This window comes from Carassius auratus, unplaced genomic scaffold, assembly GCF_003368295.1.
Source record: "Carassius auratus strain Wakin unplaced genomic scaffold, ASM336829v1 scaf_tig00215459, whole genome shotgun sequence".
Classification (NCBI taxonomy): domain Eukaryota; kingdom Metazoa; phylum Chordata; class Actinopteri; order Cypriniformes; family Cyprinidae; genus Carassius; species Carassius auratus.
In genome coordinates, this window is record NW_020528097.1 from 34,047 (window position 1) to 106,135 (window position 72,089).

Here is a 72,089-nt window from a genome sequence, read left to right on the forward strand (position 1 = left end):
AGCGACGCCCCTGCTAAGTTAAAGAAAAAGTAAAGTTTGTCAGTCAAAAAGCAAGCGCACTATACTAGAGCAATGTTTATTATGTTTCTTTCTATTCTATTATGTATATCTCCTAAAACGTTGAAATCTCCTTTTTCGTTTTCCAATCATAAATACTGTTGCCATATTTATTTAAAATGATTTTAAGCATATGAGCAAGCACACCCGATTATAGTTAAAGAAACAAACTAGATTTTTATTTAGTAGTTTATTTCTATCACTTCCACTAGCAGCTGATTTGTGTATATTCATATTAAATGTATTTCTCTACAAAACATAATATGAAATATTTAGTCTATAAAAAATAAAACTGTTCATTATCCCAAATAAGGGGCTAGTGTGTTACTATAAAGAAATTACTGAACAAATTACTGAAAAAATTCTGGGCCAAAATTCAGAGCCCTGAGCCCGGACAGCTCGCCAAATACACATAATCTTTACTCTTTTTAATTTGATGTGTAAGTGTGAACTCGTGAATTCTAAAAGCTGGAGAGGAGGAGGGTGGCAGGGGGGCCTCCAAATGTCTAGAACCGGTGTCCTGACATTTTATCCTACCCCGTCAGATTTTCCTACCCGCGTTTACTGCGCACGCGCACATCAATATCACGTCCTTTGTCTCATGCTAAACAACGATATTTAATGTATCTGCCTTACTGTAAGGGTAGGTTTAGGGTTGGAGTAGGTGTAGACTTAAATAAAAACGCAATCTAATTGGTAGAAAATAATATGTATTGTTGTTTTTTTCTGTAGCTGTATCCCTTCTAGCTACAACCGCGAATATAACATAATTACTGTATTTGCAGTACTGTAAGGGTATGATTAGGGTTGTGGTAGGTGTAGACGTTAATAAACCATAACTTTACAGTAGAATTTTTCGTTGTGGAATTGTACTACCCACTGTTTTAGTGGGAGGTAGGAAAATCTGACAGCGTAGGACAACTCGACAGAACACCGGCCCACACTATCAGACTCTCTCTCTTACATTATTATAGTCCTAATGTCTCTAGCACACTCAAACATCTCTCTCTCTCTCGGCAAGAATTTCGTTTATTTGGAGATAGAACCACAATTTGATAAGTTTATTTATCCCCAATGTAATATAATTGTTAATTGAGCATTTGTAGCCTTGAAAATAGGAGCCAATTTGTGCTAGGTGTTAAAGTGCAAATGAAAATGAATCACATGTAAATGTGCACAAAATGATATATATTGCATTCTGGCATTTATGTGCTGCCTGCTACCGCCCTATATTCACTTTTTTTTGTACACAGAGATTCAAAAGAACATGATACATTTTCAGTATTTAATATAATGTCTGAACGAATGATTATTGTGCATGATTTAGTTTGTGTTCCTCATGAAATTCACAGAGCTCCGCACTGCTTCTGTAGCGACTGATTTATTTTAACAACTACGAAAATATTCAACATTCATTGTTTACTTTTTTAGTTCGTGTTAATTGTTCTCTCTCTCTCTCTCTCTCTCTCTCTGACACACACACACACACACACACAGCTAGACATGCTCGGGCTTGTTCAGTAATCTTCCTCATGTGTACAGGTTGTAGCAATGGGGACACATTTATTTTTAGCAAAACAGTTTCAGATCTCACTATCTTTGATCACAGGAAAGAGATTTCATTTATGAAAGTAAAATTAACATGCTTAAAAAATGAAGGGTTACCAACAGCATTCATGGGATCTTCTCTTTCAGACATGCATTTAATGAGACCGGGCTCACTGTGTGTGTGTGTGCGTGTGTGTGTGTGTGTGCGTGTGTGTGCGTGTGCGCGCGCCCATGTTGCCTAGTAACGATCGTGCCGTAATTTACCCGGAAACAACACATTCTAATCTCTGATTGGCTGATAGGTGTCATTTAAATCTGTTTAACTCCAGACAGAGATTGTTGCAGTATGATTGAGTTTAATTCAAAGGTTTCTTTATCGAATTAACAACATATTCCAACAACAAAATATTACTTTTAATTCTTTAAAAACGAATTACGTGTCACATTAGAGTATCATAGTATATACCCTTGAGCATAACAGTGATCTAAGAGTGACATCAGAGCAGAAAGAGCGACATGGAGCGATTCAATCTCATTAAGTGAACAAACTGTCACGTTTACAACAATATAAAGCACTTACAGTAGACACGAGTCCTGCTGGCACTTCTCATGTGCTCCAGGATTCGTTTCCAGATCTTTCAGTGAAATAATGACTAGTTTATCATCTCTCTGTTCTTCATCATCTCCTCATCTCAACAGACTCATGATGTGAGTCAATGACCTCCTCCTCATCCTCCTGGATCCAGTAGATATGGACAGCTGTTTCTCATCCACATGTTTCTTCATCACACTCTTAAACTTCATGAGTCTTCTGTTCCTGAACTTAAACTTTCTTGTCTTCAGTGCAGTGTTTCAGATCTCCGGAATCTGTGTGAAGTTCAGAGTAGAATTAAAGCTGTTCGCTAAAATCTCGAGTCTCTCTATGAATGTTTATTATTCAGATATCAGGAAACAGATCACGTCACAATCGACGAGGAAGCACGGGAGCCAATGAGCTTTCGAGGCGCCAATTTTTAAATCTTTCTGAGTGACTAATCAGCAAAAACAAACGCCTGAACTTCCTGAAGTCTAATATTCGTGTATCACTGAGCGATGCAGAGTTTAATACACAATGGAAGAACTAATGCGGACAATTTTACAGTCTCCAAACACACTGAGTACTAGAACAGATCAATATAATAACTGTCTCAGAATAGCACTGTTAGATCCTCCCCTCAGTAATACCGGCTGTATTCTTAAAGGAGCAGTAATTAAATTGGCTGTATTCTTAAAGGAGCAGTTGATATGAAATATGAGCCTGTGATCGGGCTGCTGTTGCAGCTGAACTAGTAGTATACAGTAAATAATAAAAAAAAGAATAATAATTCTGTGAAAATTATACGTTCAAACAAATGTGTGAAAATATCTGTTCTCTTGTTTTATAGTGTATCAATAATGAACTTGTATATGACTTGGCTAAATATGAAAGCCATGAGCCACAACATGAGGGAAGAAATATATAAATAAAGGTGTGATTGGTTTTAATTTAAAAAGTTTTAATTTAAGCTTGCCAAAACAATAACACCATATTTTTCTAAATCAGTTTCTAAAAGTACATATATTATTATTGTCAGCTAATAAAAGCTATGCTTCAGGACCATATTCATATAACATCTAAGGCTAAATGTAGCTCTTGACTGGTTGAGTTAGATGATGATTAACACTAAACTGTAGAAAATCAGTTGAGTCTCCCCAGCTGGAAATGGCTGTTAAAATCTCGTGTTTCTTATAATAAATTGACATATTGATAACACTGAATCTTTTATAATGCTCTTAATTACATGTGGATGCTGTATGCATTAGTGAGTGTGTGGTGTTTATGGGGTATGGATGGTCACTTATTCCTTATAAGAACTGTTTCAAATGCAAGACATTGATTGCATGAGATTAAGTTTGTAAATGATAGCCTGTGTCCTTTTGTAGTGTGCACATATATTTATCATCAAACTGTGATAACTGTGACTAAATTCAGTATATATACGTCTGTCATATGTTGCCACCCCTCAAAAATTCCTGCCCCCTTCTCACCACCCCATCAATATTTTTCTAGATCCGCTCCTGTATATCATCCACTTACACATTCACACACAGAGACAGAAATAATAGAATCAGGGTCTCAGGAATTGTTTTTTCACATCTCAATTTATTTGCAACAACTGGCTGTATTTTTGTGAAGTTTGCATATATGCAGTTTTTCTGTTCAATAAAACCACCATAAGTTCCCAGTTATGCAGCTTTTGATTCTTTAGTAATATCAATGTAATCTTTACCCAGATACAGATCAATAATATGCAAGTCAAGTATTTTCATCTAGGAGCCTACTTTTGTTGTTGTTTTCTCTCTGTAAATTGTCCATGCAGTAAACCAGTCTTGTTATTTCTGACCGAGTATTTCTGTTTTGGACTCCATGACTGTCTTCTCATGCTTCTCGTGTTAATAGTCCACTCTCAAGTGATGGCCATCTTTGTATTAGAAACAATAAATAAATGGTTTATACCAGTCTGCATTTATTGAATGTTTCTTCTTCTATAAAATAAAGGTAAAAGTTTGTTTAAAGACCAATTCTCACTATTAACTAGCTTCTTATTATGCTGCATATTTCTAGCATTTTAGCAGTTTATTAGTATTTATAAAGCACATATTAATGCTTTATTCTGCTTGAGCATATTTTAGATATCTTAACGCGTGTCCACACCTAAAATGAACAACTACCTTACTATTAATCATTAAATTAGGAGTTTATTGAGGGAAAACTCTAAATATAAAGTGTTACTGAAATAATCATTATTAATAGACACAATTAATTTGTACCATTCCCAGATATTGCTCTGAATATTTGTAATAAATGACTGAGAACTGCACACATGTGGATTCACGACTCAAATACATCAGTGATATTATAGGTGCTCAGTTTTTAACCAAAAGTATAAAAAGTTGCACATATCCCACAAAACCACACAGAGCTGCAGGACAAACAAGTCAAACTATAACAAAAGAACAAATGTATTGTCCACACATTGATATAATAAGAAATATTTATTGCAATGTTTAGACCATCAGGTCTTCATCAGGCACAAAATAAGTGAACTGAGGTACAGCTCTTTACAAGTAACAGGTGGACCTCAATTAGACACATTCGGTCAGTTGTGCTCCCACAAAAAAAAAAAAAAAGATTAAAAAATAAATAACAACTATATAAAAATAAGGATAGACCGAGAGAGAGAGAGAGAGAGAGAGACGGCTTAAACTTGAATAAACATACAAATCAACAAAAGTAAAATACAAATCAGTACAGATCAATAATAACTCAAAATATTCAAACAATACAGAAAACAGATAAATAAATTCACACAATCCTACAGAAAAGGCTTAATGTCAGATTCTCCATTCATACCCAAAAAGTAACGATGTATTCAGAGTACAAATCAAAAATCATTCCCTTTGTAACCACAGACACACTCTCCTGCTAAAGTCTTAATTCCCTGTTTGTACTTTACTGTTTTAGTTTTTCTAAAGAGAGTATTACTGTATCTGAAACACTCTTTTCCTTCTTTAAATATATCAGTACCATTGTTTTGTCACAAGATGCACACCATAGGCACCTTTATACAAGCTACTTAAATGTCCTAATTGACCTATGGCCTAACCCTGGCTTAACTTTAGCCCTTTCTGTGAAACCAGGCCTTCTGACACACACACACACACACACACACTCAGGATTTAGACCGTATCATAGTACTGAGACTACTCTCCTTAGAGTTACAAATGATCTGCTCTTATCATCTGATCGTGGGTGTATCTCTCTATTAGTTTTATTGGATCTTAGTGCTGCGTTTGACACAATTGACCACAACATTCTTTTGCATAGACTTGAACACTTTGTTGGCATCAGTGGAAGTGCATTAGCATGGTTTAAATCGTACTTATATGACCGCCATCAGTTCGTAGCAGTGAATGAAGATGTATCATATCGATCACAAGTGCAGTATGGAGTACCTCAAGGCTCAGTACTAGGGCCGCTACTCTTCACGCTTTATATGTTACCCTTGGGAGATATCATCAGGAAACATGGTGTTAGCTTTCACTGTTATGCTGATGATACTCAGCTCTATATTTCCTCGCAGCCCGGTGAAACACACCAATTTGAAAAACTAATGGAATGCATAGTCGATATAAAAAACTGGATGACGAGTAATTTCTTACTGCTAAATTCAGAAAAAACAGAAGTGTTAATCATAGGACCTAAAAACTCTGCTTGTAATAACCTAGAACACTGTCTAAGACCTGATGGCTGCTCTGTCAATTCTTCGTCATCAGTTAGGAACCTAGGTGTGCTATTTGATCGCAATCTTTCCTTAGAAACGCAATGGAGAGAAATGAATACATGAGATGAGGTTATTTCTATGAAAAACTCCTTCACCTGAAGAAAACAACAGATTGAGGAGCTTGAAAGCAGAGTTTTTATTTTTAACAATTAGATTTAGTTCCATTACTGATAAAATTATATATATCTGTCAAACACTAGTGCCACTATAGATCTTGAGCAATGGTATCTCCTCTGTCTTCTCTCTCTGAGTGGACTCCACAGTGTCTTCTGGATGGATCTCTCTCTCTCTGTCCTCTGTAAGAAAACAGAAAGAATCACAGATGGTTAAACTACAGCAATGACTGCTGATGATGTCACAGCTAAGGATTTCATTAGTCAGCAGTACACTGTATATCTTAGTAAAAGTGCAAAACCAGGAGTATTTACTTTAAATCAAAGTCAGTCTTTGTTTATATAGGCTGTTTAGATTTTTTTTTCCACTGGGACATGGACAGGACATCAAAATGTAATTTTTACTGAATATAACTAGCAATTTATTGCTTTCAGATAGTATATTTAACATCTGAAGATTGATTTCATTTAGTGGAGAGTTGTGTGTATTTTACAGCATGTAAACTGTTCCCAGATATCATATTTTAATAATCAGTAACTCACCACAGACAGTAACTCTGAATCGCTTGTATCTGGTCTCTCTGCTGCTGATGATCTTGAGTTTATAAAGTCCAGAGTCTGTGTTCGTGGTGCTTGTGATGCTCAGAGATCCGGTCTGAAGGTCCAGCTGCAGTCTGTCTCTGAATCGTCCACCAACACCATCATATGTAGATATCTTACGGTTCTCCAGGTCAGCTTTAGCTATGAGACGGTCTCTGGGGCCGAACATCCACAGGATCAGAGTGTCTCTCTGTAGCTCACTAACATCAGTGTTTAGTTCGGCTCGGTCTCCCTCCGTCACTGACACAGTGTTTTCTTCATTTGACAACAGCACCATGTAGAAGAGAAAGAGACATGAGTGCTAAATTAATATATTGATATTTAAATAAAATTAAGATGGCATATGTTTAGATAAATGTTATGGTTATTTTATTTTCTAATTTAAAATCAGCTTTTATGAAACTGAGATTTTAGGGTGAATTCATTTCAAAGCATACAATTGTAGTTATGTACATTGGAAAACACACTGTAAAAATGACTGTGAATTTAACTGTACATTACTTTAAAAATGCTACATTAAAAACCTGTTAAATGGTTAGTGATAAATTCCCCTAGTATACAGTGAATAACTGTTTTGGATATTACATGTTATTTTACAGAAGTAAACAATTTTGGAATAATATTCCAATTCAGTACTTCAGTAGGTTGGTATGTTAACAATACATCAGTTAATGTAATTATGGTAACCAGCTGTAAATTTATGATGGTACATTTTACGAATGTTTAAATTAATTTGCAGAGCATCATTATTACATTAAATGACACAAGATTCTCACCATTGACAATAAGCACAAATCTTTTGCATTTGCTCCGTGTGCGGCTGCTGATCTGTAGTTTATAGACATCTGAATGTGTGATGCTGATGTTCCAGATGCTCAGAGATCCGGTCTGGTGATCCAGCTGCAGTCTGTCTCTGAATCTCACATCATTACCACGATACAATGACGTCTTATTGGTGGCTCTGTTGATTTTAGCAATGCAGGTTTCGTGATCTCCATGTGTCCACAGTATCTTACTGTCCTCCTCTAGTTCAGTCATTCCTGTGTTTAGAGTGACCGAGTCTCCCGCTCTCACTTTAACTGTGTCCACTTCATGTCACGGCATCACATGCAACAGGAAAACATTGTAAATGTGATCGTAAAAGTGTGCAAGGGCACATCTCACTGAATACTATGCATGAACACAATAATTGTATGTAGAACTCAAGCTACTTACACCATACTGTAACTCTAAACTTCTTGTATGAGACTTTATTTCTGCTGCTGATTTTTATGTGATAAACTCCGGAGTCTGTGCTTTTGGTGTTCGTGATACTGAGAGATCCGGTCTGTTTATCCATCTGCAGTCTGTCTCCAAATCTCCCATCAGCATCGGCTGTCTGAGTGGTGTTTCTGTCTCTTTTAGCTATAACAGTGTCTTCAGATCCAAACGTCCAGAGAACCTGATCATCTCGCTGTAGTTCACTAACACCGGAGTTTAGAGAGACGTTTTCTCCCTCCGAGAATGGCAGCGAGTCCACTGCACCAACACCACAAAACATCAAGAAATATAAACATGGGAACAAATAAGAGTGATCTGCTGAAAATCTGAGAAAAACTAAGAAATAGTGTAGTACTAGTGGGAAACTCTCTATTTGTGCAGTGTGCGCATGTCAAAGATTAGATTTCTTGGCTATGCATCTTCTCACTGTTATGCAGCATGAATATATACAGTATTGTTCAAAATAATAGCAGTACAATGTGACTAACCAGAATAATCAAGGTTTTTCGTATATTTTTTTATTGCTACGTGGCAAACAAGTTACCAGTAGGTTCAGTAGATTCTCAGAAAACAAATGAGACCCAGCATTCATGATATGCACGCTCTTAAGGCTGTGCAATTGGGCAAATAGTTGAATTAGTTGAAAGGGGTGTGTTCAAAAAAAATAGCAGTGTGGCATTCAATCACTGAGGTCATCAATTTTGTGAAGAAACAGGTGTGAATCAGGTGGCCCCTATTTAAGGATGAAGCCAACACTTGTTGAACATGCATTTGAAAGCTGAGGAAAATGGGTCGTTCAAGACATTGTTCAGAAGAACAGCGTACTTTGATTAAAAAGTTGATTAGAGAGGGGAAAACCTATAAAGAGGTGCAAAAAATGATAGGCTGTTCAGCTAAAATGATCTCCAATGCCTTAAAATGGAGAGCAAAACCAGAGAGACGTGGAAGAAAACGGAAGACAACCATCAAAATGGATAGAAGAATAACCAGAATGGCAAAGGCTCAGCCAATGATCACCTCCAGGATGATCAAAGACAGTCTGGAGTTACCTGTAAGTACTGTGACAGTTAGAAGACGTCTGTGTGAAGCTAATCTATTTTCAAGAATCCCCCGCAAAGTCCCTCTGTTAAAAAAAAGGCATGTGCAGAAGAGGTTACAATTTGCCAAAGAACACATCAACTGGCCTAAAGAGAAATGGAGGAACATTTTGTGGACTGATGAGAGTAAAATTGTTCTTTTTGGGTCCAAGGGCCACAGGCAGTTTGTGAGACGACCCCCAAACTCTGAATTCAAGCCACAGTACACAGTGAAGACAGTGAAGCATGGAGGTGCAAGCATCATGATATGGGCATGTTTCTCCTACTATGGTGTTGGGCCTATTTATCGCATACCAGGGATCATGGATCAGTTTGCATATGTTAAAATACTTGAAGAGGTCATGTTGCCCTATGCTGAAGAGGACATGCCCTTGAAATGGTTGTTTCAACAATACAATGACCCAAAACACACTAGTAAACGGGCAAAGTCTTGGTTCCAAACCAACAAAATTAATGTTATGGAGTGGCCAGCCCAATCTCCAGACCTTAATCCAATTGAGAACTTGTGGGGTGATATCAAAAATGCTGTTTCTGAAGCAAAACCAAGAAATGTGAATGAATTGTGGAATGTTGTTAAAGAATCATGGAGTGGAATAACAGCTGAGAGGTGCCACAAGTTGGTTGACTCCATGCCACACAGATGTCAAGCAGTTTTAAAAAACTGTGGTCATACAACTAAATATTAGTTTAGTGATTCACAGGATTGCTAAATCCCAGAAAAAAAAAAATGTTTGTACAAAATAGTTTTGAGTTTGTACAGTCAAAGGTAGACACTGCTATTTTTTTGAACACACCCCTTTCAACTAATTGCCCAATTGCACAGCCTTAAGAGCGTGCATATCATGAATGCTGGGTCTCATTTGTTTTCTGAGAATCTACTGAACCTACTGGTAACTTGTTTGCCACGTAGCAATAAAAAATATACTAAAAACCTTGATTATTCTGGTTAGTCACATTGTACTGCTATTATTTTGAACAATACTGTATTACAGGCCATAGAGAGCACTGGGACTATTTTGGTGAAAATGATTAAAAACGCGGATCAAAAAACGCTAACATACGCACAGCAACCTGCTTCAGAAGCAAGAAGTTGAGTAGCAGCACTGAATCTATTGAGTTATTATATTGAGTGAGCTGCTCACCAGAGAGAATAAGCTTGAATCTTCTGGATTTGGTTTGTCTTGCTTTGATGAGCTTCAGCTGATAGTCTCCTGAATGTGTGATTTTCACATCTCTGATGGTCAGATCTCCAGTCTCACTGTCCAGCTGCAGTCGGCCTCTGAATCTCTCGTCATCCCTGAATGAAGTCGCACTGGTCCTTTCAGGAATCTGAGCGATGACAGAACCTCGAGGTCCAAAACTCCAGAGTATTTGATCATATCTCTGTGGTTCAGTCATACAAGTGTGTAGAGTGACTGAATCTCCCTCTGACACTTCTTCTGTCTTCAGTTCATCTGTTCATACCATCCAGAGTGGAAAAAAAGGACATTTTTCTGAATTTGCAATTATTTAACTGTCAGTAAACAGACACAGTTTTAAATTTGCTAGACTAATAAACCTCATGTGGTCTGCCAATACATTTAAATTGTATAAACAAGCCAAAAAAGTCTAGAATATAAGTGTGGAAATGACCTTAAATCATAAGCACAAGAAGTATAAGTATTGCTAAGTTTATTTATCATTTGAAAACATGAAGTGAAGTGAGGCTGGAGGAGTGAATAGAGAAGGAAACCGGTCTGTGTTAACACTTACCCTTCAGTGGAGAATACTTGCGGCGAGAATAACACACTCCAGCGATTACAGCTGCAGCTAACATCATCAGCACAATAACACAGATCAGTGCTAAAACACCTGAAGACAGACCTGGATCAGGAGCATCTGCCACACATACAGACACACATTAGTGCAAACCAGTCTGACCGCAAACCAAGAATTAAGGGATCAAATCTGATTTACAAGCAGTTTATGTTTCTGATCTGAAACACTAAATTGATTTTTTTGCGATTTTAACAGAGTTCTTGGCGTTTACATTATTGAGAGCAATTATAGCATCTCTTAGCTGGTTAATGTTGAGCGTTTTGCTCCACAACTGACTATAGTAATTCAATGAAATGTGTTATCCTTTGAGAAGACGCTGTCTCTTAATTAAAGATGACAGACGAGTCGAGCAGCTGTCGTATGGTAGTTAGAAGAGGTGCTCATGGGTCAGACTTGGGCTTTATAATGTATTCATCATTACAGTGACACCAATGCAAATATGATTTATTATTATGGAGCTCTTACAGATTTCTTATTTAACCTGTAAACATGACCATCATATGCAAGTCTGCAGTTTGATGTGACGAAACTAAAAGCTGACACATTGACACTAGATTACACTCCTAAAAAGTACACACGTAAGTGTTTATTTATAGCAGTGATGAATAGATATTAATTTACTACATATCTGTCCAGATACAAGTTAAAATAATCATGTTTAAACATGTAAAGCTTAAACCAGTTTGATATTCTTATGAAAACAGTTTCAAGGTATTTCCCATGATATATCATGAACAAAAATATAATACACATAATTTTTTTCACATTCTGTAATAACTTTACAATACAATAAGAAAAAACAAATAAAGCATCAAAATATGCTCTACTGACCGACAAACACATTGTATCTCTTGTAGAAGGTCTCTTTGCTGTTGGTGATCTGCAGCTGATAAAGCCCTGTATCTGTTCTTCTGCTGTTTCTGATGGTCAGAGATCCAGACTGATCGTCCAGCCGTACTCGCTCTCTCAGTCTCACATCTTCACTATAGGAGATCTGACCCAGTGTTGAGTTGATTTCAGCTATAAACGTGTCTGGACTCAACTGTCCGAACATCCACAGAATCACATCATGTTTCTGTATTTTATGAACACCAGTTTGGAGAGTAAAGGAGTCTCCCTCTTTCGTCTTTGTTAAACCAGCAAAAACCACATCTGGAGAGGAAAACTGTTTTAAGATTTCACTGATCAATCTAAAAATACATGTGCATGTAAGAATGAATGAATGAATATTTAAATGATTAAATTACAATAAATATTAAAATATCAATCCTTTGCTATGCTTATTAATAGCTAAAATGTAATGTAAACTTTAAAGGAAACTTTAATTAAGGGATAACCAATGGATAGCTGTGCTTTAAATAATTTAAATGTGCAACATGTATGAAGGCGAAGAAAATTTCCGAAGTGGAGCAGTTTTAATGCACAGTTAGCTGTGGATTATCACATTTATACCATGGTCTGTTATTGAGGTTTGCAGAGAGAAATGTAACTGCACCTGTTCAGATCCTCTACCTGTTTTAGTGCACACTGCACACCTTCCAGCCAATCAGAATCAAGAGTTCAGACAGACCAATTATTAGTAATTTAAGTAATTTTTACATTTATATGTGTTAAATGTCTTTCAACCTTTAAACCAGACTGCATTAAATCCATTCTCCACTAACGTCCAGTCTTTGCAAACCTCTTTAATATATTTTCTGAAATTGTACTTTAACCCCTGACAGGAATGAGTTTTTTTTTTTTTTTTTGAGTGGGAAAAATAGAAATCTCCTGCTTTGTGTCTGTGCATGTCTCCGGTTTGGGTCTTGAATGTGGATCCTGTCAGAGCGCATGCGCAGCATCAGAAAGTGAAACCAAAGCTGTTAAATGTCCCACTCACCGATCAAAAATGGCAGGAAGACCGAGAGCAAAACAATGTTCCTCGCTCCGCTGTAGACTCCCGTCATATCTCTAATAAACATCATCTTTCGGTGGGGTCTATCTCGAGCCTGTGCAGCATATAAAACTAAATAACAGAGAAGCTCTAGAAAACAAACAGATTTTATAACGTCTGAGTTTCACCAACTGTTCATGGTTATTTTATAGAAAGAGGAATCCTTAGTACAAAACATAAAAGATTCGTAGCTTCCCGACTGTTTGAATGGGGGTTGTTAACACCCATCCAGTGTTGCCAGATGAAGTCGAAGACTTTCGGCCTTAAAACCTCTCGAAACCCGGCCATTCAACACTAACTAACCAATCACGTGACTTCATGACCACCAGAATGTGATCGAACTCCGATTGACCATGACTGATAATAAATGTTTCACCTTTTTTTTTTTTTTTTTGTACTAAGTAGTGAAAATGATTTAAAAGAAATGAATGAATTTTTCCAGAGATAAGAGCAATACAACATGAAAACAGATCAAAACATGGCAAATACACAGTAAGAAAAAAAAGAGCAACATGTTTCTGCGTTCATCTCACACACACCAACAGGCAAAGATATTATCCTAATTATTAACAATCACGCGCTTACCTTCCCGTTTCTTCAAACAGAGCAATCCGTGGTTTGAGAGTTGGGTCTCTCTTTGCTGTAGCTACAGCTGATATTGATGCCGCTTTGATTTCCGCATCTGGCTTTTGTTGCGCGTCTATTTGTGGATTTACGGAAACACAAACGTGGAGTGGCCGGTGTTGTGTAATATTCGGTTCCCGTGAAAAACTGTTCCCGTGGGTGGAGTTCACATGAATATTCATTAGTTCCCTTATTGTGGGCGTGTCCTTGAAACAACGCGCAAACCAATGGAAGTGAAAATATCAGTGCACCCTGATTGGATTATTTTGAACGGGTAACGAAGTGTCTATGTTAAGCACTGAAGCATTGTAAACAGTGTAGAAACAAAGCAGTTGTTTGTAAGCTGATTTGCTTGATTGATTGCAGGCACACAGAAAAACAATATCAATAAGCGAATAACCTTGGGATATAGTTTCTTAATCATATTTTTTTATGTGTTTAGCTTTTTATATATTTCCTTTGTGGGGCATTAATTGCTGTTTGAATAAAATATGATTAGCTAAGTTAGGCTACTGATGACTATTACTGCAGTGTGTTCACAACAATGTTTGAAACCAAAAGTTGGACTTCCTGTTTTTAACTCAAACATGGCATAGAGAAAATGATGGACTTCTGTTTAATCAGATCACTCCTGTTGGTTTTGGAATCTTAGAACTTCCGAGGTTATCTGGCAGAGGTGGAGGCATTATTGTGGTTTACAACCTGCAATTCAAGATAAGCCCTGTATCTGTTTCCCAGTTCTCATCATTTGAATGCCTAGTTCTGAGTATTTCTGCTCCTACATCTACCATCATTGCAACAGTCTATAAACCACCTAAGACAACACATGAAGCTTTTACATCAGAATTTGCTGAGCTTCTGTCTATGTTGAGCTTGTAGTTCCATAGAATTCTTAATGTGGGGGACTTTAATATACATGTGGACCGAAGTGATTCTGCGGTTGCCAAGGAATATTTATCACTTCTTGACTGTCTTGACTTCTCACAGTTGGTAACAGGCCCAACTCATTGTAAAGGCCATACCCTGGATCTTGTGATATCAAATGGTTCATTTGTATCACAGTTATCATCTGTTGACATTGGATTGTCTGATCACTCAGCTGTTTTCTTTAATCTGGAGATGCATCTTTCAAGTGTGCCTACAAAACGAACTGCAACATTCCGGAAGTGGAAGTCTATTGATCAAACAGTTTTTTTCTAATTCTGTTGTATCCCCTTTAAGTGACTAAGCATTCAACATCTTTGGAGGAGAAAGTTTCACAGTTTAACAATGCACTGGTTACTAATCTTGACTCTTATGCTCCTCTAAGGTCATGTCAGATTACTTCAGCTCACACTGCTCCTTGGTATAATCATAATTTGCGCACTAGGAAGGCTGCATGTCGTAAAATGGAGCGTAAATGGCATCTTACTGGATTGAATGGTCATTATTTGGCTTGGAAGGACCTTCTGGGTGACTACAGAGCATTAATTGAGACTGAAAGATCTACTTATTTTTCTCAGACTATTAAAAACAATCAAGGAAACCCCAGACATTTGTTTCAAACTATAAATAGACTGCTTAAAGTTGATGCTGCCACCACCTTGCCTGTTTCTCAACAGCTATGTGATTCTTTTCTTAAATGTTTTAACTCTAAAATTGATAGTGTTCGCAAACAAATTTCTGTTGCATCTGCTCCCACTGTCTCACTTCTCTGTTCATCTGGGTTTACTGGTTTTCCTCTCACTAATTTTCCACATTTTGATTCTGAGGGTCTCAAAAGGGAGGTAACAAGCATGAAATCTACCACTTGCTTGCTTGATCCTATTCCCTCAAGCTTATTTAAATCTTGCTTCGATGTTTTGAGCCCTACTGTCCTTAGTATTATGAATGATTCATTGCAGATGGGAGATGTTCCAGCAGCATTAAAGATTGCTGCTGTAACCCCAGTATACCAAAAAAAGAAAATACTACTCAGGAGGATTTTAATAATTTTCGACCTATCTCTAACCTTCCGTTCATGGCAAAAATACTCGAGCGTGTTGTTGCCTTTCATCTACGTAACCATCCCGCAATTAATAACCTGTTTGATCTTTTTCAGTCAGGTTTTCGTAAATTCCACAGTACTGAAATGGCTTTAGTCAGAGTTACCAATGATTTGTTGATGGCTTCTATTATGTTGCCGACTCAGGACTATAGATAAACACTTTTATCTATTACATATAGAGCAAACGCACACGTTTTTTTCTTGGTTCACTGCTTCTTCAACTGCTTTATTCATTACAGACATCAACCAATAATAGAACACTGATGCCCCCTAATGGTTCAGTCTTTATATAACAACATTTAGCTGCATACATAATATTTCCTCCCCACTACGATAGAATGTCATTAACATTAACATTTAACATTTTGTTTAAACAAAACAATACACTTTTCATGTATGACACTAAAGGTACAATTACCCTTTTTCTTTTACTTCCAACAACAAATTAGAAATATCTCAGTGGTTGTATAACTTATATGTTGAAAGAATATGTCTCTCACTCAAACTGTGCTATAACCCTTTATTAACTAATTACTGCTCACTCATCATGGTAACGAGCTGGTGGTCTTTTGATCCTCACAGGATAACGTTTCACTGTCTCGGTTATCTGAGGATGTTCCGTAGATGGTGGTTCAGTGGACTGGTGTGTTTTTAATGTTTCTTTCATTTCTTGAACTTGAACATCCTTCTTTTCTAATAAAGGAGTATTTGAGTGCAGTGTGGTGCCACTATCACTAGGAGGTAGTAACACCTGTGGGCTTACAGTATGATTCACTGCAGTTTGCTGAGGCTCTGTATCTGGGCTTCTCAACATCTGGTCCACATGGCGTTTCCATACCCCTGGCGATCCCACATTCACCTTGCATGACACCGGTCCAGTCTTTTCTCTCACCACACCTTGTGCCCGCTTTTCCTCCCCCTTTCTATAATCACACACAAGAACTGACTCTCCTACCTCAAACTGCCTGTCTTTAGCGTGATGCTGGCGCCGTTGTTGTTGGGCATCCTGTGACCTGTGTACAGCTCCAGCCACACTTGGTTTTAATGGTGAAGGAGCGACGGGAGACATGAGGATCATCGTCTTTTCCTCTGAATTCCTCTTCACTTTAATTCTGATGATTTTAATGGTATTTGAACCCTGTGAGTATAACTGAACATTAAATACATTCACTTCAGGTGTTTTATTATTTTCATTTAAGAATATGATCTTTAGGATGTGTCACTTCTAGAGATATTTCTACTGTTTTACTGTGTTGTCTGTTTGTTCAGTGATTTCTGAACTGATCTGAAGCTCTTCATCACTCTCTGAACATCATTAAACTCATTCTCATGTATGCAGACGTACATCTGAGGGTTTATATGATTGGTTCTGAGACTGGTCTGTTATTGAGTGTGATGTGTCTGAATCTGATCAGATCTCTTTCCTCACAGGGATCACACCATGTCTTCAGTCTTGTACGGTGAGTATCAGAAACCAGATGTGATTCATTCTCCTGCCGTGAGTTAAAGGAGCTCTTGGTGATTTAATGTTTCTCTTAAATACTTCATACAGACACACATCAGTTTCTGCTTACAGACGTCACTGTGGAAATAGACCTGCCATATTCACATTTCTATTTGTCACCTGTGATGAACTGATTGCACAAACTCTATAATAATCTGTGAATTAATTCTGCTTCATTACTGAAGGACTGTTTTCGGGAAATTCACTTCACTTGAGTTTTATTGATTATTATTGTAATTTATTATATTTGTAGGGAAATTACTAGATACTTGGTCATTTACCTGAGTAGAATTAAGTACAATTTATATAAATTCAAATTGCTTTGAGCAGCTGTCTTGAGTGTTTCTGAGATAAAGTGAGCAGTATTCAGCTGGTCACGTGATCTGAATGTGGCCAATAAGCAAATGATACATTCTGTGCTGATTTATATATGCAAAAATTATTGGGTGCATATATTCAAAAAATTAAATAAGAAAGAAAGAAAGAAAGAAAGAAAGAGAAAGAATCCACACAGCAAACCAATGCCATAGACCTTAAAAAGCTTTTTAAAACTGGACAAAGTCACTGACTGCCCCTTTAAACAACTGTGTGAGAAGCAGAAGCACGTTTAGTGAAGATGTGTGTGTGAATGAACTGTCTTGTCTTGAACACAGAAGTCAATGAAGTCTCGTCGAGCTGCAGCCGCTGGATCACAGAATCAGGAATCTCAGGTTAGTGTCAGGATTACTGTTCTCCAGAAGCACAGAGATGATTGTAGATCACTGTTTCCTTCATTTATTAATCACTGCTGCTGAACAACACATGTTAAAGTCTGTCTGATTCTGAACCCAGAGCCAGAACCAGAACCAGAACCAGAACCCAGCAGAGTCACATGAGATGAGTCCTCTAGTGAACACACAACACCAGGAGAACAGCAGGAGCACCGGGACGGAGGAAGCTCAGCCGGATTCAGTGGTTTCACAATCATAATCAACAGATCCAGAAAAACACTTGTGAGGAGCTTTCCTCTGAGATTTAAGAGTTCAGTCTCATTCTTCATCTGTTTTTGAGGCCGTTATTTAATGTGTGTTTGCTGTAAATATATACAGGATGTTTAACTGCCATTGCACTTGTTCTTTATATTGATGTAATAGTGATTTTCTCTTATAACTAACCCTAGCTGTAAACTACTTCAGCAGTAGAAATGACACTGAGATTCCTTCAAGATCAACGGAGAGAAATCAGTGTTATAATATTAACTTTAATAAACACATCTGTGGATTGAGGCTGGAGTCTCAAGATCACAGAGATCACAGTTCAGGATCACAATGTCTGTCACACATCAGAAACACTAAGACTGAATATCTACAGCTTCAGATGACCGCTCAGATCCTTCATTATGACTCTGTCATGAAGAGTAAAACATTAGGACACATAGACTGTTATTAATAACACTAACTTTGAATACTCTTACTATTGCTGCATATGTGACATTGTCATTTTTCTGTATGCACAGAACATCTGAAAGACCTGCTACATTCACTAAGAGCAGTATACTGTATCCCACAATGCAAAGCGTTTCACTTGATTCTCCATTTCCAGTGTGATGACAGAAGCAGAAGTAACTCAGACAGATGATGTATTTCTACTTCGTCTCAGATGGACTCATGAGAACAGCTGTACTGTAGTTAGTGTCAACACTGGAAGTGCTTACACAACTACTGTATGTGTTTATTGTATCTGTTCTTCTTCTGCTTTTGAGTCTGTGACAGACCAATTTAATGTAATTTGATCGAGGACAGTATGAACTTTAACCACAGCAAAATTGAGTCTCTATCTCCAGGTAGTGGTTTGGAGATCTAAAACATGTCTCTTTTCGCTTATAGACTCTGATCAGTTTGTCTAAAAATGACAAGACTGTTGTCTTCAGATTTGGTGTGACATGTATGTGTTTTTAAAAATGTCAAAGAAGATTCATCTGAGCAAGCTGAAAACATTGATACCAATTATTCCATGATCAGCCCAACTTGATTTATGCTGAAAACCTACTTTGTGAACTCCTCTTTGACCGATGGTCAGATTTACTCCTAATTTCACTGGGCTCATCTTCAGATTTCGTGTCAATAGACAAAACAGTTTTCTTTACAGCATCAGTGTATTTGATGTCCTGATGTTAAACTGTTTCTGAGGCTGCATCTCTGCAGAGCTTTGACACACTGACACCAAACTCTGTGTGTGTCGTTTGCTGGGTTTACATCCTGAATAAATGTTTACAATTTATTTAAGTGTTTGAGCGGATGACGGTGGTATTGGAAACCTAATAAACAACAGTAAATCAAACTTTAACTTGTAAATTAGAATTCATTATTTGGGAAATGTGTTTCCATCTCACCTTTATTTGCATTAAATCTTTTTCACACAAGTCAAAACCCACCTCAAGAGAACGTAAAAACGTTTTTTTTGCAAATTAAAGGATTTATTTATTTATTTAAATTAGGTGTGTCCATCACTTGTTTCTGATGCAATACTTAAAAAAAGTATAGAAGTATAGATAGACTGCAAAATCAGAGCTGATAAAAGCTAAGCGTAATATTTGTGATGAGCTAACATGTTGTCAGAGAGGCACATGTGAGAAGATAATTGGTGAGCGAGCAGCACTAAGCACCTCTAGCACTCTCTGTAACCAGACCTGCCTCTCGAGCAGCACCTGCCCTTGGTTTGGGCCCTTGGTCACTGCTTCATGAAGCTTCAAAAACTTGGTGAATCATTTGTTTCGAAATAATAATGGTCCCGAGCTGAACAATTTTGGAATATAATCTAATTGCGATTTTATTTTATTTTTATCTTTGCCAATATTGTGATTGCAATTTAATGTGTTATTTCTTAAAGTTCTTTATGGTCTGTAATAAACAAACAAAGACAAGCAATAAATCATCATTAGATTAAAGTGTTCTTTTCTGTAGGTCAGGCCTGCATATTGCGATAAAATTAAGGGATGCATGAATTGATATGAATAACTGTTTAAGTTAACAACTACAATCACAGTAGTATGTACTGTATAATAGTAGACTGATATGTTGAACTTCCAGCCTCGCAAACATGTAATAATGATGACAACAACAAAGCACTGACCATTTAAACTTTAATATGAGGCCGTCCTTAAAAATATTCTTGTTTGCCGTAACCCAACTGACCGTCAATTTAGGACCGACTCGGTTTATTTATTTATTTTGCTTTTTGTATTGTAATTGTATAAATTGCCTAGGCCTACATACAAACTAATTGGTTCTAGAACCAACAAAATGTCTGATGGCAGGTCTGTGTCTGTCAGACCTCGACCTGGCCATTTCATACTGGACGGAGCTGCGCTCAATCTGACTGCCTGTGGGCCTGGAGGAATGGGCCATTTCACACTGGCTGCCCTGTCACTGTTCTTGTGGAAGAATTACGGACGAAATCAGGGCAAGTAGCTGCCGTGCCCTCTCCTGTGTCTCAGCTGTATTTAACTGGAAAGGGATTTTAGTTTAGATGTACAAACATATTTAAAATAACTTATCTGCTTTGAGGCTAGCAAGTGCAAAGGTAGAAACTAGCTCACTACTCACTAAATGAGACGTGAAACTATCAAAACATTCATTTGGCATTTGATTTAAAAATAGCATAAACCAGGTGAGTTTGCAAGTTTACCAAGCATGATGGCTGGTTAGCTTTACTAGCCATTAGCAAGCAAATAATATAATACACATTCAGTCATGAATATGAGTGCTATTTTTTAATATTTAATCTTCAGTGATACTGAGCTTGCTCAGCCAGCTGTGTGTCATCATCTTACCCAAACATTGGAGTGTCCGTGCTCACTGCTCAACTTAACTATCCATAAGGCAGAGGCGGCATCTATGCAGGTGAACCCAACAATGGTGTATGATTTAGTTTGACTCCCAAGACAAGACAATGCTCACATGACTGGCCAATAGGTACGTGGCCCCGCCCATGACACAATTCTCACAGTGAAAGCTAAATCCTGACACTAGAGCAATAAATTGCATTGAGAGCAAAGAAAAACGAGAGAAACACTTTTTTTTTTAGAAAATGTTTTCACACTGATAGCAAATATATATATATATATATTTGAGAGTTTTTTTCAAAGTATTTTGAGAGAGATTTTTTTTCCCCTCAGAAATCATTTTACAAATTTCAAATGTATATTTTTTTATGTTATATTAGAAAATACTTTGTCTCAAAACTTTTTTAGTATCAAATATTATAATTTTTTGCTATTGGTATGAAAACTTTTTCTCTCAAATATAATTTTTTTTTCTCTCAGATCATTTATTTTCTCGCATGTAATAAAGACACAAATCTAGCTCCATACACCTGAACCACTATTTCCCAATTCCCACAATCCAATGCGGAGTAGCATCGAGCTGGAAGCGAGAGCGGGAGCTTGAGATGAAGTTTACATTTTTATTTCTGTTTTTCCTACATTATTTATATTAAAATATGTTATGTAGGCAATTACTCAGTTTAATATTTGACTGAATTTACTGAGGTGGCATCGTTGTTAACTTACAAAAATGATGATAATTTGGTGGATAATTTAAAAATATTCGTTAATAACAGGTAGTGTATTCTGATGTAAAATTAACGGTCGCCTGAGGACGCTCTACAACCATCTTATCTGAGCTCAAAACACTGCTTGAGCGAGTTTCAAGATACTAAAAATTATAAATACATAATTCTGAACGTGTTTATTTTTGTTCTCACTATTTTAATAGCATTTAATTAATATGAACATAAAAGCATTACAAATATATATATATATATATATATATATATATATATATATATATATATATATATATATATATATATATATATATGTATAACTGCAATATAAAGTAATTTTTAGTATTATTGCTATTAGTATTATTTTCTAAAATTAGGTAAATGTAATATAAAAGTACACATGGCAATGTTTTTGCAACAGCTCCAAGTCTCATGCGCAGTGTAGGCTATACGTCACTGTCCGAATCCGTTCACTTATTTATTTGTTCACTCCTTCCTGATATAGTGAACTCAACTGCCCTACACTATATAGGCATTAGTGAATGAGTGAGCGATTTCAGACACTGCATTCGTCTCACTGTGAGAGTCAACAGTTCGCGCTTGGTAATGATGCCTGCGGCTGCAGTAAACAACATGTTCGTGGTCACTGTTCAAAGTCATACGGGTTCGGGCACCATAATACATCTAAAACATTCATTAAAACAGCTCGACAACGCTTTCACTTGGCACAGAGTTCTGGAAAAAATGTGCCCAGATCTTTTCCCATCCCTTCTCCCGTGTAGTCTTACCTTGACTGTGTCGACTGACTTGAAGGAAACCACTAAAATGTTGGTAGAGGAAACTCAAACTATTGAGGACGTGCCACAGTTTGACCCACAAATCAAAGTGGTTTCTTTTAAATTGAAATTTCAAAGTGAGACACCACCACACAACAACACGAGGAATGCATTTTCCATCATGATGGGCCAGCAGAGGCGACGTTGCCACCCCATTCATAAATTAGACAATATATTTTAAGTATATTTTATGTTCATAGCCAACATATGTAGGCCAAGGAGTCGACCCGCACCAAACTCAATTTAAAATCCCCTCCCCCTCACAGTGACAATGGTTCCCCCATCACCAGTACGGCAGCGACCCCTGCGAAATTTCACCAGTCAGTGGCAGCAGGACAGCCGGGGCAGGCTGAACAGTGCATCTGTCTCCAGTACAGTGTCTAGGAGAAGAGAGGTTGATCTCACGCAGCCGGACGAACGTGAAACCGAAAGTAAAGACTGCAAGTGAAGCTCAAATTGATCCACAGACATTTGACTACGAGCTTCAGTCAGCGAAACATCTATATCTGTGCTGATTTATAGCTAAAGCAAGGATTTGGTTTAATGTGAGAGTTGAAGATGCGCAGATCCAGGTGTGTTTTGATGTCAGTGCTGCTGATGATCGCCGATGGTATGTAGAATATTATTATAGGATTATATTAAACGTTTCTGTCTCTATCTCTGTTCAACAAAACTATTATGAATGGGCAATTCTTTATTTATGTTCATTTCAAAAATATATTTTGGCTTCAATGCATCTGAATCCTGGCTGTCCTAAGTCATGCTGCATCATGAGTCCAGTATGAGACGATAAAAATACAGTCGCTGTCAAATGACTACAAAAATAAATGTTCATATTTTCGGATCAGACCAGTGTCTCTATAGCCTACAGATTAAGAAAACATATGTCTTCATAATGCAGTTTATCTGAAAACAGTGCAAACTGTAAGATTGTAAAGTGAAGTCTTCTGTATGTAGTGACCACACCCAGCACAAACTCGATGAAGAGAAGACGATGCCAGACGCCCAAACAACATTAACATTTGGTTGGAAAGCGAAAAGTGAAAAGACGTCTGTATAAAAAAAGAAAGAAAGAAAAAGAAAAGAAAAATGTCCAAAGTAGGCTACGTCGAAATGTGTCTGTAACATTAAAGTTGAAAAGACGTATTTTCAGGGCTAATTTCAACCGTTAATTCATTAATTATATTTATATTTCATATTCAGAATTACTGTCGAAATAAGACATTTCACAAACATTTATCGACACGTTAAATACATCTATCACAACAACAACAACAATAATAATAATAATAATAATAATAATAAAATATTCTGATCACATATTAATCCTGCATTTGATCAAACATACCGTAAAACAGTAATATTGCGAAATATAACTACAGAAATAATTGTTTTTGTATATGCATGCATTGTGAAATGTAATTTATTCTTGTGAATTGATTTTTTTTTTTCAGCATCATTACTCCAGTCTTCAGTGTAACATGATCCTTCATTAGGCGTGTTCGACTTGAAGCAGCGCTGCAGAGATTGATCCCTGTATGACATCACAGTAAGAGAGCACAGGATCCAATGCGTTCGAATCGATCTCGTGGTACTTTGATGTCATAGAGTGATCATTCTGTGCAGCTACAGATATAAACTAAATAAATTTAAGACTTTTAAAGACTTTAAAATGCTAAAGAGTTGGTGTTTGTGACTGATTCACAAACAGAAGGGGGAAAAAAAGATAATAGCATCACTGAATACAAGTCTTGTTAAGGAGGTCTAACCAATCAGAGTCCATTTATTGGATGACGTTGGAAAAGGACGATGAGCTAGAAACTTCCCGATCTCTCTTGTCAGCGAGCGGAGTGAAGAGAATGAACGCATGTTGCTGAGTTCCTGATATTAATCTTTGGAGTTTGCCTACTTTGTGTGCGTTTATGCAAAGATGTAAGTCTATATACTTATATGTGATACTTAATATAGTTATCCCGCCCTGTTATGGCTTTATTTGAAAGAAATTAGCAAGATGTCTATCTCCTCAGAGTTCTGAACTCACGCTGAAGTAGTTAAATATAACAGATTATGCATATAAAGTTATTTACTTCATTCCTTATGTAACATTGTTTGGTGCATCATAATTTAGTTAATAAGTGTTTAGATGTTGATTTTATCATATTCTCCGTAATCCCGTTCGTATACGATGATTACTCATCACTTTATAACAGACACGGAGAATTTGCAAATTACTGTTATACATGCTGAATGCGCCATCTAGAGGGAAATTTAAGTATTGCAGTTAACTAGGAATTGTATTAGATGTGAATATCATGTATATATGTTATTATATTATTGTAATATGTTATTTATTTGTTTATTTCAGACCACACACACACACACGTTTACTACAGTAAAGTCAGAATGTTCTGAATCCTGTGCCGTGTTTTTACTGACACCCTGGGGCGAGCACAATCTCCTGATCAGCAATAGTTCAAACTTCCCTACAAGTCTAATATTGCATATTTCTGTGTACTCATTCTTCATGAGCGATTATTAAATAATCAGTATGTCAGGGGTTCTCAGCTCTGGGCCTCGAGGGCCACGGTCTTACAGAGGGTGCGTCTCAATCAATTTAACTTCAGGTTCTGAACTAACATATTGTGCACATTAATTCAGGCACTGATAAGAACATTGGCTCTCTATACACTGGTGACTATTACTATCCTCCTTATACAACATCACTAGTGACAACTCTCATAAGTGTCAGCTGCGGCAGGACAAGACTTCTGAAAAGTGAATGAGTGAGGCTTTAGTAGTCCTATAAACAAGCATCAGATGAGCTCGTATTCAAAGTCAATACTCGGGTGATGCTGACCTCTGCTGACGATCAGAGGGAACCACAGAGTTCAAATTCATTGTGTCTTTATGTCCACTAACCCCCCCTTAACACACCAGCTCGTTAGAAGTGAGCTCTGTAGCTAAAAAAATAATTAAATGTAATAAGTAAAGAGTTCAGTTGTTTAATTTATTTTTTTTATAGTTAATCTTATTCCCAGTTCTGTGTATCTTCTGGTCATTTGAACAAAAATTAAGCTAGATCGTTCTATTTTTTTTTCTTTTTTCTTTTAAAAATGGGTTAAAAATTTGAATATGCTTTAATGTTTTAATATATGTATGTTTTATGCTTAAATATTAGTTTGGAAGTCCCAGGACATATGTAAGTCTCTTTTGTGCATGTGCTGTGTTTGTTTAGCTTTTCTCTCTCTCTCCCTCAAACACTGTTAAGGACTAACAGGTGGAGTTGAATTAGTTCAAGTTCAAGTCTGCTTTATTGTCAATTCATGCATACAGATAATGGAAATTGCATTACTCTCAGATAACATTAACATTAAAGCCTAAAAAAAAAAATCTAGATCAAATATAAAATGTAGATACAACTATACAATAAGGGAATGCATATAAAAAAGCATATAATAATATTAAAAATAAAATAAAATAAAGCAGTGCAAGGCAAATTATAGATATAGTGCAAATCAATGAAGTCAACAACAGTGTAGATAAAAGATTTTTTAGTGCAAAAAAAAAAAAACTTATTAAAAATATCTTATTAATTCTGATTAAAGTGACAAGTGATAAAGGGCTCAAGAGTTATTTTATTTAACTGACTGATGAGGTAGTGGAATGACGTCAGTTCCATGCCGAATGAGGCAGTGAGCAGACCAATGCTGCACAAAGTGACTAGTGAATCCCATCATATAATTAGTGTGTGTGTGGGGGGATCATAGTTCAGTGGTGCCTGGGGCAGAAGAGGGGAGGGGGAAAGTTCGGGAGTGAGTTCAGCTTCCTGACAGCCTGGTGGATGAAGCTGTCCTTAGTTTTTTTTAAGACATTAAGACAGTAAGACATTTTACAATATTATAAAATTAATTAGTTGATGATTCTGCTGATGCACTATCCTGACTGGCCCACTAGAGGAAGTTAAAAAGCAGTGATGGACACTTGGAGTGAGAGGCTGCTGATGTTGTGTGTGTTTGTGGTCAATGGTGTTGACAGGGTTTTAATACTCTTGTTGGAGGATTCATTTAACCCAAACATATGAATAAATTTATTAAGTGTTTTTTTTTTTTTTTTTTTTTAAGTTAGGTAGATTGCTTTTGGGAGTCAGTATGTTCTGTTTATTATGTTGGCAAGGACCCCTCCTGAAGTTGTTTGCTTCCATGTTTAATAAATTTTATTCTGTTTTGTATTGATTCTGTTTTTTTTGTGAGTCAGTAGAAGAGGAGGCTCCCTCCATTCCTCTATACCAGTCTCTTTATTATTTTCTCCCAACCCTAGACGGAGGAGTGTAATAAGCCTTGAAACACCTTGTACTCATGTATGCCCCTTTAGTTAATAATTCTAAAGTATATATAAGTTATAAATACAACTATTATGTAGTCATTAAGTTAAAAATTGTAATAGCAAATTAAAACATTACTTGTGAGGTTTTTCTTGAACTGGTTTAGAATTAAAAAGTGAAAGTGAAAGTGAAAGTGACGTGACATTCAGCCAAGTATGGTGACCCATACTCAGAATTCGTGATCTGCATTTAACCCATCCGAAGTGCACACACACAGAGCAGTGAACACACACACACACACACTGTGAGCACACACCCGGAGCAGTGGGCAGCCATTTATGCTGCAGCGCCCGGGGAGCAGTTGGGGGTTCGATGCCTTGCTCAAGGGCACCTAAGTCGTGGTATTGAAGGTGGAGAGAGAGCTGTTCATGCACTCCCCCCACCTACAATTCCTGCCGGCCCGGGACTAGAACTCACAACCCTTCGATTGCCAGTCCGGTAAAAAAAAAATGCTACTTTTCTGGCTATGAATAGCTTTATTTGGTTTTGTCAATATCATGCAGCGGCTGTGAGGGGGAAAAAGCCAATAATGTAGTTTTCCATTTTTTCATCTGCAGAACAAAATGAGTAAGACATTTTACAATATTATAAAATTAAAGAAACCTCAAAATAAGTGTAAAGAAGAAAAAAAGGGATGACTATATTTTGGGGCCAAACGACATGTAAGTCATGCTCTCCTGCAGGGTGCAGTCAGTGAGAAGAGTTATTAGAAAAACATAGGTGTATATAATTACTATTATTATTATTATTATTATTATTATTAAGCAATGAACATTATTTGAAGTTTACATAAGTTTTTTACCTTATCAATTCCTAACTTGCACCATGATCTATAATAGGCCTAGCTATTTTTCTCTGTGTGTTCAGATATTAGTATACGCTACTACAATGTATTACAGTGTCAGATTATAGGGCAGAGTGGGGAAACCCAGTTAAGGACTGTGCATTTATTTATTTATTTTTTCTCTATGTGAAATACAAGTTAAATGTGTTACAAGTTATCACAGTTTTAGTGACAATGACTTTAAATACAAAGCATGGAAAATGTTTTCATGTTATTAGTGCAAATTTAATTTGTGCCAAGGAGGTGTTTTTTATATTTATTCATTCATTCATTCATTTATTTATTTATATTAATGCTTAAATCAATACACAAGCAATAACAGATAACAACAGAATAAAAAACAAACAAAACATGGAGGGAATAATATAAGTTAAATTAAACATTAGCAAATTATGAAATTTACATGACACTAAAAGCCAAGGAGGTGTTTTAAACCATTGGTGGGATGCCCTCAGTCTGACAAAGCAATTTGCTTTAAACATTTACTTCAAAAGCAGAGTACAGGCAGTTTTAGCTTAAAATTTTAAAGAATATAATAAATAATTATGAGTTACAAAATTATAATAAGAAACATTTTATTAACTGATGCTAACTGGCTAGCTAACTAGCTAACTTGAGGTAATTTTAAATTTTAATTTTATTCAGCTAAATAGTTGGAATACATTTGATGGAGAAACAAAGGATTTGATGTTCAGAACAGAATAATTCCAGTAATTTCCCATGTTTGAGAAAAAAAAAATATATTTTTTCTTAACACATACTCTATGTACAGACCTTACTGTTCTCATATCATCTACAACTTTGATTTAAAACAATTTTTAAACACTGTTTTTCTTACTGCTGAAAATTAGAACATTTACTGTGAAATCCATTTTCTCTCCGGTACATCGGCACTGTAAGCTTCATGGTCAACTTATGCATCACTCTTGTCAAAAAAATGTATCTTGACTTTATCTCGTGTACGGTGTACAGTTAAGGACACCCTGAGACCTCAGTCATTAAATGAAAAGGCATCACGCCTCAGACTGAAAAGCTTCAGGTCTCAGGAAAAACGATGTCAGGTGTCAGGTCGCGTACAATTAAAGTACAGCAAAGTCAGTAATATTGTGAAATATTTTTACTATTTAAAATAACAGTTTTCTATTTGAATACATTTTAGAATGTAATTTATTCCTGTAATCAAAGGGTAATTTTCAGCATCATTACTCCAGTCTTCAGTGTCACATCCTTCAGAAATCATTCAAATACGCTGATTTGCTGTATTTTTTTTCTGTATTCTGAATGAATAGAAGGATCCAAAGATCAGCATTTATGTGAAATAAAATGCCTTTGCAACATTATACACTGTATCAAGCAAGGATTCTTTAAATTGATCAACAGTGATGATAAAGACATCATTTTACAAAAAAATTCTATTTCAGATAAATTATGTTCTTCTGAAATTTCTATTAATCAATGAAACCTGAAAAAAAATAATCTACTCATAATAATGATAATAAAAGTAATGATGCAAAATAATTGCTTTAAAATCTCATTAAATTAAAATTTGAAATATATTCAAATAGAAAACAGTAATTTTAAATAATCTAGTAAAATATTTTATTTTGCTGTACTTTGGATAAAATAAATACAGGCTTGGTGAACAGAAGAGACTTGACTTTTAGTGGATAACACTGGTATCAAAAGTATTCACATTCATTACTCAGGTAGAAGTATAGTTACTAGGGTTTTGTGACGATGGGGTGCGGGAATGAACTCAGGCGCAGACAGAATGCACTACACACAGGGTTTATTAATGACAAAAAGGGGAAAACAAAACCCACGAGGGGGAAAACAACGACTAGAGAATAGACAGATAACTTAACAAGACTTAGATTAGAAACAAACAATAAAACAAAAGACTCTTCACTCTGGAACTCACACTACAAAAAAACAATCCACAGGTCCAACGTGATCTCATGAGTAGCTATACGTGTGTATTTTTACGTTAAATGTGGTTCTACCACACACTCATTTACTTACGTTTTCATGCACATAAAAACTTACAATTTAGACGTATTTATAGCAGTAAAACGTACAAATACTTACGTGTTAGCAGCTAAAAAAACGTAAATAAACTAACGTAAAGTGTGAGTTTATATGAATTCCCATGTATTAATATTAAAATTGTGGATTTAATGATTTAAATCTGTTGTATTTAATTGTCATATCAATAAATGTTTTTATTGAATTTATTGAAAGTTTACTCATCTACTTAATAGGAATAACATTTCTGTGCATTGTGCAAACCATAGATACACAAAAGCACAGCATAAAATTACAAATCACATCCATTTTATTTGTTTGCTGTACTTCATATCTTTAGAATCCAGATGTTTGCAAGGAACATATCCATATCAATCGATTTTCATCTTCATTCTCAGCAACAGCATTCGTCACAGACAAAGCTTGCGCTCGTTATGATTCGAAATTTCGAATTTGAAAATAGCGCCAGTGCGCCATAGGAACGTTACGACATGGTTTACGGCGCTGATATCGAACTCTCATTGGTTCTCGCATAATTCGTCACAGATTGCGACATGTAATGTTTCAGTTGATACTGCGCCAGTGCGCCTTCACGGAGAGAAGACAGATACATAATTTCACGGATTAATAAATTAAATTCTGCTCTGTACCATATAAAAACTATTACCTCCAGAGAGGACTGCGACTGGAACTCATTATCATTTGAACTACTTTTGGTACCACTTTTGATATTTTTTCGCAAAAAAATAAATGATTAACGTTATTTTTGTTTGTCTCTTATTTGTTTATTTATAAAAGTAACGTTTTGTAGTTTTAAGAAAGGTTGTGGGTAGGTTTAGGGGTAGGTGTAAGCTTAACGTTAGTGGCTCAAAAAAACTTAATGTTATATTTTTACTAAAATTGTGTTTTATTTTATTCTTTTACATTCTGTATAAAATGGGTAGGTTTAGGTTCGGGTGAGGTATAGGGATCTTACATTTATATAAAAAAAAAAGAAAATCATAAAAAGGGAAAATATACATAAATATAAAAAAAAAATCAGATACGCATTGAAAAGCAGCTTCATGAGCAAATTTCTATGGATAACTGACTGGTCAGAGAACACGTTCTATCTGTACGTATTTGAGGTTGTTTTTATGTAAATTTCGATACGTATCGAACATGTAATTATGTCCAGATAATACGTAAATGACACTGTAAATACGTAAAGGCACATACGTATTGGACAGTTTTAATTTACGTCTAAATATGTACGTTTTGAATGTGAGATCAGGCTGACAGGTCTCACAACGTTTTGTCAAAGTGTAGCAATGAACCGCACTAGACAGCAAACACAAGGGGATTTAAATAGGGAGACTAATGATAACATAACAGGTGACACAGGCAGATTAGTCTAAAATATAATTCACACAAAAAAAAAACACGATTCACACATGCGTAGACAATTTCACATGCATGAAACCTAATTCACGAACACACACACAAAAAACAATCATGTTAATCATGTTAAAAAAAATATTCACAAAAAGCAATTCCCATGCGCAGAATAAAATGTTATATTTATAAAATATATTTCACAAATGCAAAAAACAATTGTAGATATACAACTGTGCACAAAAAACCTTTGAATGTTTAAAATGTACGAGTGTCTGAATGTACGAATCGTCATTTGCTACGAATCCACTCGGATTTGAGTGTGTGTTTTTAAGACTTTCCTGGCAGAGCTCTCTTCCCACGTGGGTCCGTCGTACTCTTTAGCCAATCCGATGCGAGCTTACCATTCAACCAATCATATCATAAGCCACTGAGTGCATTCAAGGAGCACGATTCTGCGCACCTTTTGCGCAATATGGATTAATTAGAATGGAAATTAAGCCTTTACATCAGTAATCCAGCATGGCGAATGAAGAACGGGAAGCTTTAGTTTATTTCAACGGGGAATAAACGGGGAGTTTAGTTTATTTCATAAAAGTCTGAGTTTACACATTTTATCGTTTACACATTCAATCAAGACAGTTTTTCTAGTAAGAAAACTAGTTAGAAAAAAATACAGTTGTAACAGGACAGTTACAGTAATTATAAATTAAACTGCAATCAGGATAGTAAAAAGAAAGACCTGTAAAGACAAAAGTAACATTTTGAGAGTTGTGAAATTATAATTCTAAATAATCTTGTTTTATAAATTGATGTCTGTTAGGTCAGTATGCACTTTCTTACAGTAATATATTTTAAAACATGTAGCCTAGTCATTGTTAACCACTACGTTGAAGCAATGTAGTTCAATCAAGATAAACAACATCAGATATTTAGAAACGTTGTTTAATTTGTAAATATATTGTCTGTACATTGAAATGCATCTTACTCTCCTTATAATTTAGGAACATCTAAAGCAGTATATTCTTCTGAGAGAATCACTGTTAAAGTTTTCCAAATGAATTTTTAACAATGCATGTTACTAATCAAAAAATACGTTTTTTTAAATTATCGGTAGGAAAATTACAAAATATCTTCATTGAACTTTACTTAATATCCTAAAGATTTTTGGTGCAAAAGAAAAAATTATAATTTTGACTCAAACAATGTATTTTTGGCTATTGCTAAAAATATACCCCAGTGACTTAAAGGGGTCATATGATGCTGCTAAAAGAGTTAAATATGGTAAACAGAAGCTCAAACGTGTGTCTGACGTGAGAACTAATGATCATTGTTTTCATGGATAAAGCACACATTTCTACCTCAATTATGACTTTCATCAGGTAAATGTCTAGCTTCAAAAGTTCACCAACAAATCTGAAGAAGCATATTGAGTTTTTGAAAATTAATGAAATTAATTGTAATTCATGTTTAGTGAGGTTTTCACCAGATGGGGAATAAGTTGCATTTACAATGCCATTATATGAATCATTAAGTAGGATCTTAATTATATGCTTTTCTCATTAATCTAATTAGTCACAAATAATTATCAATATTTGCAAAGGAAAAAAAATCCCCAAATAAACATTTAAAAGATTATTTGTCATTTTAGACAGTGACATTGAATAGACAACACAAGTAAAGCAGCCTTTAAAAACATTAATGTTGTATGTTTTAATTCTATGACTCTCCTCATTAATTCAACACATTCTTGTATTCTGTCTGGAGTATATTTCAAAGGGATAGTTCGCCCAAAAATGAAAATTCTCTCACCATTTACTGAAACTCGACCATCTCAGATGTTTATTACTTTATTTCTTGACATGAACACAATATAATATTTTAAAGGTCCTATGACATGAAAATTTCACTTTCTGAGGTTTTTTAAGATTAATATGAGTTCCCCTAGCCTGTATATGCTCCCCAAGTTTATAGAAATTTGAATCGGTGTAAATCGAGATTTTTCTATCTTTCTCTGCCTTTGAGAAAATGGAAGCTCAAATGGGCTGATCTTGAATCTCCTCATTGTGACGTTGTAACGAGAATTGTTACCTCCCCTTTCTCTGCTTTGCCCGCCCAAATATTTACATGTAATTCAGCACAGGCATTACAAACAGACTTTTATGATATGGATTCGACAGCACCGGCACAAACAGTGAGTAACAGTGTTCATTAATGCCTGATCTGTGATCAGTGATTTCTGATGGGTAGCTAATCATTCAAGTTCACACAGACTTTCTTTCTAAATCGTTTAATACTGTTTATGCATCAGTGAATCAAGCCAGTGACTAAATGATCAACTTCACGTTGTTTCTCTTAGTAGCATGAAACAAATCTGTTATTTAAATTGTGATTTAACTAGAGAGAGCGATCAAAGAACGCTCGCTTTTTTCCGGAGCTGTTACACATCGCGAGTATATCTGCACACTTGCCCAAACTGCCGTTACAATGAATGACGCTGTTATGCTGCACAACGGAGCTCTTACTGTATTCATGTGTTTGCTGTTAGCTGTGGTAAAAGCATTTTGTGAGAGAAAACGTGTTGCAATAATGACGAGATCACTGCATTCACGCGATAAACAGACTCTGTCTACTCGATGCTCATCACAGCAGCCTTCCATGTGATGGGGAAAGATCGAAAAAATAATTATATAATCAACACTTCCACGATTTGTTTTATATATATATATATATATATATATATATATATATATATATATATATATATATATATATATATATATTTATATGGTTACATTTTATTGTGATAGTCCACTTTAGACATTCTACTGACTATAAGTAACTTTGTAGCTACATGTCCTCTACATATCAACTTAATGTCAGAAATTTGGAACTAAATGTCAACTAACACTCAGAGTAGACTGTTAGGGTAGGTTTAGGGTGAGTGTTAGGGGTAGGTTTAGGCTTAGTATACAGCCTGATCTCACAATCAAAACGTACATATTTCGACGTAAATTAAAACTGTCCAATACGTTTGTGCCTTTACGTATTTACACTGTCGTTTACGTATTATCTGGACGTAATTACAGGTTCGATACGTATCTAAATTTACGTAAAAACAACCTCAAATACGTACAGATAGAACGTGTTCTCTGACCAGTCAGTTATCCATAGAAATTTGCTCTTTAAGCTGCTTTTCAATGCGTATCTGATTAATTTGTTTAATATTTATGTATATTTTATATATTTTTTTGATAAATGTAAGATCCCTATACCCGACCCGAACCTAAACCTACCCATTTTATACAGAATGTTAAAAGAATAAAACATAATAAAACACAATATTAGTAAAAATATAACATTAAAATGATATTTTGAGCCACTAACGTTAATCCTACACCTACCCCTAAACCTACCCATAACCATTTCTTAAAACTACATAATGTTACTGTTATAAACAAACAAATAACAGACAAACAAACGTAACGTTAATCATTTATTTTTTGCGAAAATATCAAAAGTGGTACCAAAAGTAGTTCAAATTATAAAGAGTTCCAGTCGCAGTCCTCTATGGAGGTAATAGTTTTTATAGGGTACAGAGCAGAATTTAATTTATTAATCCATGAAATTATGTATCTGTCTTCTCTCCGTGAAGGCGCACTGACGCAGTACTCAAATGTCATAAACTGAAACACGACATGTCGCAATCTGTGACGAATTGGATGAGGACCAATGAGCGTTCGATATCAGTGCCGTAAACCATGTCGTAACGTGGCGCACTGGCGCTATTTTCAAATTCAAATCATAACGAGCGCGAGCTTTGACTGTGACGAACGCTGTTGCTGAGAATGAAGATGAAGATCGAATGATAAAGGGCTGAATTTGGATATGTTCCTTGCAAACATCTGGATTCTAAAGATATGAAGTACAGCAAACAAATAAAATCGATGTGATTTGTAATTGTATGCTGTGCTTTTGTGTATCTATGGTTTGCAGCATGCACAGAACTGTTATTTCCTACTAAGTAGACGAGTAAACTGCTTTCAATAAATTGAATAAAAACATGTATTGATATGACAATTAAATACAACAGATTTAAATCATTAAAGCCACGATTTTAATATTAATACATGGGAATTCATATGCATTCACACTTTACGTTAGATTATTTACGTTTTTTAGCTTCTAACACGTAAGTATTTGTACGTTTTACTGCTATAAATATGTCAAAATTGTACGTTTCTTTGTGCATGAAAACGTAAGTAAATGTACGTGTGGTAGAACCACATTTAACGTAAAAATACACACGTATTCTCATGAGATCACGTTGTAGTATAAGTTGACAGTTAGTTGACAAAGAAAGTGTTAGAAGTTATTAAGCAGACAGTTTACTAATACTCTACTAACTGCTAGTTGACATGTAGTTGCAAAGTTACTTACTGCTAGTAGAATGTCTAAAGTGGACTATCAAAATAAAGTGTTACCATATATATATATATATATATATATATATATATATATATATATATATATACACACACACACACACACACACACACACACACACATATATATATATATATATATATATATATATATATATATATATATATATATATATATATATATTTGAGAGGGGTTTCACATGTAATATGAATTTCGAATGCAACGATGTCAGCCAATCACAACAGTTGTGGTTTACTCAGAGTCTCACAGCAGACACGCCCCTTCAAACAGAGCATTCAAGCCAGAGGTCTAATGTCAGGATATAAAAATGCTTTTTATTTCTAAATTTTAAATGTAAAAATCATACTAACAATATAAATACACCTAAGGAAACATTAAAAAGCATTTAAAGAAAAGGAAACAATCCATGTCATGGGACCTTTAAGTCCATATAATGCAAGGGGACAGGACCACTTCAGAAACCACACAAAGTGAACAGGACGGTCAAAATTAAAATGTTGGTATTTGTATTTTTCTTACATATGCTTAAGCTTCTTACATCATTTCACTTAAGACAGTGATTAATAACTTGGGGTTGCATGAGTTACTGTCATATTCTCTCTGTGCATATTATTTTTGAAGTGTCATTTTTGGATGTCCCATACACTTGCATTATAAAGAGATTTTTTTTTCTTCTAAAACTCTTAGTTTGTGTTCATCTGATAAATGAAAGAGTTTACTTTTAATTCCTTTCCCTGTATTTTTATTATTATTATTTATGTATTTTTTTTGTGTTCTGCTGGGTTTCATATGAATTGTTGTTGTTGAACTAAATATACATGTTTGACCTGTGCCATTGTATTTTTTTAATTCGCTCCCTCAAACCATTTTTCTGTATTGACTGTCAAAAAAGAAAAAGAAAGTACTTCTTTTTTTTAATACTAGAGTACAATTTAAAGTTGTACTTTTTTTACTTTTACTCAAGTATGATTTTGTCCAGATGCTTGTACTTTTGAGTACAATTTTCACTTAATACTTGTACTTTCACTCAAGTACAATTTTTGTGTTCTTTTTTTTTTTACACCTCTGGGCGGCACACCTAGTTCAGACGTACTTAGGTAAATTTACCTGACAAAATACCCATGTAAATATTTTATAAATTTCACATGTAAGCCACATTCATGTCGCAGCCTATGATTGGTTCCAACAGTGACATCACCGCGGGTCTGTTGTCTGCCTGCCCTATAAATCCCATTCAAAAATTGACACGGACTGATGGCGACGAAAGGAAAGAATGCTACTTCTCCTGCTAAGCCTTAGAAAAGGCAAGAAAAACACCTCATAAAAATCCTTTCTTCGCTACCTCGCAGCCATACTGCCGCCCAGTTTGAGCTCAGCTCCGATAGGTCATGACAAATGTCTCATATCTTACGTCTGATGCCTTAATACTATGGGATTTTGGCCAGATGGCCGGCAAGTCTTTACAGTTAGTTCTCTTCTCAGTTTGCTTAGCAATCAGCAAAACGTAGATAAATTCGACCCCATATGCACTCATTGATTAACATATGGAGAAAAAAAAAAAAAAAAACACTTTTGCTGTGAGAAACCAGCATAACCAGCTTGTATAAAGAGAACACAAAGAAAATAAACATTAAAACCAAATACAAATGGAGTAATCATATTACTTACTCTTGCAGTTTAAATCTAGATTAAAGACCCATCTCTTTAACCTGGCATACACATAACATACTAATATGCTTTTAATATCCAAATCCGTTAAAGGATTTTTTAGGCTGCATTAATTAGGTAAATTGGAACCGGAAACACTTCACATAACACCGTACTTTCTACATCATTAGAAGAATGGCATCTACGCTAATATTTGTCTGTTTCTCTCTTGTTCCGAGGTCACCGTGGCCACGAGATCCAGTCCGTGTCCAGATCAGAGGGTCACTGCAGTCACCCAGATCCAGTACGTATCCAGACCAGATGGTGGATCAGCACCTAGAAAGGACCTCTACTGCCCTGAAAGACAGCGGAGACCAGGACAACTAGAGCCCAGATACAGATCCCCTGTAAAGACCTTGTCTCAGAGGAGCACCAGGAAAGACCACAGGAAACAGATGATTCTTCTGCACAATCTGACTTTGCTGCAGCCTGGAATTGAACTACTGGTTTTCGTCTGGTCAGAGGAGAACTGACCCCCCAACTGAGCCTGGTTTCTCCCAAGGTTTTTTTCTCCATTCTGTCACCGATGGAGTTTCGGTTCCTTGCCGCTGTCGCCTCTGGCTTGCTTAGTTGGGGTCACTTCATCTACAGCGATATCATTGACTTGATTGCAAATAAAAACAGACACTATTTTCAACTGAACAGAGATGACATCACTGAATTCAATGATGAACTGCCTTTAACTATCATTTTGCATTATTGAGACACTGTTTTCCAAATGAATGTTGTTCAGTGCTTTGACGCAATGTATTTTGTTTAAAGCACTATATAAATAAAGGTGATTGATTGATTGATTGACTTAAGCATACATAAACATAATACAAAAAAGGCTAAATATACTTTGTTCTCCATTTAAACCAGAAGCTGAATCCTTTTAATTCCTTGTGAACTATAAACTTTTAGTGCCACAACCATGTGCGTCTGGTTCTCGTTCCTTACAGAAAACACATCTGCTCGTGCCAATGAATGTCAAAATAAAAGACTTTCATTACCATAACAAAAGTGAAATTTAGTCCCATACAAAATAATAATTAATCAACACCAATCATCTCGGTTACATATGGTAACCCTTGTTCCTTGAAGGAGGGAACGAAGCAGTCATGTCGTTGACCGATTAATTTGGATAAACCAATCTACTTGGAGGTTAAACTAAACTAGTCAATCCAGATTAGCATGCGATTATTGCATCCAGTTACTGGCAGCAGGCACAATGCATACCAGCTTTTTGCTGAGAAACCGAGCCGGTGACCTGGACACTCAGTGGCAGTACAGCAACAGTGGCAACGGGAGTGACGTCTTCATTCCCTCCTTCAAGTAAAGAGGGTTACCATATGTAACCAAGATGTTCCCTTTCAGTTGGTCACTCACAACATCATGTCGGTGACTGATGAGGATCCCTACCAAAGGGCCATGAGTTCTGACCCTCTCAGAGCCCTGTGTGAGCCACCTGCTCCCCTATAAGGTGTAGACCAGGGCTCAGAACAAGAAGTTCTACTCCCATTGTCATAAACACTATCTCACTGGGTTAAATAAAGTGAAAAGTGAAGTGAAATACAGCCAAGTATGGTGACCCATACTCAGAATTCGTGCTCTGCATTTAGCATTCAAAGCGCACACACACACACACACACACACACACACACACACACAGCAATGAACACACACACCCAGAGCAGTGGGCAGCCATTTATGGTGTAGCGCCCAGAAAGCTGTTGGGGACCTGGTGCCTTGCTCAAGGGCAGCTCAGTCATGTTATTGCTGTATTGCTTAGGGTTAGGATATTGCTTATGGTTAGGAGTCAAACTATTTAACCACAACTTCCCCCATTGGATAATAATGGCACAACATACTCGTTCAGAACAGGGATGCATTCGGAAGCCCCATTCTTCCTTTCGGAAGCAAATACACATACCATCCATTTAGGTGCATATGGAGATATTTGAGGTAACTAAAACCCTCTTGGAAAGGCAGAATTCTGCCGGCAAATCATGGGCTCCGAGGCTATACAAGTACAGCTTACGTCTCAATATGGAACCCAGCCTTCAACAGTTCTCACGGATTCATCATGAAGGCCAGGCTGTTCTGCTGGGTCCAGCTGCCTAGAGTGATGGAGGAACTCAACAGGGTCTAGAGTATGGACACTCTGGAGCAAGCAAACACTAACTGGGGCCTCTCTGTGCCACTACCCATTTGAGGCGAGCCCACTGGAGGATACTGGCTCTACAAGAAGGCTATAGAACCTAGCCACAAGCCAGTGCCCAGGAGGATGCAACACTTCTAGTTGAGTGAGCTCACAACCTGAATGGGCAGGACACAACTGGTGCCTGATAAGCCAGGTTTATGGCATCCACAATCCAGTGGCCATCCTCTGCTTAGAGATGGCATTCCCCTTCTGTCTCCTCCAGGGGCAGCGCTTGCAGGTTCATCACTTTAGACTTTGAAGGGTGTAGTGGGAACCTTGGGCACATAGCCAGGCCAGGCCAGGCCAGGGCCTCAAGATTACTTGGGAGTCAGCCAGCCCAAACTCTAGGTACGAATCATAGACAGAAAATACGTGCAGGTCCCCAACCCTCTTCATGTAGGCCAGTGCAAGCAGAAGCAGAGTTTTCAATAAGAAACTTTAGCTCAACTGAATGCAAAGGCTCGAATAGGCCCTGCTGCAGTGATTTCAGGGAAGGACTTAGCCTCCTGGCCCCTTTAAGAAACTTGATGAAGTCATGCTTACCTAGAGACTTCCCATTCACAGGGTCATGGTGAGCAGCAATAGCAACAACCTGGACTTTGAGGGTGGAGGGAGACAGCCTCCTGCTGCAGAAAGGAAGCATGGCCACAATCGGGCATCTTCGGGGGTCCTCTCTGCAAGAAGATCACCACTCGATGAACAGGTTCCACTTCAAGGCATAAGCATGTCTCGAAGAATGGAGCCCGAGCGATAGTGTCCACTACCTCCTGGAGTAGGTCACATAGAACCTCCATGCCTGTCCTTGGACTAGACGTGGAGTTTCCAAAGGTCTGGATGCGGGTGCCAAACAGTGCCCCATCTCCGAGTCAGTAGAACCTTCAGAGGAATCAGCCAAGGAGGGGCTGTCGAGAGTAGCGCTAGTTTGGGGAACCAGATCAGAGTTGGCCAATTTCGGCGACACTAGCAAGACTTCCTCTGTGAGGTGTGCTGTTTGTTTGACCGAATCCAACTCCATGCTGAGAAAAGAGATCCTCTGCATCAGGGAGAGTTTGCTCTTTTCCCAGTTGACCCGAAGGAACAAAAGTCCCTGTGCTCGCACAACTGATCCCAAGACTGTGCTAGTATCAGTCATTCATCTAGATAGTTGAGAATGTGAACACCTTGCTCTCTGAGGGGAACATGAGCCGCTTCTGCAACTTTTGTGAAGACATGGGGAGACAGGGACAGCCTGAAGGGCAGGACCTTGTACTGAAATACCCATCCTTCGAAGACAAACTGGTAAAGGATGTGATAGAGACGGGCTGGGTGGCACTGATCAGGTGCTTAGAAACAGTTCAAGCGGGACCAGCGGAACGACAGCAGTACCCTCAGAGGGGGAGCAAGGTGGAACACAGGGACCCAACTCCGGCGGCTTTGTTTCTGGAAGAAAGGCATTGGGGCAGGGCACTGGGAACCAGGTTTCCACTCAAGTCCTACCCCCTCGATGGCCCTGTACAGCATAGCTGCAATTACTGGATCCGATTCAGGCTTTGCCATCGTCCCGAAGGTCAGCAGCGTGGCCAAATCTTGCACCCGTGGAGCTCTTTTAGAGGAAATTCACTCTTTAGGAAATGCCCTTTTAGTGCAGAGGTGCACAGGGGAGATGGCTGCTTGCAACACCACAGGGATAGTGCATTTCTCATGCTTATCATGTGCATTGGCTTGTTTAGTTTAGACACAGAGTAGATTGGTCTATCGAAGTGATATTCCAATTTTTTCGGTCACCGACGTGACATCGAGAGTGACAGACTGAAAGGGAAACCAATTTTAACCCTTTGAAGTCGATTAACGCATATATGCGTTTTGAGTCATTTTCTCCGGATAACCCCGAAAAGAACATAAATAACACTCTCAGTTTTAATCGTACAGATAAGAGCAATACATCAATCGAATCTGTAAAGGGTCTACTTTTTTTTGGATACAGACATAATAACAAAACACCTTTATAAAATACTTATAAAATAAAGATAACAAACAAGGTGCGCTGTCTGCAGCCTTTGTGTGCGCTGATCTTCATTTACAAACACGTCATTAAAATGAACTGTAACTCCGTGAATACTCAACGAAGAGACATGAGAGAGATATCTATAGAAAGCTTGACATGTCTACTTTTAAACTAAATAAGTGGTGCCGAAAACAAATATTCTGAGATAAAGTAATCCATATGAAAACAACACGATGTCTGTTTTTCATGTCTCCCTTCATTATATCTAATGTGACCACACCCCCGCGCTTAACGCAGCTTGAATATGCCCACACAGAAAAAAAAAGCAGCCAGACTGTTCTTCAAGTTGTTATTTTATTTTACTGTTTGCTTCGCGATGAGAGGAATAAGACATAAATCACTCCAAAAAGATGTGATGTGGTTGAGGATTTGAGAAATGGATTTCCTCAGAAAAAAGAATGAAGCACTTTATTCAGCAGAGATCATAAACATGAGTAAGTCTCTTTTTATTTATTTATACTTGTACTAGTTTTCACATAACGTGTAAACCTTTTACTAGTTAGACTTTTTCCAAACTATAATTCCAGACTAAATGTATAACCAAGTGAAACATTATGACGTTTCAATAACAATATACAATACTATACCATTCAAAAGCTTGATGTAAATAATATAAATGTGACAAATAGAGATAACTCTAACAAATGTAAAAACAATGCAGCTCTTTCAACTTATTCCCCCTAAAAAAACCTGAAAAATATGATCAGCTCTTTTCAACATTAATAATGATAAAAAAATAATAATGATTTTTTTTTTTGGCAGAAATTAAGATTGTTAAAAGGATTTCTGAAGGATTGTGTGACTGGAGTAAGGATGCCTAAAAATTAGTTTGAAAGTCAGCTTTGATTGTCCCTAATAAACTGTTTAACTGCTCCCCCAAGTGGATATTAAAATATGTTGTGGGATAATTAAATATATTCTTAATAAACTACAAACATAAAATTATATAGATTTATTTTATTCTCACATTCCTTCTTGTAAGTCCTCCCTCACAGTGGCACAGTTGAATGAGAGGCTCAGGCCTTTGTCTTCTCAGGTGTAAATCACAATGATATTCATGATAGTTGACGCCTACTCGCATATGACTTATACCAACAAAAAGTGTCTTAGAAAATTTAAATCAATATATTGTTTTCTGTGAATGAATAAACAAGATGATTTTCACATAATTTAGAAAGAAAAATTCTAGGCTACAAGCTCCAGTTCTCAACAATCCCAGGAACCAAAGTTATGTATGTGTTTTATGGCCATATTCAAGTGATTTAACATTTTTAGTTTTTCACTAACCATGCATAATTTTTTTTTTCTAAAAAATACAATCATGTACATGCATGCATTTCACATATTATTATAGCCCAGTTTGTGCTGATTACAGTGAGATTAGACTTTACCCATTTAGATATTTATAAGAAACTGAAAAAAAAAAACACAAATATCAGGGCATGACAAAACTTCTCCAGGCCCCAAAAATACCCTTAGACTCCAGAGGGTTAAACGTTGATGTTTGGGCCAAATCTCACAGACTAAACAAAGACAAATGTTCAATGTTGATTTTTGGGCTAAAAGAAGGCCATGACGGGCCAACTGGATTTAGCCCCCAAAAAATTACATCCAAATGATGTCTGGTGCTGGGTGGGAAGTGTGAAAATTTTGATCAGCAGAGATCAGCTTCCACAACCAAATATCTTCCATACTACACTGGTTGACTACTGCACATAGTGGACCAGTTTGATTAAGCATGTACATGAGATACTTTCAGGGTCTGTAAAGTCACGGATAACCTGGAAATGCCATACAATTTTTTTTGTTTTGAAAGAGGAAATTTTTACAAATCTCTGTATAATAGTTATATTTAATTAGGTTCTGAACTTCATTCTTTTTTGTAGTTTGAGTTTAAGCAACCAAATACACACAATATGATGTCTGTTGGGTCAATGGAACAGGCCTACGCAGTTTTAAAGCTTCTATCTCTAACCTACGCAGTTCAAGATCACAATCTTCTTTCACTTCCACCCTACGCAACTTAATATGCTCTGCCTCACATTTTTCCTGTTTTAGCTTCAATTCTATCTCCTTTAATTTAATGGCTAGTAATGGCTCAGAACAAGTATCTTTTGGCCCTATGTTTGGACTAGAAATCAGAAACTGCAATCTCCACAGTCGCATCAGACTTTACCCCAATGATACTCTTCTCATCTGGTGGTACTAGAACACCATTTTTAACTAGCTCTCCAAATAACTCCTTGATTACCTGTTAAGTCGCTTCTTTTGGAATAAAGAAATCTGCTATTTGAATCAAATATTTTTTTTGTCAACAATTATATACTTCCGAAGGAGGATACAATGTGAACGAAATTAGATCAAATTCCATATCCTACACAGACTACTCCTCCCTCATCAAAAGTGAATCAATCAGGAAAACAAATGTGAACAACATAAAGAATGAACACTCACCTCAAATATTTGTCACACAAGTTTGCAATACTACAAATTAACAAGGGACGAGCCCCCATTTACGGTTAAGTTTTCCTGACTGGTCTAGGGGAGGAAGTGAATCAGCAAAAATGGAAGGTGGTGAAATGAATGTGCAACAGCATGAAGCTACCCTGTCTCTAGACCATCATTTCACAATAATCACATAGACATCTCATTAAAGAAAGTAGTTTTTAATTTACAAAAAAAGAGGGGTATCAAAATCAGAAGGGGGTATGAACCAAGCTACTTAAACTAATAGAAAAGAACAGCAAAATAAGTTAACTCCCTTACTAACATAAACAGAAGAAAAGGTCAAATTCAAAATAAAAAAGCACTCACCTCCCTACTAACCCCCAAAATAAAGACATAACTGGTTAATGTGGAAACTTCAAATAAACCAAGAGAAAAACAGATTAAATAAAATCATACAACTAATAATCAAAGACAACACTCACTTTTACCTTTTGAATTTCAATCATAAAGTGTAATAGAAAGAGACTAAAAAGAGATAACTACTTAAATAAGAACCAGGTGAAAACCATTTCTCTTATAAAGAGATACTGGGATGGAGAGAGAAACACATACCATCAGAACCTTACAGCTCTGGGGCATGTTTCACTAAGGAGGTTCAACCAACTCTGAGTTTAAACTTGAACTCTGAGTTGACTTACCCTGAGATGAGAAACTGTGAGTTTTTGGTTACAGAACATCTGAAACGAGTTGGTTTAATCAACTCTAAATTGACTGACTAAATTGAAGTGCGTGCACCACAACTATAAAAAGCCATTATCAATGGAGCGCAGATATTACGATTCACCATGGCAACAGCTCCCGCCAAAAAGCTGTCTGCATACTTCAGACTCAATATAAATGTAATTCTTCTCAGTGTTATAATATCACAGGTGAAAACTGGCAGAACGTTACATTAATGCACTAATAGTTGATCATTTTATGGTATCTCATTGGCAAAAAATATATACAAAATAATAATTTTAATCATATTTTAAGTGCAATTTTCTTATTTTTCAAATGATCTGCCAATAGAGTAAGAAAAATACGGCTGTTGCTGGAATTAACATACTTTCTTAGCGATAGATAATATTTAGAGTAGGCTAAGTGCAAGTAGCTCTAGATGCTATTTACAGAAAAAAATGTACAGTGAAAATCGTGATATATTCTATTTACCATGTAGAAGTAGCAGTTCTTTGCAACATGCTAAGTGTAAATAATAATTAGATGCTAGTTATACTTTATATTGGCAGATACATTTTCACCTCAGTTTTGTTATACATTAACAGGATGCAATAATAACGGATTGTAAATTATTATATTTATTACAATTATAAATAGTTGTATCATTATTAAACACTCGTTAGGCACTTTACTTCCACTTTTAGAACGTTTTGTTCATTTTTATTGAAAATAAATTCTAATGTGACGTGATGGGAAAGTGAGAAGAACGAGCCAGACTCTAACCCAATCAATCAGCTGTTTAAGCTATTAAAAAAGTTCAGTTTTGTATGTAATAGCAAATGATTATATTTTGTTTTGTTTTTATTAAACTTAAGTTTAAGGTTCATTCCTGGCTGTGAAGGGTCTGCTTTTATTTGTGCGCAAACACAATATCAACAAATGTTGTGCTTTTGTATGGAGAAAAACAAACATGATGCACTTTCTGATTTCTCGTCTTTAACAGGAGAACAAAAATGAACATGCCTCACAGACATGATAAATATATCTATAGAAAGATTTAAATGACTAATTAATGGAATAAAACAAATTGAAAACAAAAACTCTTTCATTATAATCATCCGTTAAGATGCACTTAGCTAAGGAGATGACGTGTCAGCAACTTAATCCTTGTATCACAGACTCATAAAACACTATTTATTGGTAAATAATTTATATATCTCCTTACCATTTAGCCTACCCCTGACAAATTTATGGTAGATACTTTTGCTGGTGCTTTGCAATTATTAAATATTGCAAATATTTGAAAATAACTGTTTAGCTGCACTGACGGCATGCACCACACTGCTGCTGCTGGACACAAAACACTGGAGTCATTCTTGAAAGTAATTCTTGATTAAGCCCTGACAGGTCATATTTCCCAGTTACCTTATTTGACCCATTGTTTACAACCAGTTTTTTCTAAAACAATGAAATTGAAAGAAGTTTTGTCAATGTTTCATAAACTCTGTTTGGGAAAGCAAAAAAAAAAAAAAAAAAAAGATGCAAAATACCAATAGGTGCTCTCATAAAATTCAAGGCATTGATATTTGCCTACAAAACCACCACTGGGTCTGCGCCAATTACTCAGACTTATGTGCCCTCTAGAAGCTTTCATTCTGCAAGTGAATGTCGCTTGATTGTTCATCCCATTTTTTTCCTGCATTTCGTATGCGGGGCTCCGTAGTTTTCTTTTTATTATATTATTTAAAATCGCTTGCTACGTGTACTGCGTTTAACCTAACTGAAACTTGTTATAGCACTTATATATCATTGCTCTGTTGTTGTTTTTGATTGTTTCTATTGTCCTCATTTATAAGTCGTTTTGGATAAAAGCATAAATGACTAAATGTTAATGTAAAAGAACAATGTTTGAGGTAGTGGATAAGATGAACACAAATAAATACAAGTCTCTCTCTCTCTCTCTCTTTCTCTCTCACTTACACACACACACACACATGAAAAACTACACGTAACGTAAGTTTCTTCCTTCTCCTCTATCATCACAGTTTGATTAAAGCAATCATGCTAGCGACACCCCTGAATCCACCTACTGTACATAAATACTTGTTCGTGTCAGTAATGATGCTCTGTGGTGTTATTCATTTATGTTCTGAGAAACTACAACAAGCTTTACTTCCCTTCTCTGTCTCAGGTTTGATTGTAAAAGGTCCCTCTGGTCCTCTGGTTGCTCCTCTGGGATCCTCAGTGGTTTTGTCCTGTTCTGTTGATGAACTTTTATCAGTGAAGGATCTGGAAGTGGAATGGAGAAGAACAGACTCTGAGACTTTAGTTCATCTGTATCAGGACGGTGAGAGTCGAACAGCAGCCCAGCAGCAGGATTATCAGGATAGAGCTCATTTCTTCACTGATCAGATTCAACATGGAAACTTCTCCCTCCGTCTGGATGATCTGAGAGCTGAAGATGAGGGACAGTATAAATGCAAAGTTTACATTCAGCAAGAGTCTGGTGAGACTGTGGTTCAAATAAAAGTTAATGCTGGTGAGTATTGACCACATGAGCTCCTTCCATTATTTTCACTATGATTTTAAAGAAACTAATTACTGAATGTATTTTTACAATGTTTGTTTTCTCAGAGCGTTTGCTAGTATCAGGTTCAGATCAGCACATATCTTCGTCTGTGGGTGAAGACGTCACTCTGAGCTGCTCTGTAGACTCTCACATCCCACCTGGAGACTTTGAAGAGGTTTCATGGAAGAAAACAGATGAAGATATTCAGGTTCTGCTCTACCAAAACAATGAGGCACATTCATCAAATGAGCGATACAGAGACAGAGTTAAGCTCTTCCCTGCTGAAATCCACAAAGGAAACTTCTCTCTCAGACTGAAGAGCATCAGAACTGAGGATAAAGGAGTTTACATGTGTAAGGTGTTTGCTGGAGGACTCTCAGCCAATGCAACTGTAGAACTGGAGAGACTAGGTAAGTAACAGACGTGTCATACTTTGTAAAATTGAATGTTTAATGGCTACAGAGTCATACTGTGTCTAATCAACTAAATTTGGCAAAAAGATGGGAGCATTATTATTTTATTTTTACACAGAGATTGGAAGGTCTGTGTATATTCAAATAAATGTTTTTTTAATTAATTTAGTAAAGATTGTAAGGCAGTGGTTCTCTGTATATATATATGGAGAACCACTGCCTTACAATCTTTACTAAATTAATAAAAAAAAAAAAAAAAAAAAAACATTTATTTGAATATATATATATATATATATATGCAGCTTCCTCTCCTTGAACTGTCGCCTTATCGTGGTGGAGAGGTTTGAGTACCCGAATGATCCTGGGAGCTATGTTGTCTGGGGCTATATGCTCCTGGTAGTGTCTCCCAAGGCAAACAGGTCCTTGGTGACGGGCCAGACTAAGAACAGTTCACAAAACCCCTTATGGCAAAATTAAAATCAAGGACCGTGACGTCGCCCGGCATGGCGCAGCCGGGGCCCCACCCTGGAGCCAGGCCCGGGGTTGGGGCTCGTATGCGAGCGCCTGGTGGCCGGGCCTTCCCCCATGGGGTCCGGCCGGGCTTAGCCCGAAGGAGTGACGTGGGGCCGCCCTCCTGTGGGCTCACCACCTGCAGGAGGGAGCGTAAGGGGCCGGTGCATAGTGGATCGGGCGACATTCGTAGGCGAGACCCCCGACTACCCGATCTCTGGACACGGAATCTGGCTTTAGGGACGTGGAATGTCACCTCGTTGGCGGGGAAGGAGCCTGAGCTTGTGCGGGAGGTCGAGAGGTACCGACTAGAGATAGTCGGGCTCACCTCAACGCACAGCTTGGGCTCTGGAACCACACTTCTTGAGAGAGGCTGGACTCTCTACCACTCTGGAGTTGCCCATGGTGAGAGGCGGAGGGCTGGAGTGGGTTTGCTAATAGCCCCCCTGCTCAGCCGCCATGTGTTGGAGTTTACCCCGGTGAACGAGAGGGTCGCTTCCCTGCGCCTTCGAGTCGGGGATAGGTCTCTCACTGTCGTTTGTGCCTACGGGCCGAACGGCAGTGCGGACTACCCGGCCTTCTTGGAGTCTCTGGGAGGGGTGCTGGAAAGTGCTCCGACTGGAGACTCCGTCGTTCTACTGGGGGACTTCAACGCTCACGTGGGCAGTGACAGTGACACCTGGAGGGGCGTGATTGGGAGGAACGGCCCCCCTGACCTGAACCCGAGCGGTGTTCTGTTATTGGATTTCTGTGCTAACCACGGTTTGTCCATAACGAACACCATGTTCAAGCATAAGGGTGTCCATCAGTGCACGTGGCACCAGGACACCCTTGGCCGGAGGTCGATGATCGACTTTGTGGTCGTGTCATCAGACCTTCGGCCATATGTCTTGGACACTCGGGTGAAGAGAGGGGCGGAGCTGTCAACTGATCACCACCTGGTGGTGAGTTGGATATGATGGCGGGGGAGGAAGCTGGACAGACTCGGCAGACCCAAACGTACTGTGAGGGTCTGTTGGGAACGTTTAGCCGAGCCCCCTGTCAGAGAGATCTTCAACTCCCACCTCCGGCAGAGCTTCGACCGGATCCCGAGGGAGTCTGGAGATATTGAGTCCGAGTGGACCATGTTCTCCACCTCCATTGTCGCTGCAGCTGCTCGGAGCTGTGGCCGTAAGGTCTCCGGTGCCAGTCGAGGCGGCAATCCCCGAACCCGGTGGTGGACACCGGAAGTAAGGGATGCTGTCAAGCTGAAGAAGGAGTCCTATCGGGCCTGGATGGCTTGTGGGACTTCGGAGGCAGCTGACAGGTACCGGCAGGCCAAGTGGACTGCAGCCCGGGTAGTCGTGGAGGCAAAAACTCGGGCCTGGGAGGAGTTCGGTGAGGCCATGGAGAAAGACTATCGGTTGGCCTTGAAGAGATTCTGGCAAACTGTTCGACGCCTCAGGAGGGGGAAGCAGTGCCCTACCAACACTGTTTACAGTAGAGATGGGCACCTGTTGACCTCAACTGGGGATATCGTCGGGCAGTGGAAGGAATACTTCGAGGATCTTCTCAATCCCACCGACTTGTGTTCCGTTGAGGAAGCAGTGGCTGGGGACTCGGAGGGGCACTCGTCCATCACCCGGGAGTTTGCCCAACCAGTCCACATGTGTTTTGTGGACTTGGAGAAGGCATTCGACCGTGTTCCTCGCGACATCCTGTGGAGGGTGCTCCGGGAGTATGGGGTCGGCGGCTCCCTACTTAGGGCTGTTCGGTCCCTGTACGACCGGAGCAAGAGCTTGGTTCGCATTGCCGGCAGTAAGTCAGACCTGTTCCCGGTGCATGTTGGACTCCGGCAGGGCTGCCCTTTGTCACCGGTTCTGTTCATAATTTTTATGGACAGAATTTCTAGGCGCAGCCAAGGGCCGGAGAGTGTCCGGTTTGGGGACCATACGATTTCGTCGCTGCTTTTTGCGGATGATGTTGTCGTGTTGGCATCCTCAGACCAGGACCTTCAGTGTGCATTGGGACGGTTTGCAGCCGAGTGTGAATCGGCTGGGATGAGAATCAGCACCTCCAAGTCCGAGGCCATGGTTCTCAGTCGGAAAAGGGTGGATTGCCCACTTCAGGTTGGTGGAGAGTTCCTGCCTCAAGTGGAGGAGTTCAGGTATCTTGGAGTCTTGTTCACGAGTGAGGGAAGGATGGAACGTGAGATCGACAGACGGATCGGTGCAGCTTCTGCAGTAATGCGGTCGCTGTACCGGTCTGTCGTGGTGAAGAAGGAGCTGAGCTGTAAGGTAAAGCTCTCGATTTACCGGTCACTCTACGTTCCTACTCTCACCTATGGTCATGAGCTGTGGGTCATGACCGAAAGGACAAGATCCCGGATACAGGCGGCCGAAATGAGCTTTTTCCGTCGGGTGGCTGGGCGCTCCCTTAGAGATAGGGTGAGAAGCTCGGTCACTCGGGAGGAGCTCAGAGTAGAGCCAATGCTCCTCCACATCGAGAGGAGCCAGCTGAGGTGGCTCGGGCATCTATTTCGGATGCCTCCTGGACGCCTTCCCAGGGAGGTGTTCCAGGCACGTCTCACCGGGAGGAGGCCCCGGGGAAGACCTAGGACACGCTGGAGGGACTATGTCTCCCGGCTGGCCTGGGAAAGCCTTGGGGTCCCCCCGGAAGAGCTGGAAGAAGTGGCTAGGGAGAGGGAAGTCTGGGCGTCTCTGCTTAGACTGTTGCCCCCGCGACCCGGCCCCGGATAAGCGGAAGATGATGGATGGATGGATGGATATATGAAGCTTTTCCACCTCTTGTCCAAAGACAGTTTTTCGGCATTCGGTTTTGCTCCTTTGGCTTTAATATCACAGACTTAATTTTGTACTGCCAGAACCTAAGCATACACCTTTACACTTCAGCTCCAGGCTCCATCATCAAAGCCGCCGCTCTGCTCAACCAGCCACATGCTCTCCACAACGCTGAGGCTTAACCACACCTCCACCTAGACTTCCAACTTCTTCCCTGACATTCCTGTATCATTTGGCAGTGCAAATATATCATATGATAGGAAAGTGGCTAGTGTTTAAGCCTGAAGTAAACACTAATTTATTCAGATTAATCATTCTCATGGAATAGAAAACAAAGCGGATCTGTACCTTCTATTCTTCATCCTGCAAATTATCCAAGTCGGCTAATAAATAGAGCAAAGCCCCGAACTGGCCTTGCTCATCACCACCATCATCCCACACAAGACCCGGATCTCCTCGAGCTTTGGGTTGCAGCAGCAGGACTCAAATAAGCCTGGGCTGTGCCCCAGTTCTCACCGGACCAAAACCTCATTCACTTCCCGCTTCGGCTCAGCTTTTGCATCGAGGCTCTTCTGGCCGCAGCGCCGCATGTAGCCAGGCTTTGAGCTCTTCTAGCCATATACATGGATACTATATTAAAGGTCCCATTTTTCGTGATCCCATGTTTTAAACTTTAGTTAGTGTGTAATGTTGTTGTTAGAGTATAAATAATATCTGTAAAATTCTAAAGCTCAATGTCAAGCGAGATATTTTATTTAACAGAATTTGGCTACAAAAAACGACCCGTTTGGACTACTTCCCTGTAGTTCCTGCAGTAATGACGCCACTAAAACAGTTTTTTGACTAACCTCCGCCCACATGAATTCACAAAAAGGGGGGCGTGGCCTTATTGCGCTCCGACAGAGAAGAGGAAGAATTGCGTTTGTGTTTGTCGCCATGTCGTCGAAACGCTGTTATTTTCATCTCGGAGTCCAATCACCTTTGTTTGGGGTCCCAAGGACGCTGTACTTGGAGATTAATGGTTACAATTTATGTTTAACTCGGTTTCCGAAAATTATAATCCACATGTAAAACTATGTGCAGCACATTTTACTGAGGACAGCTTGCTGAGGACAACTTAAATCATTCTCAATCAGTTTAATGCCGGATTCACACAAAGATTATTCTTGAAAGATGGAACAGTTCCCTTTTTATCTGGAGGAGGCGATGTTTATGGACCACAACCGGTAAGTGTATTTTATTATTTAAGTTGGTGCATTTAACAGTTTCTGTAACTTATTACACAAAGGGCAACACTGTTTAGCTTTGTTAACTAGATGTTAGGGCTGTGCAAAAAAATCAAATGCAATTTTCATGCGCATCTCGTCAGTAAAAACGCTCCTGTGCACATGATCCTGCCCACTTGCTTCTCGAAACAATCGCATTTCCAGGTCGAATCTCAACACAGGAACCGCTGGCCCAATTAGAACTCGTTAAGTATTTCTGAAGGAGGGACTTTATAGAACAAGGAAGTCATCAGCCCGTTTTTATGACAGTGAAAACAGCTGTATACAGATAGGTGAATTGTGTGAAAAATACTGTGTTTTTTTTACACGCGAAACATGAACACGTTATATTGCACACTGTAAACACAATCAAAACTTCAAAAAGGTGCTAAAAACGGGACCTTTAAAATGTCTTTGCTTGTATCAGTCGCGATGCTGCCTCCGCTGATAGTACAGTCCGTGTTGCAAATTAAGTTTTTAATGACATGATAACCTCATGGATGTCGGTCATTTTTGTTGAATACAAGAATTACTCACATTTTCTGTATTTTTCACTATCATTTTACCTGTAATTTAAATGTAATTTATTAATAAGATTCGGGAGGAGCGCGTCACATACTTAGCCTAACCAACACAGGTGGACCATAATAAAGTAATCAATCCCATAGTATAAATATCGCTGACTTACCTCTATCCATTGATGGTTTATCAGCTTGCTGGTTCGCTTCATCTGTCATCTTATCACAGACCCCTGCGGTGTTTTCAGTCCAGGAGAGGTCCTCTGTGATATGCACACCCAGGAACTGGGTGCTGCTCACTCTCTCCACAGTCGCGCCGTTGATGGTCAGAGGAACGTGCTGAGTGTATGCTCTCCTGAAGTCTACAACAATCTCCTTCGTCTTCTCCACATTCAGAGAGAGATTGTTGTCACTGCACCACCCAGCCAGGCGGCTCACCTCACTCCTGTAGTTTGTCTCATCTGTTTTGTCTCATTGTTGCTAATGAGACCCACCACCGTCGTGTCATCTGCAAACTTAATGAAGAGGTTGGAGCTGTGTGACGGTGTGCAGTCATGGGTCAGCAGAGTGAAGAGGAGGGGGCTCAGCACACATCCTTGGGGGGCCCCAGTGTTCAGTGTGATGGTGCTGGATGTGTTGCTGCCGACCCGTACTGCCTGAGGTCTTCCAGTCAGAAAGTCCAACAGCCAGTTGCATGACTAGCCGTTCAAAGCATTTCATGAGGATGGGGGTAAGTGCAACAGGACGGTAGTCATTGAAGCAGGATGGAGATGGAGATGGCTTCTTCGGGACTGGGATGATAGTGGTAGTTTTAAAGCATGTGGGAACAACAGCCTGACTCAGTGAGATGTTAAAAATGTCTGTGAAGACATCAGTGAGTTCTGCTGCACAGTCTTTCAGTACACGCCCAGGGATGTTGTCAGGACCCGGAGCTTTGCGGGCATTGATCCTGCTGAAGGATCTCCTCACGCTGTCTGGGGTCAGAGTCATCACCTGGTCGCCGGGAGGAGGTGGAGTCTTCTGTGCAGTGGTGCTGTTTTGTTGCTCAAAGCGAGAGAAGAAGGTGTTCAGCTCGTTCAGCAGAGAGATGTTGTTGTCACAGGTCCGTGGTGGGGGCTTGTAGTCCGTAATGGTCTGTATCCCCTGCCACAGGCTCCTAGTGTCTCTGCTGTTGCTGAATTGGTGAGCTATCCTCCTGGAGTGCTGTCTCTTAGCCTCTCTGATGCCGCGGGAAAGGTTGGCCCTAGCTGTTCTCAGGCCCACCTCATCTCCAGCTTTGAAGGCAGCATTACGTGTCTTCAGGAGTCTGTAGACCTCCCCCGTCATCCATGGCTTCTGGTTGGCCCGGACAGTGATAGTTTTTGTGATCGTTACATCATCAATACACTTATTGATGTAGGCAGTAACAGTCTCTGAGTACTCCTGGAGGTCAGTGGTGTTATTGCATGTGGCAGCCTGTCCCAGTCAGTTGTGTTGAAGCAGTCCTGAAGAATCTCTGATGATCCTTCTGGCCACACTTTAATCTGTTTGTAAACTGGTTTGGCGACTTTAATGAGTGGTCTGTATGCAGGCATTAGCATAACAGTGATGTGATCTGAGGCTCCGAGGTGGGGGAGGGGGAGGGCTTTGTAAGCTCCTCTCTGTGTGGTGTAAACAAAGTCCAAAATGTTATTACCTCGTGTTGGAAAGTTGATGTGCTGGTGTATTTTTGGAAACACACTCTTAAGGTCAGCATGGTTGAAATCCCCAGCTATGATGAGAAAAGCATCCGGGTGTGCTGTCTGCTGCTCGCTGATGTGTTGGTACAGTTCATTAAGTGCGTCGTTCCTGTTGCTGGTGATGTTGAATGGGGGAATGTACACTGAAATGAGCAGTATAGCAGTATATTCCCTCGGCAGATAGAACGGCCGGCACTTAATAATCATAAACTCCACCAGGGTTGAGCAGTGTTTGCTGATCACAACAGTATCGCGGCACCACGCGTCATTGATGTAAACACAAAGCCCGCCGAGAGCTCTGTCCGCTCGATAGCACGTCAGCTGGTCGAGCTGAATAGCGCCATCTGGAACGCTGTTGCTGAGCCATGTTTCCGTGAACACAAAAACACAACAGTCTCTTACAGTCCTCTGAGTTGAGCGTAGTAAACGAATGTAGTCCAGTTTATTGTCCAACGAGCGTACGTTAGCCAGTACGATGGTGGGGACAGATGGCTTGTGTGGGTTAGCCGTTAGCCTAGCCCGGATACCTCCGCGCTTCCCCCTCTTCTGCTTCCTCTCACGCCGCTTGTGGCGCCTCCGCTGCGGGCGAGATGCAGTAGTGGGGGTCGATGATGGTGAAGGCCTCCGTAGCAGATCGAGATCCCGCAGCTGTTCCGCTTGCGCGGAGTTTAACAGTAAAAATCCGGTTCTGCCGACATAGAGCAGAAACTCGCGACTGTATTTGCGCTTACAGACAGGTAGACGCAACGTGCAAAAACACTGCGACTCACAAGACCGAAAACACCATTCTGTCGGGACAGAGAGAAGCCGCTGCGTGTGGACGCGCCGCCATCTTGGATTATCTAAGATGCTTCTAATTAACTAATGCTTCTCATAGATTTTCTGCTTCTGGAGTTTTCTGTAATGATGTAAGTGACCATTGTGTGATTAGTATGTGTGAGAAATTGTAGGACCCCAAAAAGCAAACCACATATTATTTCAAGACATTATTTTAAGCATTTTAACGAGCAAGCCTTTTTACAAGATATTTATAATAGTGGTTTACATGTGGTTTCTTTGATACCTGATGTAGATTTAGCATGGGAGTATTTCAAATGTACTTTAAGTATATGTGATAAACATGCTCCTTTTAAAAAATTCAGAGTAAGAGGAAGAGATAACCCCTGGTTTACGGAGTTAATTTCATCACGTATCAAAGAACGTGATGCTGCATGGGTTAAAGCAAAGAAAACAAATAATCTTCAGGACTGGGTACATAACAGGACATTAAGAAATAATAGTACAAAATTGGTAAAAAAAAAAGCTAAATGTAAGTGGAAATTTGAATGATCCCTCCAAATTTTGGAAGTTGTGCAAATCAGTTTCTGGTCTAAAACCCTATGAGTTTACCTGATTATTTAAAAGTAAAGGAAAAAATTATAAAAGGGAAAGAAAGTATTGTTGAGGTTTTTAATCATTTTTTCATTCCTGCAGGTTCAGCCCCTAACCCTAGTCATTTAACCAACGATATAATAAAAGGGAATGTTGAAGCTGAAATATATCGCTCTACTCAGCTTTTTACATTTAACCCTGTTTTAGTATCACAAGTTCATAAAGCCCTACTAAATTTAGATTGTAAAAAGTCAACAGGGCCTGATAATATTGAACCTTATTTTTTAAAAATTGCAGCAGATTTTATAGCAGAACTTATTACTTCTATTTTTAATTTAAGTTTAACGTCAAATGTAATTCCCTTTGCATGGAAATCAGCCATGGTTCTTCCTTTGTTAAAAGGGGGTGATCCTCATGAACTGGATAACTATCATCCTATTTCAAGGTTATCAGTTATGGCAAACGTTTTTGAGTCTTTTGTAAATGATCAGGTTAAACAGTTTTTAGCAGAAAATAATATTTTAAATGAGTTTCAATCGGGGTTTAGGTCAGCCCATAGTACTGTAACAGCGGCAACTCTTGTCACAAATGATATTATTACTTCTTTGGATAATAAAAATTACTGTGCTGCTTTATTTGTAGATCTCTCTAAAGCTTTTGATTCTGTAGATCACAATTTTTTTTTAAAAAGACTCAGTTTCTTAGGTTTTAGTAAAATGAGTATAAATTGGTTTTAAAATTATTTATCCGAAAGATCGCAGTGTGGCTCAGTTGAAAATTACATTAAAAAAAAAACTAGAAATCAAGAAAGGTGTTCCTCAGGGATCCATTTTAGCACCAATTTTATTTTCAATTTATATCAATGGTTTGGGTCAAGATATAACTTCAGCTAAACTGCATTTATATGCCGATGATACAATTATTTATACGGCTGCACAGTCCATGAAAAAAGCTTTAGAACTATTACAATATTCTTTCCAGGTATTGCAATCTTCATTGTTAAATTTAAAATTGGTTTTAAATATTAAGAAAACTAAATATATGCTGTTTACTCGCTCTCGTAACAAACTCGTGATTCCACCCATTTAAACTTTGGAAGGGGACTGTGTAGAAAGAGTAAATACCTATAAATACCTGGGCATATGGCTTGATGAAAGGTTAGGTTTTAATATTCATATTGATAATCTTTCAAAAAAACTCAGACCCAAATTGGGGTTTCTTTTTCGTTTAAAGATTTTTTTTCCTTTTGAAGCCAAAAAGAGAATTATTCAAAGTTGTTTTCTTTCTGTGCTGGACTATGGCGATGTGATTTATATGCATGCTAATGTATCTTCACTAAAAAAATTACATTGCATATACCATGCTGCAATACGATTTGTGACAAATGCTCCTACACGTACCCATCATTGCACTTTGTTTGATTTGGTTGGCTGGCCCTCCTTGTATCAGAGGAGAAAAATGCATATGTTGATGTTTATTGCCAAAGCTCTAATAGGTAAACTGCCTCTGTATATCTGTAGTCTCCTATCTTATTGTTCTGGTAGTTATAAAACTAGATCGTCTTTTAAGTTTGGTAAAACTGCCTTTTCCTGTTATGCGCCCAGACTATGGAATGAAATGCTATGAATGAGTATTTTGAAGCTAAACATGCTGCCATTGTTAAATATTTTTAGAAACCTTTTGATGTCACATTTGAAAGAATCATGTTCCTGTTTAATTAACATTTATATATTACATTAATCTTGAATGCTGGACATTTTTGTGACAGGATTTTTTTGTTTTTGTTTTGTTTTCCTTTAAGGTTTGTCTTGTAATATTTTTTGTGTGAAATTTTGTATGCTGCCATTTTGGCCAGGACTCCCTGGTAGAAGAGATTTTTATCTCAAGGGATTTTTCCTGGTAAAATATGGGTTAAATAAAAATAAATAAATAAATACATTTCCAGGCGAAGACGCTAAAAACAGGTTCTTCTTTTTCTTCATTGGATTTTTACAGCAATTGGCATCCAAAGTGTTGCATCTAAAAGCATGTTCGCGGCTAAAGTTTGTTAAACGACATCATGACGCAGTTCCGTCTTATTCTACTAGTGTTTTATGGCAGTTTTGGCAAACCAGCGTAAAGGTCATTACCCCCCACCTGCTGATCTGGAGTGTGGATTGAGCATAGATTTGGACTACAGATACAAACGTTCCGACGGATGATGATGCCACTGTTAACCATGAAGCCAAGGCATTACATTCGCCTTACCGCGCACCTTTAAACCTCACTGAAATGATACAGTTAGCCGCAAGAGTCCTCCCAGTCGGGTTTTCCTTTCCACTCTCCCCGTCCGGCAAAGCTTACCCGTCTGATGCGTGTGCTCCCTTCAGACGTCTGGCGAGAGTTCTCCCGGTCGGGCCTATGCTTGCCAGCCGCAAGTGAGTCTCATCCATCCGATGCCGTGAGTCAGGATCTCCCTTCGGATGTCGCCAGAGTCCTCCTTGTCGGCCAACCCAAAGCTTTTTAATCGGCCAAACCGAGAGGACCCAGACGTCCGTCATCCTGAGTCTCAGTCTACTGTCGGAGGCTTCATGGGCCCTCTCGGTCAGCATTAGGCCCTTCACCCACTGAATCACAGGGGCTATCAGCCAGTAGGGCCTGTACGCCGACACCGTGACCTATTCCGGTCGAGGCTACTCGGGTCCTCCCGGTCGCGCACCACAACCACGCTGCTCCTCCACATTGGCCATTAGGGCTCACTGTTCCAACACCAAAAGCTCCAGTTGAGCATCGGCTCGAGCCCTTCCGATCGGGCGCCAACAACCACGTAGTTCACTAGCTGCAGCCGGTAGGGTCTACTCTCCCAATGCCCAAGTCGCTCCCTCCGGAGTACGTAGGCTCTTCCAGCCTGGCAACGAGACGACTTCTCATAAACCAAATCAGCCCCCGCCAGTACTCTATGCTTTTTTTTTGGGGGGGGGGGGACATTCTTTAAACTGGCGGCTGTCCTCTTGTACATTTGCCTTTTTGGGGGGAACTCTAGGTTCGGGCCATTCCCGAGCTCCGAGCCCTTCCCCGGACAGCACGCCAAATACGCATACCATACCTCAGATAATAATATGTAAGCGTAATATTCTGTCCCTGATGCAAGTATGTTGCACCTCAACAGATAGTTAAACAGGATGAGGGTTGAAGAAAAAGTCGAAACCAAAAAAGGTTCTTTTTTGGTGTTTTACTTAGAAATCTTCTTTCCCACAACGTACATTTTTGTGAAACTACAATACAAACAGAAAATGTACATTAAGTATTAAGTATGAATAAAAGTAAATAGTAAGAAAGACAACAATAGTCTTCTTTGAAAATGTACAGCAAATGTTTTCTTAAATCCTATGAAATACTCTTTTTTTAACATGGATGATATTAAATAAACAAACTTACAGACGATGGCCTCTTTGGCATGAAATAACAGAAGAATATATCTTTTATCAGAGAGACATCTGCTGCTGCATCACTGCTGTGGAGAAGTGAAAACTAAAATGGCCACCACGACCTCTAACCTAAGTCACATGATGCATCTTAACCAATTAAATAAAACCAAAATTAAATGACTACATAAATAGTCAGAACACGTGAACTAGTGAAATGTAATTTTATTAATAAGATTCGGGAGGAGCACGTCAGATACTTAGCCTAACCAACACAGGTGGACCATAATCAAGTAATCAATCCTATAGTATAAATATCGCTGACTTACCTCTATCCATTGATGGTTTATCCCCATCCCTCCTCCACTCCATCTCCTCACTTTGAGTTCACTTTATAAATAGACGGGGAAGGGGGGTTACTCTTAGTTCGGGCCACTCCCGAGCTCGGAGCCCTTCCCCGGACAGCACGCCAAATACGCATACCATACCTCAGCTAATTATATGTAAGCGTGAACTAGTGAAATTGTACATCGATAAAGATGGATGGAAATTGATTTGACAAATTTAATTAAATGCTATACCTAAATAATTAGCATCCCGTAGCGGTTTCAGTACTTGCTGCTTTTCGTCTGGTTGAGAGGAAAAGCATGTCTTTTTGTAATTATTTGTATAATTTTTATCGTCACCACGACGTCATTTCTTCTACTACTTCTAACCTCTCTCTTTTCAGTGGTCTCCAGATCCTGTAACACATGCTTATGTGAAACTGTTTCTGCTAGCTGTGCAGGATGCACAGGCTCTTTAACATTTTCCCTCCAGATATCACAAGCCCCCGTGGACTACAACTATAACAGCTAAAACTATTGCATAGCTGCTTGCGCTGGCAATGCATGCCCTTACATCTAGGTCTTTTCCTTCTGCTACTTCTAATCCTTTTCCTTTTCAGTGGCCTTTAGCATGCATTCCAGATGCTAGCATGAGGCTTCCTCTGTTAACCCATGCAGTATGCACAGGCTCTTCAGGATTTCAAAAAACCCCACTCCATCCCCGTGGCCGACAGCAGCTGAGGGAAGCATGAGGCTGTCTCCACTTGCAACTCAGGCCAACACATCTCAGGCTTTTTCTCATTTCTAATGACTAATGAATTTTTCTTTTCAGTGGCCTCCTGCTCCCATACAAGATGATTTTAAAGTGACGTGACTTTCAGCCAAGTATGGGTGACCCATACTCAGAATTCGTGCTCTGCATTTAACCCATCCAAAGTGCACACACACAGAGCAGTGAACACACACACACACACTGTGAACACACACCCGGAGCAGTGGGAAGCCATTTTTTGCTGCGGCACTCGGGGAGCAGTTGTGGATTCGATGCCTTGCTCAAGGGCACCTAAGTCGTGGTATTGCCGGCCCGAGATTTGAACCCACAACCCTAGGGTTAGGAGTCAAACTCTCTAATCACTAGGACATGATTTCCCCATTTAAATGTCAGGCTGCCTCTGCTGACAATTGCAGCCCATGTTTGGAATTGCAATGACCCTTAAATTCAACCCCAGACTCCACCTGATTTGTCTATACTTGATAGCTATGATCAATTAGCGTTGCACACATGTAGGTCATAGATAGGTGGGTAGGAAAAAAGACTGATATAGTCAAAATATGAGAAAACAAGAAAATCCCACACACTATCATTTTAATAGCGACGTTCTATCGTATGATCTTCATCAGGCATCAACATTGTATTCAAACTCCATCGTATTTAATAGAAATTTGGTATTCATTCTGTTATCACTTGTGTTTCTACACGTTATTTATCTGATTCTGTGTCCTTGTGGCTTGGGCTATGTGGGAAAAACTTCACGTCGTAAACTAAAACAAGAATTAGTGAACATAAAAGTTCTATTAGAAGAAAAGATGTTAACTTCCCAGTCGCTGCCCATTTCTTATCATTTAATCATGATGTTTCCTCCTTACGCTTCTGTGGGATTGAGAAAGTGAGTGTGCCACCTAGAGGGGGCGAATTTGAATTGCTCTTACAGAGACGCAAATTGTTTTGGATTTTTACTCTTCAGACTTCATCACCTATGGATATGAATGATGAAGCATTATTTAATGTTATGTTATGAAATATGATTACTACATATATGATATCATTAATAATAATATTTTATATATATATATATATATATATTGTATTTACTATGTATGTAATTGTTGAGTTTACAATGTGTTGTGATGTTAATGATTATTCAATTACTAATCTTGATTGGATATTGATGATTCTTTACTGTGATTTGTCATGTTGTTTTGAATACAATGTTGATGCCTGATAAAGATCATATGACCGAAACGTTGTTATTAAAGTATTTATTTTATTGTTTTGCAAGTTGATAGTGTGCGGGATTTTCTTGTTTTCTCTATACTTGATAGCAAAACTATCACTTACTGCATTAAATAAAGGGAGATGAACCACAAAAGGAAAGGCCATTACATTATCTTTGTAAACCCTAGAAATGGTTGTGCGTGAAAATCCCAGTAACTGAGCAGATTGTGAAATACTCAGACAGGCCCGTCTGGCACCAACAACCATGCCACACTCAAAATTGCTTGAATCACCATTCTTTCCCATTCTGACATTTAGTTTGGAGTTCAGGAGATTTTCTTGACCAGAACCACACCCCTAAATGCACTGAAGCAACTGCCATGTGATTGGTTGATTAGATAATTGCATTAATGAGAAATTGAACAGGTGTTCCTAATAATCCTTTAGGTGAGTGTATATATACATATATATATATACATATATACAAATATGTAAATATATTTACATTAACATTTAATCATTTAGCAGGCACTTTTATCCAAAGCGACTTACAAATGAGAACAATAGAAGCAGTCAGGTCAACAAGAGAACAACAACAGTATACAAGTGCCATGACAAGTCTCAGTTAGTCTAGTATAGAACGCATAGCCAGGTATTTTTATTTTTATTTTTTAATGAAAAGACAAGAAAAGGAAAAGTGCTGGTGATTTTCTTGTTTTCATTGGTGATGATATTGCACCAATAATAGTCACTAAGAAAACAAACAAACAGAAATCAGTTTGGAGAAGATCAACTGCAGTTCAAACTATGAAAAGACAATGCAGAAAAGCAGAGCGGATGTGGAGGAAGACGAAACTTGAAATTCACTATAGCATCTATAAAGACATCCTTCATGCTTTTAATGTGAAACTAGCCACAGCTAGACAGAACTTCTTCTCAAACCTTATAAACAGTAACTTAAATAACACTCATACTCTTTTTGCCACTGTTGAGAGACTGACAACCCCCCCAAGTCAGATTCCCAATGATATGCTATCAGACAGCAAATGCAATGAGTTTGCTTCTTTCTTTTCTGAGAAGATCATAAATATCAGGAAGGCGATTAGCACATCCTCAAGTAATGCAGAGGTCAGACGAATTCGGCCAAAATATCAAAAAGATACCGTCTATTTTGAAAAAATTGATAGCAAAATTCTGGAAGACATAGTGCAGCAACTAAAACCGTCAACCTGTTGTCTTGACACACTTCCCACATCTTTTTTCAAAAGTGTGCTTGACTGCTTAAAAGCAGATCTCTTAGAAGTGGTGAATGCCTCACTTCTTTCTGGGACATTTCCAAACTCCCTAAAAATTGTAGTTGTAAAGCCCCTCCTGAAAAAGAGCAATCTTGATAACACAAATTTGAGCAATTTTAGACCAATATCTAATCTTCTTTTTATAGGCAAAATTATAGAAAAGGTAGTTTTTAATCAGCTGAACAAATACTTAAACTCAAATGGATACTTGGACAATTTTCAATCTGGTTTCCGACCACAGCACAGAGACAGCACTCATTAAGATAATAAATGATATTCGCTTAAATTGTGACTCTGGCAAAATATCGGTGCTGGTATTGCTAGATCTCAGTGCTGCGTTTGACACTGTCGATCACAACATACTACTAGAGAGACTGGAAAACTGGGTCGGGCTTTCTGGGATGGTACTCAAATGGTTCAGATCATACTTAGAAGGGAGAGGCTATTATGTGAGTATAGAAGAGCATAAGTCTAAGTGGATGTCCATGACATGCGGAGTCCCACAAGGGTCAATTCTTGCACCGCTCTTGTTTAGCCTGTATATGCTTCCACTAAGTCAAATAATGAGAAAGAACCAAATTGCCTATCACAGCTATGCTGATGATACCCAGATTTACCTAGCCTTATCTCCAAATGACTACAGCCCCATTGACTCCCTCTGCCAATGCATTGATGAAATTAATAGTTGGATGTGCCAGAACTTTCTTCAGTTAAACAAGGAAAAAACTGAAGTCATTGCATTTGGAAACAAAGTTGAAGTGTTCAAGGTGAATGCATACCTTGACTCTAGGGGTCAAACAACAAAAAATCAAGTCAGGAATCTTGGTGTGATTCTCGAGACAGACCTTAGTTTCAGTAGTCATGTCAAAGCAGTAACTAAATCAGCATACTAACATTTAAGAAAACATTGCAAGAATTAGATGTTTTGTTTCCAGTCAAGACTTGGAGAAACGTGTTCATGCCTTTATCACCAGCAGGGTGGACTATTGTAATGGGCTCCTCACTGACCTTCCCAAAAAGACCATTAGACAGCTGCAGCTCATCCAGAACGCTGCTGCAAGGATTCTGACTAGAACCAGAAAATCTGAGCATATCACACCAGTCCTCAGGTCCTTACACTGGCTTCCAGTTACATTTAGGATTGATTTTAAAGTACTTTTACTCGTGTATATAAGTCACTAAATGTTTTCACTGTTTTATTTTATTTTATTTTTGTATGTAAAATCATTTTCTAACTGTTTTAAATGTTTTAATCATTTTAAAAGTTTTAAAATTGCTTGTTTTATTTATTTTTTTTATTTTTCTTCATGATTATTTTACTTTCTTTTATGTAAAGCACTTTGAATTAACATTGTGTACGAAATGTGCTATATAAATAAACTTGCCTTGCCTTGCCTTGCCTTGCCTTGCCTTGGTGTTAGTTGGTTAAGTGCAGAAGAAAAAGATGAGTCTTTAGATGTTTCTTGAAAATGAGTAAAGACTCAGCTGTTTGAATTGAGATTGGGAGGTCATTCCACCAGCTGGGCACAGTCCAGGGAAAGGTCCGTGAGAGTGGATTTGAACTTCCTTAGGATGGCACCACAAGGCGTCGTTCACTTGCAGAGTGCAAACTTCTGGAGGGCACATAAGATTTAACCAGTGAGTTTAGGTAAGTTGGTGCCATGCCAGTGGTCGTCTTGTAGGCAAGCATCAGTACCTTGAATTTGATGCGAGCGGCTACTGGTAGCCAGTGTTACCTGATGAGGAGAGGAGTAACGTGAGCTTTTTTTGGCTCATTGAAGACAACCTTCGCTGCTGCATTCTGGATCATTTGCAGAGGCTTGACAGTACATGCAAGAAGGCCCGCCAGGAGAGCATTACAATAGTCCAGTCTGGAGAGAACAAGAGCTTGGACAAGAAGTTGGGTTGCTTGCTCTGACAGGAAGGGTCTAATCTTCCTAATGTTGTATAAGGCAAACCTGCAGGACCGGATCGTTGTAGCAATGTGGTCTGTGAAGCTTAACTGATGATCCATCACAACTCCTAGGTTTCTGGCTGTCCTCGAAGGAGTTATGGTTGACGAGCCCAGCTGTATAGAGAAGTTGTGATGAAGCAATGGGTTAGCTGAAATCACCAGGAGTTCTGTCTTCGTAAGGTAAAGCTGAAGGTGATGGTCATTCATCCAGCTAGAAATGTCACTCAGACAGGCTGAAATACGAGCAGCTACCGTCGTGTCATCTGGCTGGAATGAGAAGTAGAGTTGGGTGTCATCAGGGTAGCAGTGATAAGAAGAGCCATACTTCTGAATGACAGATCCTAGAGATGTCATGTTGATGGAGAAGAGAAGTGGTTCAAGTACTGAGCCTTGAGGAACCCCAGTAGCAAGGTGGTGTGACTTTGAAACATCACCCCTCCAAGTCACACTGAAGGAGAGGTAAGACGTAACCCACAAGAGAGCAGTTCCAGAGATGCCCATCTTTCTGAGGGTGGACAGGAGTATCTGGTGATTAACAGTGTCAAAAGCAGCAGACAGGACCAGTAAGATGAGTACCGAGGATTTTGAAGCTCCTCTTGCTAGTCGCAGGGCTTCAGTAACCGAGAGCAGAGCAGTCTCAGTTGAGTGGCCACTTTTGAAGCCAGATTGGTTGCTGTCCAGGAGGTTGTTCTGTACAAGGAACATAGAAAGCTGGTTGAACACAGCACGCTCAAGTGTCTTTGCAATGAATGGAAGAAGGGATACCGGTCTGTAGTTTTCAAGAAGCGCTGGATTTAGAGATGGTTTCTTGAGCAGTGGGCTTACCCGAGCCTGCTTGAATGCTAAGGGAAATGTTCCAGAGTGAAGAGAGGAGTTGATGGTAAATGGTAAATGGACTGCATTTATATAGCGCTTTCAACAGACCACATGGCCATCCAAAGCGCTTTACAATTTGCCTCACATTCACCCATTCACACACACATTCACACACCGACGGCGGTGTCTGCCATACAAGGCGCCATCCAGCTCGTCGGGAGCAGCTGGGGTTAGGTGTCTTGCTCAAGGACACCTCGACACTTGGTCAGGTGGAGCCGGGGATTGAACCACCAACCTTCCGGTTTGTAGACAACCTACATGAACCACTGAGCCACTGCCGCCCCTTAAAGAGAGGAGTTGATAATGTGAGTAAGTGAAGGTATGACTGAAGAATAGATCGCTTGAAGGAGGTGAGTGGGGATCGGATCAAGTGGACAAGTAGTAGGATGGACAAGGATAATTTTGGAAACGTCCATCTCTGAGAGTGGGGAGAAGGAGGATAAAGAGTGTGCGTCCGTCATTGTGAAGTTGTCCTCAGTCTGCGGTGTGGAGAATTGGTCACTGATGGATCTTGTCTTATTTGTCAAGAAAACTGCAAAGTCGTCCGCTGTAAGAGTCGATGGAGGAGGTGGAGGCAGTGGATTAAGAAGAGAAGAGAAAGTCTTGAAGAGTGTCCGAGTATCACAGCAGCTGTTAATTTTGTTGTGGTAGTAGGATGTTTTAGCCGTGAAGACATTTGCAGAGAAGGAAGAGAGGAGAGATTGATACACACTGAGGTCCGTGGAGTTTTTTGATTTCTGCCATTTCCTCTCTGCCGCCCTGAGTTTAGAACGATGTTCACGGAGAACCTCGGACAGCCAGGGGGCAGATGGGGCAGTGCGTGTTGGTCTAGACAACAATGGGCAAAAGTTGTCCAAGCAAGATGTTAAAGCGGAGCAAAGAGTGTCCGTAGCACTGTTCGTGTCCAGAGCAGAAAACTGAAAGAGTGGAGAAAGTGAGGATGAAACCACAGCAGATAGGCAAGATGGAGAGAGTGAGCGTAGGTTCCGTCGAAAGGTGACCTGTGTTGAAGTGTGTGCCACTTCAGGAGTAAGTGCTAGGTTAACAGTAATGAGGAAGTGGTCAGAGGTGTGCAGTGGAGCAACTGAAGAGGTGTCCACAGAGCAACAGTGCGTGTAGATGAGGTCCAGTTGGTTGCCTGATTTGTGAGTCGCTGTAGTAGACACTAGCTTGATATATATATGCAGCCTACCTCCTGACCTATGACAGTTTTTCGGCATTCCTCCTCCACCCCAACTCCTCACTTCTAATGTATTTTTAGCCCAAATTAGGGATGGGGGAGTTCTTTGGGTTTGGGCTATGTTCCAGGCACGGATCCCTCCCCCAGGACAGAACGCCAAAATATGCTTACTATTTGCTTTCAGATTAGATGTAAGGGTGAACTTGTGAAAGAAATATGGGAGAGAACATTTTGCATCCACAGGGAAGGAAACTGAATTAGGAGAGGTATGGTGCATGTTAAAGATGATGATTGGAGTATATAAAACCAGGAACATACCAGGGAAGGACAGCTATTACAGAAAAGTATGAGTCAGAATTATTAGTTAAAACCTTTCAGAAAACGCATATCAGAAGTATAGAATGGAAAGACATGGAATTTTAAATCAACATCCTGGTATTTACAGAGAGATATGATGGAAAAGGGGCTTTAGATGCTAATTTTGAAATATGGGAACTTAAAAGGGTACTACATAGGATAAAATGAACAGCACCTGGAAAAGATGGAATTTGTTATATTATGATTAAACAGGCAAATGATAGAATTCTTAAAGCAGTATCGGACTTGTATAATAAAATATGAGCAGAAGGAATGCCTAGGTCATGGAAACATGCTGTAATAATTCCAGTAGATAAACTAGGGAAAGATGCATAAATAGAAGGGAATTACAGGCTAATAGCACTTTCATCAAATTTATGTAAGCTGATGGAAAAATAATTGTAAACAGGCTTTAATTATGTACTTGATAGTAAGGGAGTCTTGGCATCTAATCAATATGGTTTTAGGAAAGGACGATCAACATTAGATGCATTAGTAAAACTAGAAACAGATATAAAGAAAGCTTTAGCCGATAACATATGATATGTTGTGGATGGAGGGATTGATTATTAAAATGAAGAGCATTGGAGTAGAAGGAAGAATCTGTAATTGGGTTTTAAGTTTTTACATTTTTATTTGACGGAACAATTCAGGTTAAAATGGGTGGTGAAGTATCTCAAATGCTAAGTGTGGAAAACAGAATGCCTCAGGAAAAGTGTGATTAGTCCTATATTATTTAATAGGTAATTTGCAGAGGATGGTATAATGTGGAAAAGAGGAAGGAATGTATCTTTTAATACGAATAAAATTCAAGAAGCTATAGAAGTTGTTGAAAAATGGTCATCAGAATGGGGATTTAAATTCTCAATATCCAAAATCTGTTCTCAGATATTTACAAGGAAGAAAATTAAAGAGAATAAACTACTTAAAATATATGGGTCGTTAGAGAAAGTGTCAATTTAAGTATCTAGGAGTATAGTTTGATGACAAATCATCATGGAAGCACCATATAGATTTTATATTAAAGAAATGTGGAAAAAATTTAAAATGTAATGAAAGCAGTAGCAGGACAAGATTGGAGGGCTGATAAACAGTCGTGAAAGAGCATTTATGTTGGTCTTATGCGATCAACCCTAGACTATGGATGCACTGTTTATGAGTCGGCATAATAAACATTGATAAAGAAATTAGATGTCATGCAGGCTAAGGCTTTAAGACTAATTTTATGAGCAGTTAAAACCACACCCATTGCAGCATTACAAGTAGAAACATCAGAAATGTCATTAATTATAAGAAGAAACTAGCAATGGCATACTGGGAAAACCTACAAGGACAAAAAGATGATCATCCTGTAAGGGAAGTTCTGAATGATTGCTGGGAAATTTTAAATGCAACATGTAAAGTCTTTTCATGGGAAATAAAGGAGTGGGTTAATGAAGCTTAACCCCCGGAACCATCAACTTAGAAATACATGACAAATAAGGCACTTAATAATGTCTTTAAAGCAAACAGTGATAATCATGTAGATGTGGCAGTGGGATGTCTATCCTGTAGCCTGGTTATGAAGATGAGCGTCTCTCAGCAGTGACTTGAAAGCCTTAGTGATGTGAAACAGATTACAGAAGATGACAACCAGAAGGTGAACCGTAATATGATCATGCTTATAATGGGGAGGGAGGGTTCCGAGCCATTGAGCATACTTACAGAGCAGTGGTGCCACGTATATATGTCCTGTGTCTAACTGGAGAATGGTAGCGATAAGAGTGATTTGACAGCTGACCGCATCAGCTTGTCGCAGCCTATGCCTCCGTGGCCTAATTGAACTAACGCTGAGCTCGATTTCAGATAGGAACTACTTTGGCAAGTTTACTTGAGTTTATTGAACACAATTTACTTTTAGCGGTATGGTTCCTTATGGGGGATCTTGCTCCCAAAATAATTGAACACACAAGAGCTTTAAACATTAACCCCCCAACATAATGAGAGGTATTACTGCCTGAAGAAGAACCCCCCAAAACCAACCTTGTTCCATTCCTGCAAAAGAGAAAGTAATTTCATTGAGCTGTCCTTAATGCAGCCTATGCTAGGAGAGGGGTATTCTCCTCTCTAAATGCGAGGGAGAGAATTGCAGTCCCCTCTTTAATTTAAGTAGCAGGGGTGTTGACCCCCTTGCTGAGAGGTGAACAGCAGTCCTGTACACCTGTTATAGCAGCAAAGTGTGATCTCCCCAGCTGGAGAAAACAACATTCCTTTTTTCTTTTTGAGGGGTGTTGATCCCTCGCTTGAGGAATAGAACAGCAGTCCCCTACAGTTATAGCAACAAAGGGTGATCTCTCAAGCTGGAGAGAACAGCAGTCCCTCTTTTTTTATTGAGGGGTGTTTGTCCCACGCTTGAGGGTTAGAACAGCAATCACCTGTAGTTATTGCAGCAAGGGTGTTCTCTCCAGCTGGAGAAATCAGCAGCCCCTTTGTCTTTTCGAGGGGTGTTCATCCCTTAATTGAGGGAAAGAACAGCAGTCCCCTACAGTTATAGCAGCATAGGGTGATCTCTCCAGCTGAAGAAAACAGCAGTCCCTTTTTCTTTTTTGAGGGGTGTTTGTCCCTTGCTTTAGGGATAGAACAGCAGTCCCCTGTAGTTATTGCAGCAAGTGTAATCTCTCCAGCTGGAGAAAACAGCAGTCCTTTTTTCTTTTTGAGGGTTGTTCATACCTCACTTGGAGGATAGAACAGCAGTCCCCTACAGTTATAGCAGCAAATGGTGATCTCTCCAGCTGGAGAAAACCGTGGCAGTGGGTCACCGCGTGACTCTCCTGGACAATGAAAAATGGGCAAAAAGGCGGGAGCTGGTTGCTGAAGCCATGCCCACTTAGCTCGACTCCGGTGTCAGCAGCAGCAATCCACCTGTCACTCAAGTGGCAATGCCCTTAATTATGCTAAACTTTAAGGCTTAATATAATTTCAACAGATGAGTTATAAAAAATTTAAAAAAATCACCCCCCTCACAATTGTCATGAAGGGCAGAATTAGCTATATAGACCAAATTTTTTTTTTTGTGCACCGGGCTGTAAACGTTTTTTCCTGCTGTAAAGTTGGGCATTTTAACAGGGGGAGTCTATGGGAGTGAGCGTCAAGTGGCCAGTCGATGAATTGTAGTTTAAGTCACTTGCTTGTTGACTTCATGAGAGAGAGCGGGAGGTTGGCACTCGGTAGTGGATCTGGCCAATCGTGAACAGCTGAGTCATCATCAGCGCTCCTGCAGTCACTCTGGAGAAACTGCAGCGGCTGAGTCAGCCGGCTGCTCCCGAAACCCTCTTGCGGTACTTTGATGCCATGCATGAAAGTCATGTGGCGTCGGCGCAGTCTCAAGTCGGTATGCACAGCTTTAAGTCAGATTGCGATCGGTTTGCACAGTGCTGTGTGAAGTCGAACGCATCTAATGCCTGATACTAAGCGAGTCAGCTGCCTAAAGAATCTGATTGTAACAATGTTTGTTGCGTAGGAAGGAAGACTACTACTACTGACTGCTTTAATTTCAACCAAAAAATTATACAAAACAAAGGGCACGGAAAATAATAATCAATAACACAAATTCTGTGGTCCAGGAGTGTAGCAGCCAGTAGTCCTTCTCTCTCTCCCCCGCTCCTGTTTCTACTGGTGTTTTATACTCTCCACACCAATTACTGCAACAAGAGACAGGTGTTCGTTATTTGCGCTTAAGCCACTCACTCACCAAGCGACTCCTGACGCTCTCCCCCGCTAAACCATGCCCCCTGCCACATACCCCCACCGCCATTCCATTCTGGGAGAGGAAATCGGCCACAGCCATCTGAACACCCGGCCTGTGGACCACCTTGAACTTAAACTGCTGTAAAGCTAGATACCAACGAGTAATCCACGCGTTGGTATCCTTCATGCGGTGGAGCCACTTCAGGGGAGCGTGGTCCGAAAAGAGGGTGAATTCCCATCCCAGGAGATAATAGCGGAGGGTGAGGATGGCCCACCTGATGGCCAAACACTCCTTCTCCACGGTGCTGTACTAAGTCTCTCTCTTAGAGAGCTTGGGACTAATGTACAGTACCGGCTGTCCCTCCCCCTCTATCTCCTGGGCCAGGACAGCACCCAGCCCCCTGTCCGACGTGTCCATCTGCAACAAAAAAGGGAGAGAGAAATCAGGAGAGTGAAGCAACGGCCCGCCACATAGAGCAGCCTTCACCTGGGTAAACGCCTGCTGGCACGGCTCCGTCCACTGTACCGTATCTAGTGCTTCCTTTTTAGTGAGATCAGTCAAGGGGCTGGTGAGGTCGGAATAATTAGGCACAAACCTTCTATAATATCCCGCCAGCCCCAAGAACTGTCTCACCTCCTTTTTGGTCTTGGGACGTGGACAGGTCGCAACTGCTGCAGTCTTATCAATTTGGGGAAGCACCTGCCCATGTCCCAAGTGAAAATCCATATACTTACCTGCATGCACCCAATCGAACACTTCTTTGGGTTGGCCGTGAGCCCAGCCCCTCTCAGCAACCTCAATACTGCCCTCACATGCTGCATATGCAGCTGCCAGTCATTACTAAATATAATGATATCATCTAGATAGGCAGCAGCATATGCACCATGGGGCCGCAACACCCTGTCCATCAGTCGCTGAAACGTAGCCGGCGCACCGAACAGCCGAACGGGAGTGCAACAAATTGGTGTAATCCAAACAGCATAGTGAAAGCATTTTTGTTTTCTGGATAATGGAGACAAGGGGATCTGCCAATAACCCTTTGTTAAGTCCAATGTCGAAAAAAATGAGCCGTACCGAGCCGGTCAAGCAATTCATCAACCCGTGGCATTGGATATGAGTCGTATTTCGACACAGCATTCATCTTGCGAAAATCCACACAGAACCACACTGAGCCATCCGTTTTAGGAACGAAAACTATCGACCTCGCCCAGTTACTGTTGGATTCTTCTATTACCCCCATTTCAATCATTGCACCTAATTCTTCATAAAACAATTTTTTTCTTGTTTTCAGGCAAGCGATATGGCCGGCTGCG

At 39.1% G+C, this 72,089-nt stretch overlaps 2 protein-coding genes across 2 annotated transcripts; one reads left to right on the top strand and one right to left on the bottom strand.

Moving 5' to 3' along the window:
• Nucleotides 1-5,996: 5,996 nt before the first annotated feature.
• LOC113094872 (uncharacterized) lies at nucleotides 5,997-11,971 on the bottom strand. Its single transcript, XM_026260498.1, has 7 exons — nucleotides 11,689-11,971; nucleotides 10,792-10,917; nucleotides 10,182-10,493; nucleotides 7,898-8,200; nucleotides 7,459-7,770; nucleotides 6,626-6,937; nucleotides 5,997-6,265 (listed from the first exon to the last, which is right to left on the bottom strand). The coding sequence occupies exons 1-7, from the start codon at nucleotides 11,909-11,911 to the stop codon at nucleotides 6,159-6,161; spliced, it is 1,695 nt and encodes a 564-aa protein (XP_026116283.1). The 5' UTR covers nucleotides 11,912-11,971; the 3' UTR covers nucleotides 5,997-6,158.
• A 10,906-nt stretch (nucleotides 11,972-22,877) lies between these two features.
• Nucleotides 22,878-50,971, top strand: LOC113094869 (CD276 antigen-like). Its single transcript, XM_026260495.1, has 4 exons — nucleotides 22,878-22,935; nucleotides 46,709-47,056; nucleotides 47,152-47,496; nucleotides 50,901-50,971. Exons 1-4 carry the CDS (start codon nucleotides 22,884-22,886, stop codon nucleotides 50,969-50,971), a joined length of 816 nt encoding a protein of 271 aa, XP_026116280.1. The 5' UTR covers nucleotides 22,878-22,883.
• The last annotated feature ends 21,118 nt before the right edge of the window (nucleotides 50,972-72,089 follow it).

Coding starts and splice junctions, on each gene's coding strand:
- LOC113094872 (XM_026260498.1), bottom strand. CDS start 11,911: ATGTTCGGACAGTTGAGTCCAGACACGTTTATAGCTGAAATCAACTCA. Junction 10,918..11,688: donor GAGATACAATGTGTTTGTCG/GTCAGTAGAGCA, acceptor TATGTGTGGCAG/ATGCTCCTGATCCAGGTCTG. Junction 6,266..6,625: donor ATTCAGAGTTACTGTCTGTG/GTGAGTTACTGA, acceptor GTTTTCTTACAG/AGGACAGAGAGAGAGAGATC.
- LOC113094869 (XM_026260495.1), top strand. CDS start 22,884: ATGCGCAGATCCAGGTGTGTTTTGATGTCAGTGCTGCTGATGATCGCC. Junction 47,057..47,151: donor TCAAATAAAAGTTAATGCTG/GTGAGTATTGAC, acceptor TTGTTTTCTCAG/AGCGTTTGCTAGTATCAGGT. Junction 47,497..50,900: donor TGTAGAACTGGAGAGACTAG/GTAAGTAACAGA, acceptor TTTACACTTCAG/CTCCAGGCTCCATCATCAAA.